General features: G+C 43.3%; 1 protein-coding gene across 2 annotated transcripts; it reads left to right on the top strand.

Moving 5' to 3' along the window:
• The first annotated feature begins 2,700 nt into the window (after positions 1 to 2,700).
• On the top strand, positions 2,701 to 45,104 carry LOC135378171 (meckelin-like). Of its 2 annotated transcripts, XM_064611101.1 has the most exons (30): positions 2,701 to 2,958; positions 3,295 to 3,383; positions 3,458 to 3,557; positions 6,770 to 6,854; positions 7,675 to 7,741; positions 8,579 to 8,659; positions 8,733 to 8,795; positions 10,994 to 11,130; positions 11,902 to 12,004; positions 14,808 to 14,894; positions 14,973 to 15,035; positions 15,133 to 15,190; positions 15,307 to 15,399; positions 18,910 to 19,033; positions 19,230 to 19,338; positions 21,022 to 21,078; positions 21,170 to 21,268; positions 21,407 to 21,505; positions 23,636 to 23,722; positions 29,305 to 29,453; positions 31,431 to 31,623; positions 33,315 to 33,455; positions 35,357 to 35,437; positions 35,535 to 35,651; positions 39,405 to 39,521; positions 39,587 to 39,617; positions 41,940 to 42,028; positions 42,176 to 42,278; positions 43,254 to 43,396; positions 44,476 to 45,104. In XM_064611101.1, exons 1-30 carry the CDS (start codon positions 2,772 to 2,774, stop codon positions 44,554 to 44,556), a joined length of 3,033 nt encoding a protein of 1,010 aa, XP_064467171.1. In that variant the 5' UTR covers positions 2,701 to 2,771; the 3' UTR covers positions 44,557 to 45,104. The 2 variants fall into 2 exon arrangements, with proteins under 2 accessions (XP_064467171.1, XP_064467172.1); XM_064611102.1 differs by lacking the exon at positions 21,407 to 21,505.
• Positions 45,105 to 53,341: the final 8,237 nt, after the last annotated feature.

The following is a 53,341-nucleotide window of genomic DNA, read 5'->3' as shown; positions in this document are numbered from 1 at the left end:
GCTTGGGCTTTCTTGGCCTTTTTCGCAGTTTCTTTCGTTTTATTCTTCTTTCTTTTTTTCTTGCTGGAATGGCGAAATCCCTGACTCCATTCTGCATCCCAGACAAAAAACAGAAATTGGTCCAGTTGGAATTTCCAATTGGTATGAATGGGACCCAACTGGTCCAATATCAAAACCTGTTGGATCACTCAGTTCCAATTGGACTGTCCAGTTGGTAGTTTTGAAACCAACTGAAAAGTCCATTTGGTTTATTGGACATTATGGGACCAATTGGATGTTCGGATTGGGAACTCTAGTTCCATTTGGTCTTTCTGTCCTGATCTGGTAATCCCAATCGGCAGCTTAAGTTCCAGTTGGCCTGCAGACTAGAAATTCTGTTTCCATTTGGCAGAATTGTAAAGTAAGTGGTTACCAGTAGTCAGGGATTTTCCCAGGACTTCAATTTTGGGGGGATGCTGGTGGAATATATGGGGGTGTACCACCTTGTCGTCGTTCAATCAGCCCTGTGCTGCATACAGACAGTTGAAGATGGCAACAGACATCCTTCTGAAGGCAGGTGCATAAAAATTGTAATCCTCACCCTCTGTGTAACGCACCTGGCATTGTTATGAAAAAAAAAAAGAAAATTCCGCACCTGTCTATAACCACTTAACCCAGGCGAAGTTATGACATGTGCTGAGACTAATATGCCATCCAATGACGGCGACCTCATAGTGCATTCTCAACACTTTCCAGAATTTGATCAAGCATGCAGACGTACACTTGCACAGTTTTATTTCTGTAACACACCAGTCTCTTTTTGTTCTTTCTTTCTCTCCCCCATTTTCTGTTTGTTTTGCCACACTGTGTCAGTACTCTTTGATTCCGCGAAATACAGTGCCAGTGAAATACATACTTCCGCCGTAAACGTCAATCTTTTAGTAACAGGCTCGATTGTGCAGTTTGTTGTATTTTTAATATGAGGCTACTGACACATTGAGTAGTTCACTCTGTGAAACTCGAAAGTTCGATAAATGTGTCTTGAATGAATCTAAGAGACAGGTGAAGAAACAAGACATATAACTTCAAAACGCAAAAGAAGGCTACGTGCGTGCATAATGGTTGGACCAACCGCAAGAAAAGACAGCAGGAACGCGCACATTTCGGAGAGTTAAAGGGACATCATACCCCCTTGGGGGCGTTGGACAAGAAATTCCTGGGGAGGGGTGCTAGGATGATCCCTCCCAATATAGTTCAGTATTTTCAATGTATAATTAGTGAGTGTGTACCTACTGCTATCAAAAATCAGTAAGCAACAGTAATTTGATTACATTTTGTCAGCAACATCTCGGTCAATAGTTCCTCGTCGTCCGAAGACTGAGATTTCTTGCTATATCTAGCAGAAACTTCATAAATTTGATTTCATCATAGCTTGTGGGATCTGTAGCCAAGTTCGTTCCCTGCTGCCAAGAATGACTCTGACATGGAAGGTAGAACAACCCACATCGTCCTTCCCTCTTTTCCGCTGCATCTCATGTCCTCGCTTGTGCCCCAACTGACTACAGTGAGTCGCTTCCCCAAACCACTCAATCTCAGTCCCGCTGTCCTTGACGACAACAGGTTCCGAAAGGTCATTGGGATCGGCCAGCGGGATGCCCCCGAGGGTCTGCATGGCTGCGTAGACACGCAGCGTTACAAGCTATAGCTGCTATAGCTGGATAGATCATAAAATGATTGTGGCGATGATAGTTTGTGGCTTGACGTCGCGTGACGAATGGTAAGTGGTAGCTTCACATTATATGCTTGCTTGTATAACCCACCTTCCAAGAAGGTGTCCATGCTGCTCTCTCATAGCTTTTTTAATAAAATTATGTTGTGCTTTTTTTTTTTTTTTACTGTCCATTGTAAACTACATTGTTCTGTACAATTCCCTTCAATAAGTTCTCCAATCAGTCAATTGCACGTTCAGTCTGAACGTGCAGTAAATACCCAAGTTTTCACACATATTTCCTTCCAGTTGGTTCCCATTGGAGATACCCACTAGGGCCATTTGGTATGGGATCACTTGGTAAGCTTGAGCTTGCTAGTTATTTGTAATGGGTGTCCACTTGATCTTCTAATTTTTTAAATTTTTTTCTAATGTGTCTGTATATGATGATAACATGGAAAATCTCGATTATGTCCTAAGAATATTCCGAAGAAAAATCGGAAGGTGGGGGGGTCCACGAATGACCCCCCCTCAAGACCGTGGCTTTCGGGCGCGACCTTGCTCGCCCCCCTAGCTTCGCGCGTAGTTCAACGGTTCAGCTCTGCCAAATTGGTGGCGCTGTCAAACGCGATGAAGTCATCTGTCATCTGTTTACAAACGGGGAGGTATATTGTCATGAAAAAGTGCCAGGCAGCGAAATTATAATTTGTTACAAAAATTTGTTGATTTGTTACTGTGCTTCTTCTGCTGATCGCATCGAGCTTTCAAGCTTTTAGCAATTGTTTCGGTTATTTGCGCAGGTTGCTCTGGATTCATGGTAAATGCGCTGCGTTTACTTCTTCCGCTTCCAGTTAATGTGTTTACTTATCAGTAGGCTATCTGTCATTTTTTCATGTGTATTTGTTACTGCTCTTGTGTGCATTGGTTGGTGATCATGTGTGCCTGGCATGGTGCCTGGGTTGCTCTCCCATTCCGGTCGTTGCACCTTTTTAGCGCTGGCAACATGTCACATAGCAACCGTTGCCCGTTGCTACCAACAATAGTGGCTGCGGTGCTCGAGTGATGCAGTACTTTCCAGCAAGAAATGTTTATTCTATTTTTCGCAGTAGCGTGGATTCACATCATTTGTGGTGTCACAGGACGATATTTGCTTGACTACAACACTCCCGAACACTGTATCCCTGACTACCACTTCGATACAGTCAGCCTGATGTGCGTGAAGTGTGGAAGCGACAGAGGACAAGAAAAGCTGCAGATTGCGTCCGGCGATGGTATGCACCGAATTTGAACGTGTCTTGTGGAAGCGTTAACTTTTGATGGCGATTATCAGTTTGTAATGAAGACAGAGAGAAATGGAAGCGGTAGATGTGATGCTCTAGATATGTGACGAGCATTTGTTGGGAAGCTGCGGCGACACACAAAGGAAACTGGGAAATGTAGTTCTGCATCTGAATAACGCACACATTCCAATGCCACACATTCGTACATGATAGGTTCTGACCTATTTATTTACATTTCCGCCTCGTACTGTTCACATTCCAACTCTATGGAGTTTGCTTTTTTATGTTTGTGTGTATATTGGTCCTTACTCACACTTCGTTTTGTAGGTTTATCTTGCCATTGCAGACCTCTCCACAGACTGACTGCTGTTTACAGCTCCACAAAAGTATCGTGTGAACAGTGCCCAGTGGGACAGGTTTGTACCAAAATAAATGATTTGATTCCTGCACAGTAGCGACAAATGTTGTATCCCGTTTTGTTGTTTACAAGGTGACATCATCGGATGGCTGGTCATGTGTCACGTGTACTGATGCAGTGCCCATTAAAAATGCAAGCAACACCTGTGGGGATTGTAGCCATGGAATATTTGGTAAGAAAATTTAGACATTGCAACAAGTTTAGTTTAATAAGACAAGTTTATGCATTTGACAGATGTCCTTTTGTGTGGGTGAACGCATGTGTCAGAAATCTTAGCCAACGGGGGTTTACCTAGTCAATCTTTCGTATTAACCTGTATGTTCACTCAAGATTTTTCTAATTCCAAAACAGCATTACTGCACTTCTGCTGTTTTATTATCATATGATTCTCATTGATAGCACCAAAGATGCACGATTGCTAGTGGGCTTTCTTGTGTTCATATAATGACCGTTTACATAAGTTCCAGAATTTAGACTTTGATGATATGGTGTTACATTGCAAAAGCATGATATATATCCCACAAATGGGAAAGGAGAATGACAAGCAAATGATGGGGAACGTTATGAACTGTGGTGGTTCTAAAGCAGGGGCATCGGAACTCCCACACCACCTGGGAGAAGCTGAAACTTGAAGGATTGATACATAAAGAAATTTCTCTATGCATAAAAAGAGCAGAATAGAACAACAGAGTCTACATGCGGTGCAGAATGACTCGAAATATGTGCAGTAGCTTCCACATTTGTCGTTCTGTTGATTATGAGATGGCAAAGTCTTTCTTTGTGCAAAGATTTGAAATAGACGTCTTTAGGTTTGTGTTTTGGATCAAACAGGTAGTGAAGCTACCAGCGGTTGGTTTGGTACTGCAATACCAGCAGATATGTTTTGTGCGCAGTAATAGTTAACAAGTAATTCACGGAAAAGCCAATGAGTGCCAGCGCCAGTGTGGTGTAAAGCACCCTCTAACTACAGACCCATTTCACTAACGTCCTTATGGTCTAACCTTTTGGAACACATAATTCATTCACATGTTTACAAATTTCTCGACTCGCAAGGTTTCTTCGTAGAATGTCAGCATTACTTCGGAAAAAAAATCCATGTGAGACTCCATTGGCTTTCTTTGTCAAGGACTAACACAGTAATCTTGATACAAATCATCAAACAGATGCTACCTTCACTGATGTTGCAAAAGCCTTTGACAAAGTTCCCCAGGCTGGCTTGTTATCAAAACATTCACAGCTGCTTATCTTATCATAAACAGTGTGTTTTTGCTAACAATGTCCTATCTTCTTTCCTACCTGTCACATCTGGGGAGCTATTCTCGATGCATTACTTCGTTTGCAAGCTATCATTGGTTGCCGAGCGAAGAAGGTGTGATGAAACGCAGATGAATGTGCAGAAATCTTCGCAGATAAATGTGTGATATACCACCAAATATCCTGCGCTGATGATGCTGATCTCAACCGAATAATAAGTTGGTTTTCTCACTGGCTTATGCCTTTAAACACTAACAAATACAAAGTCATATCATTCACTCGTTGTCTCAATACCATTACTTACCCTTATTCCCTCTCCAATACTCTTCTCCCTCGTTCTCTTACTCACAAATATCTTGGCTTACACTTAGTCTCAAATATCTCATGGTTTACCCATATCTCCCACATCATACCCGAAACAAATAGATATCTTGGGTACTTACGCTATAACCTCAAGCTTGCACTGCCTGGTCTTAAACTTCTCGCATAGACCAGCCTGATTCGCCCGAAGTTGGAATATGCCTCAATAATCTGGGACCCTCAGCAAGACTACCTCATTAATGTGCTAGAAGCCATGCAGAACCAAGCAGTTTGATTCATTTGTTCTAACTACTTGTGGTACACAAGCATACCTACACCGGAATACCAGCTGTCCCTGAGCAAACTATCAACATGACACACTCTGTCCAGATCATGTCTTCTGCATAAACTGTTTTACTGTAAACGCTCGTCATAAACTGTAAACGCTCGTCATCATTTTCCATCTCTTTCTCCCCACGAACGATAGCCAAGTGGAACATCCTCCCCCAGAACATTGTGTGTAACTGCGACAGAGCCCATTTCAGAGCCAGTGTTTCACATCTGTTATCATAAATTTGTTATCGATTTACTCATTATTGTTACTTTTTTCTACGTTCATGTCTTTTGTAGTACGATAACTGTGCCTCATATGTAATAATTAAATGATTTTGACGCTGTCATGTAACTGCACGTAGTGGCACTTTGCACATACGTGAAATAAATAAATAAATAAATAAAGGTAGCATCCCTGACTGGTAATCAGGAGGGTCGAGGTTCATTCCCTGGCACTGGCACTTATTGGCTTTTTTGTGAATTAATTTATTTGTTCACTTTGTCCCTTAGGCACTTAGATGCTCTATGTGCTGTGTTTGTTCCTACATGGAGCTCGCCTCAGCTCATTTGTCTATGAGTAATAGTTTTTCCTTACTGGTACTGCATCAACCCTGCTCGCTGTAAATGCTTACCTGCATTAAACAAAATTCATGTGAATGAACATGCATATACTGAAAATAGTCTGCCTTATCATTTTCATTAATTTGATTTTATTTACTATCAGGAGAGGGATTTACATAAAGGGGGGAAGTTGCAACTTAAAGAATACACACAGATTCGTAAAGGCAAAAGAAATACAACACAAGAAAACCCAACAACAACAATCACAATTCAATTACCATGAAATAGATCACTACACTTGGATATAAAAATGGATAGCCTATGTTCAGAGACAATGTGAGCGGGAAGATTGTAGCAGTTAGATGTCATTAATTCATAGGGTGAATGTAGGTATTTATTTGTGCACGCAGGGGAAGCTAGTACGTTATGTGGGTGGTTGAGTCGAAGGAACAATCTGTGAGGAGGTTGACAATATACTGGGTGCGGAAGAGGGTGGTTATAATAAAGTTGGAGAAAAAATGCAAGATCAGATACCTTTCATCTAATATGCAATGGAGTAAGTGAGAGCTGTGCTTTGATGGCAGAGATGCTGGAAAAAGTGCCGTAATCTCGAGAAATGAACCGCTTGGCTCGATTTTGCACTGTCTCTGTCTTATCTAGTAGATGAGTTTGAGAGGGATTTCGAGACAGGATAACGGTTCCTTGTGCGATCTCCGTCCATGAAAGAGGGGGCCAGGCCCCCAGAGCCTGAACGTACGGGTGAGTGGCGCCCCCCCACCTTCCAATGCCCCTGTTCTAAAGCTGCCAGACTGAAAGGTAAACTGTAGGGGTTATGTTCCTAGCAGTTATGATACCTACTGCCCTTCAGAAGGACTGTGTGTTCCTGATGATGCAGATACCAATGTCATGTTTAAAATAATTTCCATATTTTACAAGAGGAAACCACGGGTCAAGATGGTGACAAGCAGTTATCATGCACAGAGTGCCCAGGGGACACATGGCCTAACATTGATCGCACAAGGTAAGTTAGCTTTCGTTGCCACCGCTTAAAGATTAGATTAGTCATGCACAGATATTAGATTTCTGGTTCAAAGGGGACACAGAGTAAGTAAATTGTGATATACCTTCGATGACTTTGAATATGGATTAAGTTTTAAACAGTTGTCCAATATTGAGAATGCCTGCTGGCAATCAAATGCATACTAACAAGCAACTCTCACTCTACATGTTGTCGTATAACACAAGAAGCCTTCTTTGTGCTTCAAAGGCTGTAATTTAGGGCCTAAAGTTCTTGTTCTAGCCAATTTAAATGTTTCTAAACATTAATTTAGTTTTTGTATGCTCCCAGAACAGAAATCATGGACACAGATATGTCTGCTATACGTGGTGAATGTAGCAACCAGCTGAATTGAACAAATAATTACTTGGAGAAAGTCACATTTTTGGTACGCTGAATAGTTACAAAATTTTAACATCAATGTTGTAGTCAAAGTACTCAGACGTACGTATTGGTGATTTATGTGTTCATGATGTGGTATTCTAACATTTTATGTTGCATGCATTGGTAACACTAACCTACCTACCTACCTACTACTCAGATGCTCTGAGTCCGGTCTGGTGAGTACTGCTGAGACAGTCCTACTGTGCCAATCTCTATCAGTTTCACAGAGTGGTTCAGGTTGTAATGTAGTGACATTGAATTGTGAGGTACTGTGCGAGGATCTGTGTTTCAGCGATGTAGTTCATCGCTGAAAGGTCGTATTAAAACTCGTTAGTACTTTGGATGTGCTAACGGGTAATTTCTGTGGTATGTAAAGCATTTGACTTTATTTTCAATTCAGGTGTGTACGTTGTCCTGACGAATTTCGTTTGGCCAATACAAGCTTTTGTTCCTGTCCTGCTGATAAAGTAAGCCAATTCAATGACTTTTGCAGTTATGACATTTGTTTCCCAAATAACTCAAACATGTGCACCATAGTTGTATGGAGGGATGTGTATCGTGCCTTTTCTAAAGCACAATTTATTTAGTGATATGTGGAATTCCATTGCTGAGGAGAATAATAAACACTAACTTAAAAGCTGCTTACTCCCACTCTCCCAAATGGAAAAGTTTTTGTAACGAAAAATAAGTTTTGAAAGTAATCTTGCAAATTGTACTTGAAATAATACAGGTTGAAATGGAACTCCATGCATAGGTTTAGAAATCCTCATTCTAAACAAAATTATGCTTACTCATTCACTTATCTTTTGAATGTCAAGTGAATTCACCTGAGGAAGGTGCTTATGGGGAACAATGAAACTAAAACCTGTCCCATTGCACGGTGCTCCATCTGTTGACATTGTAAGAATGGAAAGGGTGTCAAAGTGGAATGCATTCTTTTCTTTGCTGCTGCACATGCCAAATTTGTGACATTACACACACAGGTTGTCAGTGGAGGGGTGTGATTTGGAAAAATAGCAAAACTAGTTCTTAAAATGTAACATGCATTTAGTATGTTGTTGATCGTATTCGGGGAAAACCTTGGTTTAAGGCTGTTCATACTGAGCACTTTTCATGTGAAGCATACTGAACTGTTTGTGTGACATTAAATATTATGCGGACTTCCATTTTGAATGCTGTGTAGCCCAGTTGAAGTACCGTGGTGAAAAAGAAACTGTGCTTAGCTGACTGAACAGTCACTATTTTAGAATACAGCAATTTGTAATAAAGTGCTAACTATGACATCTTCACTGCTTCTTATCCAGTATGTGTTGACCGGAGGTACCTGCATTCCCAGGGAAAATTTACTGCCAAATGCTGACTCAGCAAAGTTTGTGAAATACTCAGTACGCATATTATTTCTCAACTTGCATGCAAAGTCACAGCCCTCTTGCTCATGCTTTACTGTCCTCAATACAGGGCAGTACGTTTCCATCAAGGTTGTTCCAAAGTCATTTTCAAGCTGCTCTGCATAACTGCAAGGTTTGTTATTTTTTTCCTACTCATTTAGGTACAGGCTTCAAAATATGCCTAGGAGAGAAGTCTAAGTAGTATATTTAGGGCCTGACATTTTCGGGTTATATTTTTTAACAAAACCGAGGGGGGGGGGGGGGTAAATATCTGGTTATATTTTGCTTCAAGAACTCGGGTGTAATCGGGCTGAACTGAACCTCATTCAACCCAATTCTGGTGGAATCGGATTGGATCAGGCATGAATCTTTGGTTTACTCGAGGGGAGGAGGATATTTATTAGAACAAAGGGAAAAAAAGGGGGAAGGTGGTTTACTCGGCATAATACACATGACACACCAGTAGACACAGAGTATCAATATTTAGTCCACGCATCTAAGAGGTGGCATGGTATCTGTTCAGTTTGGATCTCCCTGATCCAGCAGTTTTTTGAGAAATACCTGGTTAAGCCATGTTTTTTCAGATTTGAATCAGGAGGTAAATATCGGACATAATCGGGTACATAACCCTAAAGAGTCAGGCCCTAAGTATATTGCATGCTTTAGCAAGGTGCACCTTCTGTGACATGCTACGTATGACAACTTGCCCCATGAAAATCGTTTCAAACTTTGCACAGAGAAAGAGTGCAAACATCAATGTATTTGGTGTGATCAGTAGGCACAATGTCAATTTCTCTAATTGTAACAATGCCTAATAATTTTGCAGGGCCAAACTCGGGAAGGATGTGAGTGTGTGGGTATGCATGAGATACAAAAGTGGGCAAAAGTAGGCAAACATACACTGAATGTACTCAGAATCAGCGATGGGCAAAGTACTTCAAAACTGTGCTTAAAGTAAAGTACATTGCCAAATGAGTCGCTCCACCTCTCGCTGATCGGTGGTCACAAAAACTCATCAGTTGTGCGTTAAGATAGTGTCATTGCAACTCACATAATAAATACATGGCAAAGCTGAACAGCTTGCATGGTGAGACTTTTCTTAACAACCAGTTGGCATTTACAATTTCTGAGGGGGAACTGTGCAAAACTTTGCTGAATGGCGAGTTTATCACAGTGGATCAGAGCGGTCTGAAACATCAAACAGCTTGTATCAAGTTGTATGGCATAACTTCCTGTAAAGCTTGTTATTATTGTTATGTATACCACACCCACCATAGCTACTTTTCGTAGTTTTTTACCTGTATTGCCATTTTCCTCTTGAAATAAAACCTTTAAAAATTCAAGTATGAGTTGTTCATAAAATGTTTTGGAATTCAGAAGGGGTCTGTAAATTTGCCCCAGGCTACTAAACATGCATTGTTTACAGCATTGTGTGTTACGGTATGTGCAGTGAGATTTTAATATTCGAACAGCTTTTGGAATTGCAGTAGCTACGTATTTTGGAATTTTATAAGTATGTTTCAGTATTTTGCTGCTTATTTCATGCACCTCAAACCCCTATTTATTGTGTTGAAACATCCAGTGCCAGGTGATGAGACATGATAAATTAAGCAGCTATACTATATTTGCCTCTCTTTTTTTAAACAGTTAATGTAGTTTGTGCAGGTTCCTAGAAGTTGGTGATTGTGAACAGGCACAATTGAACCTCTGTATGCAATAACCCTTATCAACTTATCCCCTTTTTGCTATTTTTGCTGCAATGACATCTACATACCAGTATGTACCTGCCAAAGAAAATTTAGCACCTTATTGCAATTTATTGGCCCGCTATAGGAGGGTAAGAAACTGGAAATGCATGTATGTCAATGGGATGGACAATCAGATCAGGCCCCTTTTCTCGGTTTGGGATTTTTCGATTTATCCCCTTATTGCATACAGAGGTTCAATTTATGTGGTTTGGCTAGTAAAGGCTAGTGAAAAGAGGAGGATCTAGAGAGTTAGGCAACAAAGAAGAAAATTTGTGCAAGACCAAACTAACTGCTTGTATTACAAAACTACCCTGGTAGTTCTTTATTGAGCCAAAAATGGTGTAGAACCTTTTGGCATTGAGAAGAACTCTTTCAGAAAAATTCTTATGTCATTTATCTTAAGTATCTAAAACATCCATGAGTACACAAAGTTGCAAAGCAACAAACAACAACAAGTTTTGTCAAGGACTGTGACTGTGCTGAAACAGTTGCAAGAACTTTTTGCTTTTGTTGTGCCTCAGACTTGTCACCAACTCTTCTCTTCAGATGCAAACCAACCATTGCATTTTTCAATTTTCAATAGGTTCATGGCAATGAAACTGCATGTCAGGTGCTTGCTAACTTCTGTGTGCTGCAGCTTTATGACCGTGACACAGACGGCAATGCATGCTGGCATTACCTTAAGCTTGGGGACTCACCATCCAACAGTAGGAAGGAGAGGTATGTCCTAAAAACTGTGGTGTGCCAGTCTTCCTCCAGTCAGGCAATGGTGCAAAACTGTGAAGAAGCACATCCGAAACGATATTGTGCCAGCACTTTCCTATACAGTGTAAGGAAGTGTAAAAAGGTCACAAAATATCACCAAGCCTTGCACACTGCCTTGAATTTGTAGTGTGCTACTCATCCTCACTGCGACTATGAAAAGATCAACAAGCCTACATGATATGTTACCGCATGTGCACTTCCCTAGCAAGGTAGAGCTGAGCTTTACACATACAGTTTTGCAACCTTCCTTTTGATCACACACAGCGGCCACGAGATCAAACAACGAATTTGTTGCTTCGACAGCCAAGGTGAAGTCTTGAAAAATTACAATAAGGTGAAGCTTTGTGCACTGGCTCAGATCAGTATTGTTCTAGGTCATTTTCAGTCAGGCAGCAATATTAGAAAGTTTTTGTTGTATCCTAGATTTCCCTTTAGGGTGCATCTCATGTTAACGATCTGGACTGCTTCATTGCATTCAGTTCATTTTATCTAGCTACCTTCTATTTATCTAAATCCTGATTATGTGTTTTTGAATAAGCAGGAAATAACAAAGATTCATGTTACATGTTAGTGTGCTACACATACAAAAGAACAAGAGGACTCACTGCACGACAGGTCTTGTTCTTTTCTACATGTGATACCCAAGTAACATGAACCTAGAACAACAACACACCAAATGTTTTTTTTACTTGGAGATAACAAAGTATAGCAGATTTCTGTAATTAGGCCTCCAAATGCCCCATGGCTATTCTACTTGGATGATGACGCATCTTCAGTTGTTTACCGAACAGATATTCCGAACGAGTTCACGATAAAGCCATGGAAGAATGTAAGTGACAATCAAATCATGCATGCAATATTCTGTAACTGCTGAACTGTTAAAAATTCACTTCCTTCTACTTAAAAAAAAAAAAAATCCACACTCTAATGCATTGCATGCAGTTCACTTGACAGATAGAATTCTGAGCAGTCACTATTTCTGTTCTTTATTTTTTTGCTTGGTAATTGAAAGAAGCATGCTTTCAAATTTCCAAGATAAATAGTTTTGCTGCAAAACCGCCAGCAGCCATGCACTCTGATTTATTGTTGCTTTGACCAGGGAAGGGTAACAGAAACAGCTAGAAACGGTGTATTAACGAAATTGGAGATGGTAAAGATAACGGAAACACATACCACGGTCCTCCATTGCCGGAAACAGAAACGGAAACGAAAATTATCGTCCAGTATTGAATTCGGGTATTGGCTGTTCATGTTGTGCGATGACATTTGAGTGACTCTTTTTTTTCTTTTTTTTTGATGACTCCATTCCCTGTAACGCTCTAAATACTACATGAGAGCATGGAAAGAAAGCGCAATATTGGATCTCGAGGGTGCATCCCTCGCTTACCTCGTCCCAGTCCTCATAACTCCATGACATCAACACATGACTATACTCCAAAATAGCACGAGGATAACAGCCTACGATTTCTAGTTACTTCTGTGGAGGCAGGTTGCAAGAGTAGTTTATTCCAACGATTGCGGTTCGAGAGAAGCGGGGTGTGCGCGCAATGCCCATGCGCATCCCGTCAGGTCATCTTCCTCCGCTACACTGCTCCACCCCACCCAGGACGAGACTGGTAGAAGAAACTGGACTCGCTTTGGTGACGTTCGGCAGGTAGCAGGTCGGGGGAGAGGCGCGTCGTCGGAGAATAGGGAGGCTGGTTTAAGCCTGTCGATTGCGACTGTTTCCGGGTGCCCACCGATTCTTAACGTAAAGGTAGCGTCTCCGCGCTTGAGAACTTCGTACGGGCCGTCATATGGCCGCTGGAGGGGTTTCCTGACCGCGTCGCGGCGTAGAAAAACGTGCTTTGCCGTTTTGAGCGCTGCGGGGACGAATGTTGGCCAAGTACTGCAGGCCCGAGTTGCCACAGGCCGGAGATTTGCCATGGACTGGCGAAGTCCGCGGAGGAAGTCAGCGCTAGGAGCGGCGTCGTGAGGGGCTGCAGATAAGAATTCGCCGGGCAAGCGCAACGTAGTGCCATACAACAGCTCTGCTGTGGAACAACCCAGGTCGTCGCGTATGACGCAACGGAGGCCGAGCAGCACGAGAGGGAGATGATCTACCCAGTTGCTCGGATCCGGATAAGCACGCAGGGCAGACTTCAGCTGTCGATGACATCGCTCGACAAGTCCGTTGGCCGCAGGATGGTATGCCGTTGTTTTGCGATGGGTGTAGCCGAAGAGCCGCGACAGTTGGTGAAAGAGGCGGGAAAGAGAGAAGGTTGCGTGTTCAAATCACGTCCGGGTCACCAGTTTGTGGAGGCAGGTTGCAACAGTAGTTTATTCCAACGATTGCGGTTCGAGAGAAGCGGGGTGTGCGCGCGATGCCCATGCGCATCCCGTCAGGTCATCTTCCTCCGCTACACTTCTTTTGTTCATTTTTCATTTCACTGTGGCCATGGCAGTATTATTTACTACTGAGAGCGTCCGCTTATGAATGCGACATTGGATGAAGGTTATGCCCATCTTGAGCTGCTGGTCTCTGAGTGACTGAAGACATGTTCCTACATTTAAAAAAAAATCTTGCAAGATGTGCGCATCCCAACGACGTAAAATTACTGTAGTGTGTATGCGTGACACCGAAGCAGCACTTGGGCAAAACAGGGTGCTGACAGAGCCGGATGGACTGCCCTCCCGCAGCTCTGTACCAGCCATTTCATTGCCCGAAACAGTAACGGAAACGTAAGCGAAATAAAATTGAAAGGCCGGTAGCAGAAACGAAAACATAGCATAACCAAAATGGAAACTGTAACCAAAATACGTCCGTTATCCTTCCCTGGCTTTGGCCCTGAACCTTATGATAGGGATCTCACAATGCAATCCTGGTGTACAACAGCATATATACCTCTGTGTGTATACTCTGTGTATACAACACAATGAACACCTGTAAAAGCTATTAACGTCACAGTTAACGTACAGTCATACACGAGAGCAAATTTCATTCTAAACGTACTCCAATACAGTGTGTTCCATTTACTGAATTCAAATTTCAAATTTCCATTGTCCAATCAGGATGTAGATCTTGCAGGCCAATGAGTAGCGCCCCTAGCGGATTGTGCGGACGGGCTCCTCATAGGGGTTGCTAATTATGACATGGTCGTTATAATCTAGTAGATCGTGGTGAATACATCAATAGTCGCCTTCCAGGTTAATCTGCGACTCATCAGGGAATATTGCACGGCTCCACTGCAATTCCGCTCACGTGGCTTGTTCTCTGTGCCACTCGCACAGATCTTTCCACTGGCCGTGTTCAAATTATACACTGTATGGACCTCCGCTCTGACAATGCTGGTGCAACTGTCAGTACGCGATGTACCTTGATACATGTTTCCCCATGTCCACTGCCGAGTGCATGGACATAGCCCTAGGAATCGGTCCTCCCAAGGCTCTGAAAATTATTTTTACAGGCAGCCTAAAATGTGCAAGGTCGTTCTCTAAGTTTGACAGAAGTGCAAGGTTTTGAAGCTTAAGTTTTATGATATTGAATATTATCAGTCCCTGTAGTCAGGGATTCGCTCTTTCATTATCTCAGGCAGACAAAAACTGCAATTGGGCCATCGTTTTGAAATTGACACAATTTCCCCCTCTTTTAGACTTCATACATATACATTATTGCTGGGACCTACAGCGTTCAGGGGAACTTTTGTGGATTGAGAGAATTAAATATAAACGAAATTATGGTAAGAGAAAGCTTTGTACGGTACTATTACCTGTTGCATAGCTAGCACCATACTAATATATCGTTTCATCCTCTTTAGCTTTGTAATCTGGGTCTGCAGAATAAGGACATCCTCAGGTTTGGAACAGCTTTTTCGCATAAGGTCAGCAACAGAATGGTGTCCACATGTCTTCTACACATGTGTGGTTGCTTGGGTTTTGTTAGATAAAGTCTGTAGAAATTTGCGGTTTGTCTTGCAGTGCCATGTGGATGTTCGAGAACTTTGGGACAACTCGAAGACGGTATTCTATGATTTATGTACGCCTGTTATTCCATAACATAACTCATGAGCATCTAAACAGGCTTTCCAACTCTATATGTTTACAGTTCTGTCTCAAAGGATTATTTCAGAAACCTTGCCCTTAATGTTTCAGTTTTACAATCCAATCGGGGCACATGGCACAAGTTCTATCCCATTCCAGTGAAGATTGCAAACATCGAGCATAAATCCAGGAGGGTTAATACGGGTGAGCTACCATCAAACATTCTAGAGAGTAAGAGAGTTCACAGTTGACATGCTAGAAGTCAAAACTATTCTTTAATGTTATCATGTGAGACAGTATGAATGGAATGAGAAATAACCAGCGCATCTCTGTGGACCAGACACCAATGAGGTGGCTCAAGCTTCCCTTACAGGAAAGTATAACTACACTCATTTTACAGTGACAGCTGTTAAGGGTTCAATTTCGTGCCGATCCTGTCTGATATGTCGCATTGCCGAAACACAGACGAGGAGAAACGAAGAAGAAATGCATCGTGGTGGTGTCCATGTACATTTCCCCCAACGTGCCCCGTACCAAGATACTGTTTGTGCATTACTGGCTGAAACTTTCGCCACTGATCGAACCTCAACATACTATGGTGGCCATAAGGCACACCGTCCGGTCTTTTAGCACCCTGCTGCCGACAAACACCCTGAGGCATATCAAGCACAACACCCTGGTGCTGACCAAGATGATCTTGCTGTGGACCGCATTCAACAGAGCAAACCATGCGCGTAGTGACAGACGAGCTCAGATAAACATCTCTGTTGCTGTCGTTTTGATGTAACTTGCATCATATCTGCCAGTTTTTTTTCTTCTTTTCATTCTACACACATTCTAATAATGCAGGAAGTATGATACCTGATGATGATTGATGATGATCAAAATTCTCCGGCACTTGTAAATTCCGCGATTTTCCGCGGCAAGGAGTCAATGGCTGCTTGGAACAGGAAACACTTCATTTTCTTGGATAATGTGGGAACAAAAAATATTTGATAAAATTACAGATAGAAAGCACTGTTGTGGCTCAGCGTTACATACATGATATCCTGTGTTCTCCTTTGATGTGGTCTGTTGCCTGCAATCATTTTATACCTGCTGAAAGATCTTTCAGCATCTACAGAGTTTATGGGAACTTTATAGGAAGGAGATTACAATACATGCCCTGGGGAAGTTACATCTTTAGGACACCCTGTTTTGTTCCTGGGCTGTATGCATTATTTAAGAGTCAACTTTTTAAAGGCAACCTCTCAGACATCAAATCAAAATCCCCCATGCCACCGCTAAACTGCACACGGGAGGGCACCACCCTTTTCTTAGGGGAAGTATGCACGACAAACTTGGGCTAACGTTGTTTTAAGCTAAACTACAATCTGTCTGTGTTGGTCATGCAGCATTGGCAATTTCGTAAAGCAGGCTTCACCTCGTGCAGGGAAGCGTCAGGTGAAGCCAGCTTTCGGGAGGTGTCGTTCATATGGGCGAATAGTCGAATATTCGGAAACCCGAATATTGGGTATTCGATTCGCGAATTGAATACTTCGAATGATTGATATTCGATTCGAATTCGAGAACTCGAGTAAAGGGATTCCGTGAAATTCCGTGCCAAACGACGGATTACGCGATGAATTCCAGATTCCGCGAAATTTCGCGGGATCACGGGAGACCCTGGTCCTTAATGATACCTTTGTTAGCGAAAGCACTTGTTATGAACAGTCTCGAAACAAGCATTTCCTTTTTCCTTTTTTTTTTGTTGTAGAATCACCAGAAGCTTCTTAAATGAAGTTTACATTTTTTATATTTGCCTTTGGGCCAAATGGAATCGCTCTGTGAACAACCGGTGTACACCCAGAGCCCTCCAATATAATGAACCATGTTTTAGTGGAGCCCATTTCAGAGGATTCATTGTAATGAGCCTCATGTTAGATAATATTTCAGGGGATACAGCAACGTGTTATGTTTTAGGGAGTGACGTTTTAGCAAAATACTTGTGGTTTCTCTGTTGATTTCGTTTCGGTGGGCTTCCTTTCCTCAGTGGGTGCTTATACTAAAATTTCGAGCTACTGACCTCAGCAAAAGAGGGGATCATACAAATGCACTCTGGAGAGGGCATTACATGGGAGGAGAGGTGGTTGCAGGCAAGCAAATCAAAGAAATACAATAAATGCAGTTAATAGGGAGAATCAGTAGATTCGAAGGTGATCGCGATAATGGTTCTGAATGCATAATTGTGCTATTCATTTGTAGTGGCTAATGTCACATCGCTGATCTTGGATTTTGATAGCACTGTTTATTGTATGGTTTCTCACGGTGCTTGCGACCTACACCTCAGTAATAAAAAGTGGTGGAGAGTGTGGAAATCACATCAGCACACATTGGATATAATGGAATGAAAACAATACATCACCAAGGAAATGGAAAATATGAAGAAAAAAATGGTGCCACTAAGGAAAAGTTAAATGGTGACATCTGTATAAGCAACTGCACAATTGAGTGGCATCAGTTAGTTACAGTGTAGCACAATCAAATGTTCCTGTCAATTTGTGGATTTGGAAATATTGAATCAAGCGAAAAAAGGTGTAACATTTAGAAGGAAGCAGTCTGATTTCAGAGAGCAGGAGAGAGATCAAATTTATGAAAGGGGCAATAAGCAGGAAATTTTCTTACACACATCTCCAATGTAAGTGTGACATTTTTAATGAAATATTTCTTCTGTAAGACAAGTAGTAGTTGTTAACAGCAGATACGGTTACACAAGGATGCAAAGAATTTCAAATTGATGATTAAATTTACCTTCTTCAAATCAACTAACTAAGAGTGGTATGTACTGCTTGCGGCATACTTGTCTGAAATTGACAGCTCGCAGTTTATCCTGTCTGAAATCTCAAAGTTTTGCAAGATTGTTTCTTCCAGCTAATAGACTCGTATGGCATACTGCACCCTCAAACACAATAATGGTACAGCTCCTTCAGGGACCAAATCAATATGAGCTGCTGTACCTTTGAATTAAGATTTCAGTCAAGTATGTCACAAGCAGTACTTCTGCCTTATTGATGACGTGACCAGCATGAGAAGGATTGCTTTGGAAGTGAACCCCTAGATAGTTGTATGAGGTACAAAGTACGGAGTGAGGTACAAAGAGTGTACGATAACAAAATAGGATGCAGCAACATTTCCTGGCTTTAGGCAACATTAAACACTTGTTGAACTAGTCATCAAAAAAGGTGAAGAAACGTGAGTGTAAATAGCACAGACAGCTGTGAACAAAAAAAGAAAAAAAGATGACTCCTGGTAGATAATTAATATATGGTGTGAACAGCAGAGGTCTCTATGCTGTATGTTATTCAGTGAAATTTCGAACATTCCCCATTTGCAAACGCGAACTAAAACATGGGGTGGATCCGAATTCACAGTGGCAGGAATAATCCTGGTTTGGATCAGGTGATGTCCTGAAATTTGAAATCCATGTTTGGCATTCTCACTCTCAGTGTGCATCACCAATATGCAGGAAGCGTACATTTTGTTACCAATGGTGGAAGTCCAAAAGTGTGGCCCACCCACTGCCGGACTTGTTTATTCTCATGATACATGTTAAAGCATGTCAGGAAATGTTTGTCAAAGTTTGGAAGATCTATTTATTGTATGCATCGTACATGTCGATATTGCAGTGATTGAAGGTGTGAGAAATACTAACTGTAGCTTGACGGTTGCGTGCAGAAAATGATCCATCCAGTTGGCACCTGGTTCGGCGGTTCTTTGTGGTTGACGTGGATGCTGGAGTTACAGCCAAGGACAATTCCTCTGCCAAGTTTCTTCGTTATGCCAAAGACATAAACATTCAGTATGTACACTGCAGCGGATAATTTACTTAAAAGAAAAATTATGTTGCTCCTCCCGCAATTCAACATTCAACATGCTTTTGACTAGAGTGGTGTGATTTTGAACCGTAATAGCAAAAAAGAGCAAACAAAACGTTGCAGATGGCCATGATTTAATTATCACTTATTTTGTTATAATAAGTGCTGTTTCCTTCTTAGCATAACTTTGTACAACAAACACAAGCCAGGCTCAATCTACCCACCATTTGTGACCATCACCTATGCAGAGGTTACACGGGATGCCTACGAAAGGAATGCAAAACTGCCGGTAACTATGTGAAAGTCTTTTTTTCACATTTGTACTAAATGACACTTGTTATTGTGACGTGACTAAATTTAAAGGGGCAATAAACATTTATTAAAGATAGGGGTGTATGAATCCGAATATTTGAAGTCAAATCGAATACTGAACCGAATATCGAATATTCATGCAAATTTTACAATATGTGGCTTTCGCACTAAAAGTTTGCAATTTATAGCCCATGGCTTTAGTGCAATTTTTCTGGCATTAACTGTCACAAGAAAGACACACAATTCTTCTGTGGGGAGCCCCTGCTCTTTAATTTACATGAGTGTGCTTGGTCTTCAGGTGAGTCTACACTTACTGGGGTAACCATCTTCATTTCAAAATTTTATGTTAGGCGGTGGCATGTTATACAGATGAGGCTGTTAATTGTTTCGGACAGCCACAGGTCACTTGTGAAACAAATTGGCATTCTACCTCATCTTTGCCACGAACGCTGTTTAGCTTCTTTGCTCGATATGAATGTATACGATGCATTCTACAAATAGGAACTAGGACATGAACCCAGACAGTCTGTGAATAGGCAGTCTCCTGTGAAGCATGTTTTCACAGCACTGGCATAATGTATGCAGGAGAAGCAAAAAGTCTCTCCTCGGCTGTCTTAGCGAACAGATGTAATGTTGCTGCATGATGACAGTGAAGAAAGTCTCTTAAATACGCACCTCCGTGGTACAGTGATGGTGATGTGATAAAGAAAAAAACGGGTATGTGAGGGTATAATGCGTTGCAATTGAAACTAAAGAAGGGCAGAAAGAGCAAACAAGATGGCAGTGACTAAATGGAGAGGGTTGCGTCTAGTACATTACTGACTGCAGTATCACGAACCTGTTCTTTGCATCATCAGTTCAAACACCCGTGAAGCACAAGTCACACAGCACCAGACGAGTGGTAAAACGTTTGACTGCCATTAACTCCTACCATGCACAAATGTATTTCACCATCAGAGCCGCAGCGAGAAAAGTTACCACGAGCGTGCAAAAAGTAAACAAGTTTAATTCAGTGCACACTTGCTTCACCTTCTGTGACCGAATTGCATATGCAGTACGCTAAAATGCACTCTGCACACAGATATGGTTGGAACGAACAAGAGGCCTCCGCAACTTTTTTTCTATTCTTTGTGTATGTTCAACCTGACTGAAATGCTTGAAGCTGTTTGCGCACAATGATGTTGCACTTTACAATGACCACACGATTAGTGCAGTGAGTGTTAGCATTTGGGGGTCGGCGTTACTGAGCCCAGCGCTAGTTGACTTGGTGCCAGGTACAAAAATCTACATATTCATAACAATGGTTTGCACAGCATAAGAGCTGGCTCTCCCCACAACATAGCTAACCACAATGGGGCCACTCAACCCATGGACTACAAGTCCCAAATGTCACTGCCTGCCTTCTAGTGTGAAGATCATGAATAGAGGTCCCACAGGCATTGTCCTCTGGATTCAGAAAAATTGATAGTGTCAAGCTCATCTTACACATTTTTCACAGGTGTTTCTGTTGTTGCATACTATTTAGTAAGGAGTAGGCCCTTAAAGTCGCCCTGACAAGATCATGGGTGTTGAAAGAGTTTCATATTTGCATTTTGTGATGTGTGATCATCAGATGATGTCCGCAGCCTGCTCATGTGTGCATATGTGTCATCCTTTTTAGGTTTCTTTTTCTATAACATATTCAGCCAATCAAAGCCAAGCCTTCCAGGATATTTCGGTGAACTCTTTCTCTATCTTTGCCTCAAGCTTCTAGTGAAACGGGTGGCATTAGTTAGTTGTACTTAGTCATTATTAATTTTGATTCCCAGGTAGCCCTTGGAGTCCTTAGTGCCCTCGCCGTTCTGTGGGCTTGTAGCCAGACTTGGAGCTGGTCACGCAGGTCTGGCAAATCTGCTGTTAGTGTGACGGTACGTTTAATGCCCCATGCAGGATATTTAAATTATCTAGCTTGAATTTCCATGATAGGACGAAGGAAAGAAAACAGCTGTAAATAAATCAGTTTTTCTCATGTGTTGGTGAAGCAACAATCGCTGTTAAAATTTCAGGCACTTGTAAAGCTTGTCATCTTTACTGCTGGAGCACTGTCCAATGTCTTCCTAGTAGTTATTCTATGTGCTGGCCTAAACTGGCTTATCATGTACAAGGTGAGCACATTGGAAAAGCACTCTCAAAGTGTTTTTGTTGCTTGTTTTCTGTGCTGACACACTGGTGCTGGTGTACACACAAAAATACAGAACTTTACCTCATAGTACACTGTCGGGGCCAACAGAATACAGGCACAGAATGATAGATATCATTATCACTCCTGGCTTAAGAGGGAATACCAGCTCCCTCTCCCATGTGCATTTTCTATGGCGCGCGATATGATGCTTTTTCTCAGCAGTCAACGGTCAAATTTTGAAACCTGTGGTATCGTTGGAAAGAGGACGATAAGATCTGTAATGCCCAGAATTTTAGAATTTGTCTTAGGCTTCTGGTGGGTACCCTTCAAATTTTGATAATATAATAACTGAGAACAATTTCAAAATTCTGAGCCCCACATATTACAGATCTTGTCGTCCCCTTTCCAGTAAGACCACTCGCATTGAAATCTGACTGCTGGTTACGGAGAAAAGGCTTCAAATATGCACCATACAGAATGCATGTGGGGAGTGCAGATGACTTTCTGTGCCATTAACATAAATGCAAAGTGTCACAAAAGAGCATATTCCTCCCCTTTTCAACAAATCAATCGACATAACGATATCATTCAGAAAGATGGCTAGCTAAGAGCATGTTATGCGGCAAAGTTCTGTTTTTCGTAGAGATGAGGAAGTTACTCGAACTTGTTACCAGTGGAGTTACTGTGCTTTGTGGAGTTTGTGCTGTACAAGTTACTTTCAAGTTACTTGTTACCTAATATCCACTTTTTAGTTAGTGACTAATTCAGATCGTGATCTCGCAATGGGCGATGCAAGACGTTTTATATAATAGTTTTGAAATACAAAAACTATACCAATATTTGATATGACAAAAGAAGCGCACTTTTATGTACTTCCTTAGGGAGGCATTTGATGATTTTGATCTTCTAATACGTTTTTTGAATGGCACTCAAAGCACCAAATTTTAATCTTGCTGCACAGTGCCCTCTGTCATTATAAGTACACTGCGTCACTATGATGAACGTCACCTGAGACTCCTAATGTACGGCCAAAATAGAATTTGTAGTGCGTTCACTGCGCAACAACAAGGGTGCGGAGTTAGACGTGCCGTGCGCGTACGACTGGCGCTCGTCTTATTAGAGAGGGAGGATGAAGCTTGCGACGTTTGTAGACCAGAAACAAACAAAACGAACTTGGAACTTATCCCAAGTTACTTTGAAAAAGTTCGCTAAAAAAGGAACAAGTTCCTCAAGAAGTTACTGGTGTTTCAAAGCAACGAGTTAAGTTAAAAGTTACTAAAAAAAGTAGCTTAGTTACAACAGTGACACTCGAGACATGGAAGAAAAACAGAAGACAGCACAATCTCAAACGCAGCAATCTATCAATGACACAGAAAAAGTGCACTTTCCCTTTCTTGGAATTCGGAGCTGGTGGCCCATTTGAAGCTGTGTAACAACTGTTCCCCCACCTCAGCGAGACTGTCGTACTTGAGAGGATTAGCGATCCGGGGGCTAGACTTCTGGAGGAATTCAAAGAAATTTTTACAAGAGGGCATTGCATACGTGTCCCTTCGGTTTCCCCCTTGCAACCTTTCAGGAAGTTGCTGGACACCTAGGTTGATTGCTGCATTTGAAATTGTGTCGTCTTCTGTTTTTCTTCCCTGTCTCAAGTTTCACTGTTGTAATTATGTACCAGCTCGCCTGCGCCTTTGCCCTTCTGCCGCTAGCTTAGTTACAGTAATGAGTTGCCCCCCCCCAACGCTGGTGTTTCGAGTGTATTGATGGAAGCAGGGGGAGTTCTAATTTTGTTTATTACACTCCTACTGGAGACCTGCTACACACCTCGTGGAGGCCGGACACCTGCTGTCCTTTTCTCCTTGTTTTGTTTTTGGGATAATAATTCATAGTTTGTGGCTTTACGTCGTGAGATAACTACGAGTATGATCATGAACGACGCCACAGTGGTCGGTCGGTGGACTAAATTTGCCTACCTGAAGGTTCTTTAACATGAGCCGAAAGCTCAGCACATGGCACACTGCTTTTGATGTCACTTGCGGAAGGCAGCGTGTGTGTTTTTCGTATCCTTTCTCAGACGTATTGTCCTATAGTTGCATTCCATTGTTTCCCAAATCAGCAACAAGATGTAGTTCATCTCTTTCTTCCCACCATGGAACAAGAGAGGACCATCAACACATACATCATTTTTGCATTTCTAATGAAAGTAAGTCTTTAAGGTTTCTCATATGTAGCATACTACCTGTTTGACCAAGTGTACACTCATCATTTTGGTTATAAGCCTGTCTCACAATGCGCAAAGGTTGCATTCAGTTTGTTGGTGTGTGGCATCACATTGTTCCAAACTGTAAGTGCCTGCCCACAGTTCCCAGTACTGTGGGGAACTGATAATAAGGGTACCAGCATGCTCTTCACTCTTAAATTAAAACTCTACTACACTTAACATGCTCGAAGCCAATGGGCACATTAAGTCGCGGCTCTAACTAACATGCTCAGTGTACTTCCCTTGTAGTCTGGTTCATCTGCTAAACAGTATTTTGGAGCCACAAGAGCAACATGCTCCCAGGCATTGATCCTAAGGCGGCTCATACGTGTCGCTGAGCGTTATTTTCCAGTTTTCCGACATCTTCCTCCTCCGTCGCACAAATACGTACATGACAGAGCAGGTGCAGCACTTATGCATTGTGTGGAGTGTGAGAGTACATCAAGAGCGCCGTGCTCCAGAAAAGCAGTGACACAGTGACACTGTTCAGTAAAAAGGAGTGTGCTCCCTGCACTCTGGAGCTGCTATTTAACACGACCAACCACTACACAAACCAATACAGTTATCGCTCGTCATTTGAGGAGGGAACCGGGTGTACACCATGATTTGTGACAATTAACATAAACGGAAAGCGTCACAAAAGGCGTACACCTCTCATTAAAAAAAAAAAAAAAATTGGGAGAGAACAAGTTAGTCATAATGATAGGTTGTGTATTGTTGCGTGGTGTATGATTCAGCCAGGTGCGACGGCGGCGCTTTGGCTCGAGAAGATCATGTATCGCGGGGAAGCGCGTGTTCTCTGGTTTCAGGGATCACGCGATGCGTTCACTCTGATGCGCCAGTCGGGCGTATCCCTTCTTGCAGAACAGACATATGTAGTCGAGAAAGCAATAAAGTTCGAGTTCATCATGATCAACGGAGTCTCAATCTTCCCAAACTCAACATTGGCGACGAGGATGGGATCTACTGGGTCTTCTCCGGGAAAGATTGACTTTCGTACGTGATCGCGCCCGATTCGCAAGTTCACGAGACTCCAGATGGCAGCTATCGGAACAATCAGTGAGTTCGATGTTTCGAATCCGTCTTCATGGGATGTCTATGCGGATCAACTGCGCTTCTATTGCGAACCTAATGCTATCATGGATGCTGCAAAAAAGCGTGCTACGCTGCTGCCCGTTTGTGGTATCAAGACGCTTGGAATCGTTCGATCCCTCGTTTCACCAGCGTCTCTATCCGGAAAGTCCTACGATGAACTGATCACACTTCTGAAAAGTCATTTCACTCCAAAGCCATCGGTAATATACAGCCGCTTCCAGTTCCACAACAGCATGCAATGTTCCGACGAAAGGATACTACATACTTGACTGAGTTACGCCGGCTAGCAGAGGACTGCAACTTCGGATCCACACTGAGTGAAAGATTACGTGATCAGCTAGTGTGCGGCATTCGTGACGGGTTACAACGGCGTCTGCTCGCCGAAACAGATTTAACCTTCGAGAGCGCTAAAGCGAAAGCCCTCGCTGCTGAAGCAGCGGTCGACCAAGCGAAGGAAATACAAACTCGGGGGTTAGCTTCCGCAGCCCATCACATCGCCGGGATCGTAACCGCAAAGAGTCCCGACATTCCAACGACCCCCCGAAGACTTCGTGCCACGGGTGTGGAGCGTCACATGACCGTGACCGGTGCCCGTTCCGAGAAGCAATTTGCCGTCACTGTCACAAAAAAGGACACATCGAACGTGTGTGTCGTGCAAAGAACTCTCGTGACCAGAAAGTACAAACACCTGCCCGACAGCAACAGCGACAGGGTCAAAAATCTTCGCCAACAACGCATGTAGTTGAACAGCCAGAAGAACAAGTCTCAGATACTACAAGTATCTATCAGATGAACAATGTGGACGAAATAGGAACATCTACTCTCCGGGAGCAGTACACCAAAGTGAGAACAGATGGGTCTGAATGCCAGATGGAAGTCGACTCAGGATCCGATTATTCTATTATTTCGGAAGCTACATACAAGCGCCTATGGCCAGAGAAGGGCCCAACTATTCATCCACTCTCTATTTCACTGCGCGACTTCCAAAAGCTGCCAATTCCGCTGCGTGGCACATGCTTCGTTGATGTTCAGTATGGATCTTTCAGAGGTCCGCTGCGGCTTCTTATCGCTGACGGAGAACGAGTGAGTCTGCTGGGGTACGAATGGTTCGCACCATTGGGTATCAAGTTGACGGGTGTTCACCACATGGATGCCAACCCCATAGAGCAAGTACTCAACGACTTCAAAGAAGTATTTCAGGAAGGCCTTGGAAATTACACAGGACCTGTTGTTTCACTTCCACTAGATTCTTCTGTTCCACCCATCCGACTGAAGGCAAGGAATGTCCCCCTGGCATTACGTCCGAAAATCGATGCTGCACTCGATTGTCTTATCGCTGATAATGTTATTGAAGCAATTTCAAATCCAAAATGGGCTACTCCTGTTGTTCCTGTCATCAAACCGTCAGGAGAAGTAAGACTGTGTGGCCACTACAAGGTTACTATCAACACCGCCATGCGTGCTCATCCATACCCCATTCCTGCAGTCAACCATCTTCTTTCAAGCTTGTCTGGTGGTGGCTGCTACGCAAAAATAGACCTCGCACAGGCCTATCTTCAACTACGTGTAGACGATGATGCTGCAGAAGCACAAACCATCATCACACATCGGGGTGCTTTCAAAGTGAAACACCTCCAGTACGGTGTGAATGTAGCTCCAGGACTTTTCCAGGACTTAATTGACGAACTTCTACTACAGGGAGTAGTGCCCTATTTTGACAACATCTTGATTCAAGCTGCTAACCAGGACGAACTTGCAACACGATTGCGCAAAGTGTTACGTCGACTTGCCCGTGCTGGCCTGCGAGCCAGAAAGGACCAATGCTTGTTTGGTGTGTCCTCCGTAGAATTCCTGGGGTATCGTGTCGACGCTAACTGCATTCACCCTGCAGATTCCAAGGTTACAGCGATCCATGAAGCACCACGTCCGAACAGCAAGCAAGAGCTTCAAGCTTTTCTTGGTCTGCTGAACTTCTACAATTCCTTTCTGAAGGACAAGGCTACCGTTGCTGAGCCGTTGCATCGTCTTCTCGACAAGGACGCAGAGTGAAATTGGACTACCATCCATGACGAGGCTTTCCAGCGAGCAAAAGAACTTCTCTCATCAGATAGCGTTCTTGTACCCTTCGATGAGAAACGCCCTACATTCCTCACGTGTGATGCATCACCTTATGGTGTAGGGGCTGTACTAAGTCAGCAACAGCCAGATGGACGCGAAGCTCCAGTTGCATTCTCTTCATGCACATTGACAACTACAGAGCGTAACTATGCACAAATCGACCGTGAAGCCCTCTCCATTATTGCCGGAGTAAAGAAATTTCACTATTTTATCTATGGATGTGCATTTACAATTGTGACTGACCATCAACCACTTCTGGGAATATTGACAAGGTCAAAGCACACTCCGATGATAATCTCACCAAGAATGCTTCATTGGTCTCAGATGCTAAACGCTTACGAGTTTGAGCTTGTTCATCGACCTGGGAAGAAAATCGCTAATGCTGATGCTCTAAGCCGCTTGCCACTTCCCGTCAAAGACGAAGCTATACCATGTCCACCCGAAGTGCTGTTCACCGAAACGCTGGCCAGTCCACCGCTTCACGCGAAGGGCATTGCAAGCATGACTATACACGATCCTCAACTTTCCCGAGTTCTCAACTGGGTGTGGAAGGGTTGGCCAGATGACAGATGTCCAGATGAGTTCAAGACATTCTGGTCGAAATGCTATGAGTTATCTGCTCATAAGAACTGCCTCTTGTGGGGCAACAGAGTAATAATTCCCAAAGAGGGTCAACATCGAGTGTTAGACGAGCTCCATCTGGGTCATCCAGGGATTGGACACATGAAAGCCCTTGCACGATCGTACATATGGTGGCCGAAGATCGATGAGGACATCGAACAGTCTGTCAAGAGTTGCACTGAATGCCAATCCACGAGGCATGCACCACCATGTGCGCCGATACATCCTTGGGAGGTTCCACACTCTTCATGGTCTCGTCTTCACGTGGACTTTGCTGGTTCGTTCCATGGACAATCATTCCTCGTAGCAGTTGACGCCTACTCAAAGTGGCTAGAGGTAAAGCTCATGCCATCTACATCTGCCGAAGCTACTGTCAACGTACTACGGGAGATCTTCGCTACGCACGGCATTCCAGATGTTGTGGTCAGCGACAATGGACCTCAGTTCACATCTGCTCATTTCCAAACATTCCTTCGGAGAAACGCTATAAGGCAAATTCTCGTGGCTCCCTATCACGCTGCAAGCAACGGACAGGCAGAACGAATGGTACAAACAGTGAAGGACTCGAAGAAACGTATTGTACATGGCAGCTGGCAGCAACGACTTGCTCGTTTCCTCTTGCATCAGCATCCCACTCCAAACTCATCAACAGAGTTCAGTCCAGCCGAACTCCTTATGCGACGCAGGTTGAAGACTTGTCTGGACAGATTGCATCCAGACGGAATAAGTAAACGCCAGGAAGTAGAGGAAAAGCAGGCTTCCAGACCAGCCGTAAGAACCTTTAAAGACTCTGACCCGGTGTATGTGTGAAACTACGGCAATGGACAGCCATGGATCCCTGCAACAATTGAGAAGCCTACTGGACCTGTGTCGTACAGAGTTATAACTCAGGATGGCAGGGTTGTGCGACGCCATCTAAACCAAATGAGAGGTCGCGCCACACCAAGCAACGAACTGCCAGAGTCAGTTGAGAACCCGACTGATGTTTCTACAGGTGACTGTGTCCCACAAGGACTTGTAACACCTACATCTATTCCAATGGATCAAGCACCAGCTAGTTCCCCAGCTGTTCCAGAAGCCAGTGCGTCTTCACCGCAACTTAGTGGTCCTAACTCTACACGACCACGCCGAATGATCACACGTCCGCGATATTTGGACGATTTTGTCTGCTAGGGGGAAGAGGTGTTGTGTATTGTTGCGTGGTGTATGATTCAGCCAGGTGCGACGGTGCCACTTTGGCACGAGAAGATCGTGTATCGCGGGGGAGCGTGTGTTCGGGGATCACACGATGTGTTCACTCTGATGCGCCAGTCGGGTGTATCCCTTCTTGCAGAACAGACATATGTAGTCCAGAGAGCAATAAAGTTCGAGTTCATCGTGATCAACGGAGTCTCAATCTTCCCAAACAGATGGTGTGGCTAGGAGCGGTGGAGTACTGTTTTAAGAGTGCAAAGAGCTAATAGGACATATCTTGTTGAATGCTTAGAAATTACAAGAGGTGTGCATGACTGCAATTATACCCACAGACCTGCACGGCAGTGCTGCCTCAAACTTTTATTCTAAAATTTAGGCTTTAATAGCAGATGTCGTCTCCCCCTCCTCTTTTCATTCAGGATTTGTGTTCTATGTTCTGTGCAATCATACTTCCTCAGAAATACATTACTGTTGTTAATATCCTCGTTGTTCTTTAGACTTTGCAGCTCATTCATAGCATTGCCATGCAAAGTAGTGTGGACATCTTCTTCCTTGACTGGGAAAGACCACATGTGGCAGCCAAGCCTCGACATCATGGTGGATTGCGGCTTATGCGGGCAGCACGCAAGGAGGCTTCCAAACTAGGGTTAGCAACTGTTCATACCTTCTAGTACACAAGCAGTGGTTATGATACTGCCACAGTACAGTGCACTATACACTTGCTTGTGCTTGTTGGCATGTGTAACGACACATGCATAAAGTTGACTCGCTGTTCTGTGAGCAAGTTCTGCCAGGTAGCGTCTCATAGTAGATTAGGCAATTAAACATAGAAGGACGAACACAGCACAAGCCTCATAACGCCCAGTTGCATACTCTAGTTGAATAATGGCAGTTGAAGAAAAGGCACGACCAGTGGGACATTGTTGCCAGTCACATCCCACATTCACACAGACTTGTGATGTGTGTCTGTCATGTGATACCTGTGGCTTATAAATATTTTTGTGAGATATTGAAGTCCTGGCCATAAACCATGTTTTATGACAATGAAAAAATGGCTAAGAAGCAAGCGAGGGAAGTCGATGCATAATGTAAAATATGTATATGTAATATATGTATAAAATAATGTTCTCCCGAATTGACCTCTTATTTTGTCCTCAACCGTGTGTTTTTCCTTCCCTCTGTTGTGTATATAATTGTGGTCTGTGAAGTAAAGTTTTCAGCTGTGTTCGTGGGTTTTACATTATGCATCCATGTTTTATGTCTGGGCAAAATGACGGCTGAGCCTTAAAAGGCCTTCGAAGGACCCTTGAAGTTTTGTTTCAAAATTGAGTGGGAATCATGCATTCCCTAAGCTAGAGGAGCACCCCCACTGTAAGTTACTTTCGTGTCGCAGCACGGTGTGGCAAAATTTTGCCGTACCACATGTTGAACTGTTCACATGTTAACAATTGACATGTTTTGTTTGTGTGTCATGCTTCACCACCCTTATCAGGAATAGCTCATCTGATTCTTTTGTCTAGGTGGTTTGTCGCAAAACGTACTCGTGGTCGGCGGAATGAGAATAGGTTCGCTGGGGTTTAGTATGCTCTTTAAATGTACAGCTTGTATCATATGGATAATACCAATGTATTTATTTATTTATTTAGCAATACTGCGAGCCCATCTCAGGCCCAAGCAGGTGTCATTGCAATAATCAAAAGCAAGCACAGCAACATACAGCTAGCAATGACGTTAAAAAAAAAAGGCTAAACATATTACAAAATACGCAAAACGAGGCCTATGTGAGCAACGTATGAACGGCATTAACAAATCCTATTACAGAATCAATGGGTACAATATTAGACGGCAACCTGTTCCACTCTTCTATTGTTCGGCAAAAGAAATAATATTTAAACGTATCACAAGATACACAATAAGGAAGGAATGTTGGGTTGTGGTTGAGTCTTGCCGACTGGTGGGCAGGTGGGAAAAGGTACGTTCTGGAATCGATACCGAGACGGTTATTGCAAATTAAGTAAAAAAATTTCAACCTCTGTATTTTTCTTCTGACCTGCAATGACTCTAGGTGTGCTCGTTGCAACAATGCCGAAACTGAGTCTGAATATTTGTATTTTGAGTAAATGAACCTAGCGGATAATCTTTGAACACGTTCGAGCATGTCAACGTGTCTATTTGCAGACGGATCCCATACAACTGCGGCGTACTCTAGTATGGGGCGTATGTATGTTCTATAGGCTGTTAACTTAACATCCGGTGGAGCACGCCTTAGGCTCCTTACTCCTTAGGCACGTCTTGGATATGATATGGACACGTACACAAAAGTATGTATACTGTACTCGAATCTTGAATCACACGTGCAGCTGCTGCAACATCTATTGGCACTGTGTGTGGCATGTACAAGGAGGACATTGACCAGGCTAGGAAATGGCCTCTTAGCCTTGTCCATGTTTTGTGTCCATGTCTCTGTGCGTACTGACCAGTACCCACAAGCAACTGCTCATGCGATTCAGATAAAAAATTGGACCATAACGTAGCTAATGACTCCTCTTGCATCATGAAGGCTTTCTGGTTTGCAGTTCAGAACTTACAAGCTACGTCTTTTTGTTTTCTTTTACTTTTCTAGAAGTGATGATGGTTCCCAAGTAGGAGGAGGAGACTTGGGGGACAACGGTTCGTCAGCGAAATCCACGGGAGTTGACACTCCCACTGTTACCATCTGGCGCTCCTATTTCATTGCCAACGAGTGGTGTGAGCTGCAGACTTACAGAAGAATTTCGCTACCACTCCAGTTGCTCTTCATTTTGTTCTTCCTCAAGGTTAGCACATCATACTTTAGTATGGTGTTTCATATGGTGTACTCACCACTTTGAATTCGAATGGCGTTCGCGAGAATTCTGGTGAGTGAAACTTAGTGTAACAGCATCACGTTTGAACCTAGTTCGGAATTGAGTAAAGCGAGTCACTGGAGCCACTACATACGAAACATGAATACTGTATTGTACAACTGTGATTATGTCAAATGCTATTTAATTGTCGACAAGCACTGTTTTCCGGGCTCTAGATATCATGCAGTCTTAGACATAAGTTATGCAATGTCGGTAGTTTGCATTGTTCCTGCTCTTATTTTCTCGTATCTAAAGGTAAAATTAAGAAACGGTATCTTTGCATGCAGAAACCTTTTTGAAATCCCTACTGCTCATTGTGTCCTGAAAAATTGAGCTGGAGATTTGGAATACCTATGTGATAGGATTCCTTTAAGTCATGCGACCACTTAAATCGTAATAGAGGTCAAGCTACCACACGTATAAAGCATATCTATAGAGAAACCATAGTGAGGATAAATGCAGGAAACATCCTGTCAATGACCGATACTGTAATTGTGGAATTAGTCACTGCTATCTAACTGTAATTACAATGTTGTGATCGATGATTACACTCACATGGCGCTCATATCCTGGTGACAGTACTAATGCAGCTCAGCTGAATGCATTGCTCCCTTATGAATAGGAAGCATTCACTGCAGATGCATTGCCGTATTAGTACTGTCACTAGGCTGAGTGCAATTTGAGGGGATCGGGGATTTCATCATGGTACTTGCAGCAAGATAACATGCTAAAGCTACATTGAAATATATATTTATTAGAGCTGTGCGAGTAGCAAAATTTCCATTGCAAGTCGAATCCGAATAATTTCTTTAGAAGTGTATCAAAGTGGAATAATCAGAAAAAGCCCAATTTGAATAATTTCGAATACCTCATGGTGAAATATTTTGTGGTTGTGTGCTCATTCGATGATGTTCTGCCCCAGACTTGTGAGCCTTTTCATGCAACATAACATATTGTGAAAGGAAGGTCCCTCTGTGTTGTGTATGGCAGACTGCATTAGTGGGATGAACTGCATTGACAGTTAGTCAACATGATCCATGCAGCCCGCTTCATCTCCTCTTTTCTATGTTTACATCATGAATTTCCAGTACTTTTTTTTTTATAGAAACTGCACATATTTCCATCTGTTAACAGTAACAGTTAACAGTAATTACTGAACATAACTCTGAAAGTTGGGAATACATTTACTGGAACATGCAGTGCCCAGGGTACAGTGTTGACCATGAGGTCACAGAAGTTGTAGACTTTTGTGACAGGATACTGTAAGCAGTGTAAAGACGGCCTCACCTAACACTGGAGTGTAATGATGTGAAGCTGACTTGCAGAACAGAGCAAAAGAGAAAACAATTGTGGTAAAGTGAAGTGGGCTTGACTTCACCCTTGCATGCAATGAGGCGAAGCCCACTTGCTGAATGGCGATAGCGATACTTCGCTTCAGTACTATTCGAAAAATATTCGAAAATTTGGAATACTAAAAATAGGTTACGAATAGCATCAGACATTTCATTGGTATTCGAAATTTGGAATATTCGCACAGCTCTAATCTTTATTGAAATACTGAATAGGTTCTGAATAATATTGAATAGGTTCTTTAAGTAGCATTAACCATTCTCAACACTCAGGTCATTGGGCTAGAGTACATTGCTCTTGCCACTCCAGAAAGTTACTACTCCCGCACACGGAGCAACTTCGACGTGCCTTTCAGTTCCACTTGTCGATTCACTCTCGCCGCTGCTTTTTTCCTTCTCATCGCAGCATTTCAGGTTCGTAGTTGCTTTGCTTTTGTGGAGTTGCAGTATGTCCCGTATGCACTTTCTGCAGTGCTGCCACAGCAAGTGTCTGTAGTGATATTTGCTTCTGAGACATTTGTATCTTCTTCATGCATGACATGTTTTAGCTATGTTTTCACACCCTCCAACATGAACATTCAATGAAGAAACTTTTTGTACACGAGTAGTGTCAGTCATTCCCTTTGCAGAAAACGTACAATACTGACTATGCTCACGTTTAACCTAAGAACAACATTGCTAGCACTCCGGTGCACACTGTACAGTTAAAGGCTAAAATGGGCAACCTCTACTCACGATCTAAAGTAAGAGATGGTACCATGCATATAAAGTTCTACTCTAAATGCGTACAGAAACTCTTTGGCACCTGTGAGCACCAGCCAGCTGATATAATGGGATCCACACGTTGCTAATTGCCCATGGGACGCAAAGTGGTTTCAATATTAGTTCAACCAGTGAACTCTAATGTTTTGCACTTTCCGTGAAATATTTAATGTGTCATTACCCAGTTATGCCAGTGAAATCGGATTCTGCGCATGTTTCCTTTATTTATGTCTTGTTGCGTAGGTTGGTGTTTTCGTGCACTGTCGCTCACGTAAATGCAACCTTCATTTTGTGGAAATTCATACAAATTCACCTGACCTGACCTCATACATGTGGCCTTTCATTAGCTCTTGCAATATTGCCCTGAGAAGTGGAGGGCTCTCGCAAACCCTTTTGGATTGTCTCACTTGTTCGCTTTAAACTCATGGCTTCACAACTTTGCAAGACCTCGCTTACCCTCAACCTCACATTTCTTCAATTCATAGCATGGCCTTTCAATGCCTCACCGTCTCTTGTACTCACATGCCGTCAACTTGTGCTATGACTTCACATTCTGTTAAAGGACCATGAAGGATTTCGATAAAAATATGTCAGGCGAAGTACAAATTAGGACTAGAAGCCCTGGGATATATATTTGCACGAAAAGTATGCGTGCAATCCTGGAGTGCAAGACAGATTTCAGTCTTGTGGGTCAGACATGCTCCTTCCCTCAGCTGCCAATGGTGAGGCGCGCGCCTTCTTTTTTCTTTCTTTTTTTTTCAGTTTCATTTCGCGTCACCCGTCCGGCATCTGGACTGGTCACTTTCGCTAGTAGACGGTTCTTGGCAGCCAATAAAAAGTGGCAAAGGACTTGATGTCACCACACGCCTCGAGCAGCATGGGCAAGATTGCCGCTGCTGTGCACATTCTTTTACACTAATTATCTCACAGAATTTGTGATTCCCAAAGGAAATATTTTGCATGTTCCAAGTGCTTTCCATGCTCCTTTGAGGCTTCACTGCTTCTCACCGTCACATTCCCCTTACTTATGGCATGATGTCACAGACCTGACACGCGCTAAACTCAGCTATGACTTCTCTACCCGAGGGTCTCACAGACATTCATCCCCATGACTTCAGAACCCCTTGATGCCTGACTACCTCTGAGGTGCCATCAACTTATGCTGTGTCCTGATCCCCTCAACCCAATACTGCCAGCCATTGTCACATGCCCTCGGTTCAGGCTGTGGCATTACAACCTCTCAAGTCCTTGTGGCTCCTCACTCTCACCTGCCTTCAACTCATGATAGGTTGGAGTCACAACAACCCAAGACCTCATGGCTCCTCATTCTCGAATACATTGATAATGAATGTAAAGAAACAGATTAGGCAGGGCCAACAGAACATAAACAACAAGAACTGCTAAACTGCAACTAAAGAACACACTCAAAGTACTTGCCCCTTATGAAGGATATGTCCAGGCAATGTGGTGCAGCATTTGTGCTATACATAGTAGTTCCTTGTGACTTTACCTGTTGCATACGTTCTTCTATTTCACATGATTTCATTCGACAGATATTTATCCATAAAGTGGTCTACGAGCGCTTCTTTGAAAATAAGATGCAGCACTTCGTGGACTTGTGTTCTGTGAGCAACGTAAGTATTAAAGCTGCACAGTGGACAAAAATAAGTGAAATATTTTCTTTGTATTTTGATTCCATCTGCATGAAGCTTTATATCCTCTACCCTTTAGATCAGCATGTTCATCTTTGTGCAACCAAAATTTGGTTACTACATCCATGGACGATCGGCTCAAGGCCAAGCAGATGTTTCCATGAAGGAGATGCATGAATTGCTTCGCAGAGAGGAGGTAAGTGGTGGTTTCCCTGTTAATTGACTCATAATTACAACTTTTCCTTCGCAAAACCACTAAGACCACCATAAGTGATACAGTATCTGGTCTGTGAATAAATTTTGTCCACCTGTAGGCTCTTTAACGAGTACTGACTTCTCTGAATATGGTTTATACTGTTTAATGTCCCTCATAGAGGACGTAAGGCACTTGTACTACGTCACCACCTATGCAGCAGAATGCTTTGACACAGCGAGTGCGTAGGTAGGTGGGTGGGTATTTGAAGGTTGTTTCTAATGCAGAATAGGTTTTAACAGAATTACTGTTGATTGCTCATGAGGTGTAACACGACAAATTCTCGCTTGATTTGCTGATGGGGTCATAGGGTCCGACGTCCCAGATGCTTGTGAGGTATAATGTAACACTTCCATCTGACATGCGTATATTGAAAGACCATTGAAAAAAGTATTTGTTCTCAGATGCGTAACCACTATGGCTTCTATGCTGCAAAGGCTGCTGGGTCATTCCACATGAAGCGATCCAATCGGGTGGCTCGACCCCCGCGGAAATCGCTGATTCTTTTGTTCCTTGTTCCAATAGTTGAGAAATCAACACCCAAGAAATATTTTCGCCGAATTCGGCGGCATTTTTTCGCTACGTGCCGCTAAACGTCGGGAATTGTGTCAAAAATGAGGTGCGTTTGATTGCTTCTCCAGAGAGAACGACAAAAGGTTTTTCAGGTTCGTAAACGATAAAGCGACTCAAAAGGATATGTCTTTCACCCACATCCGAGAAACCTTCGTTTTGATGTGGCTTTCAGGACGTAATCTAGAGACAAAATGCATGTTTTTGGTGAATGTTTGACATTTTCTGCTGACTCACTGCCTACGAACTGAAGCTTGAAATTTGGTAGCCATGGAGTTGGTGACTCGACCAATCAACGGAAAAAAAATTATTGCTTAGGTGCTAAATGAGACCCGGATATAATTAGGCAAATATGCCAACTTTTAAGAAATCTGCATAATACAACAAAAAATAAAAAAAATGTGGCCAACGCGATACAAACAATCTGTCAAAGCGAAAGTGAAGATAAATGTGTCATCTAAAACATAACTAAAAATCTAAAGGGTACTTTTTGTTGTTTTTCAGCAAATAATATTTGAATGAGGCACAGTTACGACAAAGGGCGTGTAGGGCGAAGTTGTGTGCCCTTATGGTGACTGGGATGAATGAATATAAACCGATGCAAAGAAAATGAGTATTTAGGGTAAAAAGAGTTCATTAGGGAATCGTATTGAAAACAATCGGTAACAAACATTTTCTAAGTGAGTAGGAGTTCCATAATTTCACTCTGTACACAGGCAAACCTAGCAATGCGGCTTCCGAACGTTGTACACCTTGGCCTTGGCGGATGACGATGTAACACGAACCCTCACTTTTCCTGTCGATAGGGGTTCAAAGCAGGGAAAATCCCGAGTGCCTGGTATGGCTTTTGCCATCTGGTAACGCGTCACTGGTGTTTCGCCAAGAAGTCCCAGGGACTCGTTGAGCGTCTGCAGATCTTGATCGATATTGCTCGATATCTGTACTGGACTGGCCGCAGGTTCCGTCTCACTTGAAGTGTCCTTGTCATGATATTTCGCACACTCTATGTAACACTTTGGACACAACCTATCACCCGGAGTCAGCTGGAGCGACAGTGCATGTTTCGACAGTGTGGAAGATATTATTTTCGTCCCACGCACATTCTTGTGTTTGCTGAACGGGTCGACACAACATCTTGAAGCAAGCTTTTGGCTGTATTTTCGTGTGCATTGCAAATTATGGTCCTTGCAAATGCCAGTGATTGAAGAAGCGGGGCGCTTTGCTCGAGCAGAAATCAGTGACTGTTCCTCTTGACTCAACTCGCTGAACTTCGTGACGGAAGGGGTACGAACATATTTGTTGCAACCCTTTGGGCCAAAAGAGCAGAGCGTACTGTCACTCACATTGGTCGATGTAGGTGGTGCACCCATGGTCGGAGCCGAGAGCTCCAGAAGGTGAGTAAACAAACGCCAACCGTAAGCTTCGGGTACGATGACGGGTCAGGGTGGCTAGTGAGGATGATTGCCCATATCAGACGCAGCAAACTTTTGGAGGTTGCGGCATTCCTCACAAGCCACTAAAGCCGGAAGTGTCGCGACATTGAAGGCCACGCAGGCACGTGTTGAGCAGCGTGTTTGGGTACCAGGTATTCACGGACCACGCATGACACAATTCTGTAGACAATTCTCTCTTGCTTGTCTAGATCAAAACAGACGACTGCTCAGGAGCATCTTTATTTTTCAATGGGTGCTCCTCTTTCGAGGATGTACATATGATACCTGATATTGGATCACATAAACAGTTTGGTGTTCTTCTGAATCATGCGGCAGACTGGCGCCGTGCTTTTTTCTTGGGGCTAAAGCGCGCGAGTTCAATTGTTCACACTTCTAATACGAATAATGCAGCGAAATAATGTTACGGTAATGAAAAATGTCATTCTTTACATGTACCGTGTCGGAGTTGATGTTGATCGGCGGTAGAGAGCAAACTTAGCCATTAACAACAACAACACCAAGGGAAGGTGCCTTCCCTGTGAGAGGGCGAAAATTATGTAAAAGGAAGATGACGAAAATTTGCTTGCAGGTTGCTTTAAAGATAATGGATTGTTTCCATTATAGTACTGTAGTAAACAGAATTTACCGGGTTTCTTTTTTTTTGGTAAAGTTGCGTGTTTATTCATCCCAGTCACATAAGGGCACGCAACTTCGCCCTACACGCCCCTTGTCGTGACTGTGCTTCATTCAAAAATTATTTGCTGAAAAACAACAAAAAGTACCCTTTAGATTTTTAGTTATGTTTTAGATGACACATTTATCTTCACTTTTGCTTTGACAGATTGTTCGTATCTCGTTGGTCACATTTGTTTATTTTTTGTTGTATTATGCCGATTTCTTAAAATTCGGCATATTTGCCTAATTATATCCGGGTCTCATTTAGCACCTAAGCAATAATTTTGTTCCCGTTGATTGGTCGAGTCACCAACTCCATGGCTACCAAATTTCAAGCTTCAGTTCGTAGGCAGTGAGTCAGCAGAAAATGTCAAACATTTACCGAAAACGCGCATTTTTGTCTCTAGATTACGTCCTGAAAGCCACATCAAAACGAAGGTTTCTTGGATGTGGGTGAAAGACACATCCTTTTGGGTCACTTTATTGTTTACAAACCTTTTGTACAAACCTGAAAGACCTTTTGTCGTTTTCTCTGGAGAACCAATCAAACGCACCTCATTTTTGACGCAATTCCCGACGTTTAGCGGGACGTAGCGAAAAAATGCCGCCGAATTCGGCGAAAATCTTTCTGGGGTGTTCATTTCCCAACTATTGGAACAAGGAATAAAAAAATCAGCGCTTTCCGCGGGGGTCGAGCCACCCAATTGGATCGCTTCATGTGGAGTGACCCTGCTACAAAAGCTGCAAAGGCAAAGCAAAGGCTGCTACAAAAATTAAAATCAAAAGCAGACTTAACAAGGCAGAGCTGCATGATGCATGTACTCCAGCAAAAGAAAGATATAAAAAAAACATAGCTTCTGAGGAAGGTCTTCTCAGGCTCTCTAGCAGAAGTTTCCCTCCCATCCATCTCATTTCTAGAGTGAGCATTGAAATGCGAGGGCATGGAACAGAGACCCAACCATACTGCACACATGTGGTTGCAGAAACAATTGCAATGGTAGATGCTTCTATACTGTAGGAAGACCTATGCGGGCATAGAGGTTTGCTCCCGGACACGGATCAGCAGACGTTCCAGATGACCCTACCATCCGCTGTTTTTGAGCAGTACCGACGTCTGCGAAAACCATTGACTACGGTATGCAAATAGTGTACATTTGTAATTACTCTCCTATACTGACCTCACCTTTGACATTTCCCTAGTATTCGCAAGGTCCAGACAGAATGCAGATAGGTAAGTCTACGCAAGCAGCAAATTGAGGCTTAATTCTCACATATGCCATTGTGTCTACCTTAGATACTGTTTCTTAACTTCATTCTAATTAATAAATTAAAATAATGGGAACAAGTTTTATTTATTTATTTTTTTTTATTTGAAATAGTACTACTAGCATACAGAATATCATGCCATTGATTTGTTTTTATTTGTTTGGGCCCTGTGGTACCATTGCATGACGTATGTCATAATTAAAGCAGCTATAGTGTCTGAGAAAACCACAGCCAAAAGTTGCCTTGTTTGTTTATCGTGGTTTTTCCTGTGATAGAGCACATGGGTAGAATTGTAAAAAAGAACAGTATGTACTCATTTCTTGCAATGAAGCCAAGATCAAGTACATTCCAGGAGTATGCTATCTAACTGAGGGAATCTGACATTCAATTTACTGATGTCAGGAACAGTAATTATGGTAGTTGCTGCCCCTCCCTCCGATCTGAGGGTAAGCAGAAACCCTTCCCACCAGGGGAAAAGTGGCTTTGAACCATTGCAACTTTCGCTGGTATATTTCTGCCTAAGTTCCACAATTTTAGTTTGACACCTGCAAGAGCATCCGAATGCCATATAAAAAATAAGCGAAAAATAAGCATTGATCATGACTCAAAGAAACTAGTAGTAGCAACTTGCAACGAGATGTTTGTTAACAGGCTCCTCTGGTACATTACACCACTTCTTTACAGCAATTGTACACCTTCAGGGCTCGTTTCATATCTCTACGCATAGACCATATCCTTAAGGTATCGTGTAACATCTGTCGCTCAGAATCATTCCGAAGTCATTCTTTCCATTAGCCAAAGTAGAGTGGAACGCCCTTCCCCAGTCTATGGTAGATATCACTGATTCTGTCACTTTCCGTCAACATCTTCATATTCACTTACTCCATCTATAGCCAACTACCTTTACCTTCATTTAACTTTGTATGGCATCTTTTATGAATACGGTTTTGTTTTGTTTCTCTAACACATGTGATTACCTCTCTTGTATAATTTGTGTATTCAATGTCAATTTGTGCATTTGTGCATTATTTGTGAATACACCCATGTAATGACCATTCTGGTCCTTTGGGTTTATGAATAATAGATAAATACACGTAATAAATTACTGCAGCAGTCATGAAACACACACACACACAAAAGAAACAGGCACCTTGTGTTTAGCACATAGTTCTGATGATGTTCGTTGCTTTCCATTAAATGGTATCACGATCACAGGAGGAGATTGTGATAGAGTGCGTATGAAAGGCAAACAGTGAAGACAAAATAATAATGTAAAAGTGCAAAGTATTGGCAGTAGTTGTCAAAAGCATTGCTTTTTTGGAATGATCACTCAAAATTTGAAACATACTGTTTGCTTTTTTCAGGATTTTTGTATTTCTTCACCTTAATAAGACACTGTTCCACATCTTGAACCAGTGCTCCAATATACAGAGCGGCTGAAACAAGTGGTGCTCTGTGTGGCACATGTTGAATATCTAGCAAAAAGAGCCCTTCAGAACACTTTGTATGTAATTCTTCAATGGCTGTGCAATACCATAGTAGCAACTGACGAGAAGGAAAGCAAGGAAAAAAAGTAAAGTGGTCAATTTGAACAAAATAATATTGTATGTAAATAACAGAATGCTACAGAGAAACTCTGAGACCTATGACAGCAAAAATTTATTTTCTGATGCATTTAATTGCATACATATAGCCTTTAGACATTTAAAACCTGAACATAGTGTGTAGTTCATTTTTCACTGTTCTCTTCTTCTTTTCTTTTTTTTTGCCAAGAATGTTCTGAGCATTGTGCAGTGGTGCTCAAAAGTCAAGATCTTTCAGTTTTAAAAAAAATGTCAGGGATTATACCCTTCCAAGCACTAGTGTAGCCAGAAAAATATTTTGGGAAGGATTCTATGGGAGCTTAGCAAGGGGGGGAGAATTTCATCTCTGTTTTCCCATTATCTGAATTTAGGAAGTGGCAACATCGTGTGAACAGTCGGGTGAAAACATTATTTTGCTGTGAGGATTGAACATCTCTGTCATGAGACAGGGAACAGTATGTACAAAAATAATGGTGTATTTTGATGGTACGTTGTTGGCAGAGAACTGGTCTTGGGACTGTTCGACACCACTCTTATTATGCTCATTTCCATCATGGTGTGCGTTGCTCGTAAATAGATATGCAGGTCAGGACACTGGAGCTTGCTTGCTTGATATGGAGGTTGCTCTTAATAAGCCGCGATTAAGCTGTATGGAAACAACCAGGTTGAGTCGTAAGTAACCTTCGTTCTTGTATCTTCTTCAGCGGAAGGCCACCTTTCACGAGCTGACATTGAAACGGTTGTCAACACCTACGCAGTCATCACAAAGTTCTTGTCAGCGTTCATAGATCATGTAAGTAACCTGATATCTTTGGCATCATGTAAGTAGCCAAACAGAGTCTCCGCCCCCATGTGGATAAAGCGCAATGTTAAAAAGTACTTTCATCAATAGGTTTGGGGTACGGGAGTTGTGATTCTTATGCCCTGTTACTTACTCCAGTCTGTCAAGGAACTGGACTACACAGTGAAGGACCGTGCCTTGGTGGAGAAACTGCTGGACATTGAGCTACATGATGGCTATGACCGTGCTGCCTTTTATAATGGTATGATGTGGACTGCTCAAATGTCTTAGGTTTAACGTTGTAGTTGAGTCTGTGAACATTGCTGTCTCCTCTATGCAGCTAATTGTAGCTGTGCCACCGAGGTGCAAAGAGATAACATGGGGAATGTAGCTCTTCAGGATGGTGGTCACTGGACTACGTTAACTTGAAAACATAACTGGGGACTGCAGGACCTTGGGGGGGGGAGGCTTTACGCCAATATCTGGGGCTTTTGTGACGTTTTTTGGCTTTTCTGGCCTGTATTTTGGGGTGTTGCAAGGTTTTTGGGAGGGTGATGAGGGGGGTGCTGGGAAAATACCTGAATGAAATGCTTGCTGTCTTCGATTGCTTAGTGAAACAGAAACCAGATGTTATTGGCAGTGATGTCATGGCAGTGAAAGAGCCTGTAAAATTCAGTTATAAATAACCGGCTGTGAATTTAATAAAGATATGTTGCAGAGCGACACTGAGCATCATAAGAAGCCATATGACAGCATTTGCTTAGCATTGGTATGGCTTTTGACTGAGGTTAAGCGAAGGGGTAACTGAAAAGCCCGCTAGATGCATTCACATATATTTAATATTTATGTGTGCTGGTATGAGCGTACCAGGACAACAGTCTCTCATGGCCTCCTCATCTGTTAGCATGTATTATATCCGACGAACTTTCAATCTTAAAAATAGCCGTTCAGCAAAACATGCCTTGCATTTTCTAAATGGAGGCCTCTTTCCAGCAACACATGATGCGTCTGTTCTTTAGAAGCTAATTTTGACTCCTGTTTAGACATACGGGAATGGTAGCTGACACAATGGAGGCATGCCTAATGCCACGCTGGGGGTTATGAAGTTCACGCCCTCAGGGAGCTATCTAAAGGATAACGATACCCCGAATCGTCCCTGTGATCTGTAATAAACATACAGCATTTCGCACCAAATTATATATGTTGATCTTGTTTACTTTTTGCAATTTCTTTTCAGATAGTGGGTATTCATTTGGTGCAGTCATTTATCACGGCCTAGAACTGACTCTTCTCCTGTTTGACTTGCTGCTCTTTTGCGTTATCGACCTTGCGTGTCATGACTTTGTGCTAGCAGCCGCACTTACATTATGCATCGACAAGGTATGCTATTCATTTTTAGCTTTCTCCAAGTTGGTTACACCCGGTCAACTTCTACCTTGTTGGCTTCCATATGCAATCTTGACTGCGAGTGAAGTGGCTCGAACATTTCTCTGTGGGAGCAGACAAATGTCGATCCCTTCCTATAGCAAATACTAAGCAGGAAAAAACAGAATGAAGCCACTTCCAGCGTGAATCTATCACACAAATGAAAAAAAGAAAAGAAAATTGATTGTTCAAGCTTGATTTCAAAAGTTAGTCCTTTTTCTACCTATCATATGAAAAAACCTACTTATCAAATGCCCGGGGAGCTACATGCCATGGGGTGTCATATTTGAAGGTGTAGCACTTCGGTGAATATGAGAGAGAGTCGCCACCAAAGGGCAAGTATATAAAAGTGCTGGTGCCAGCATGCCGTACAGAAATTACTCAATGCGCGGATAGGACATTGTGTCGCGCCCATGTGAGGGGTATCCAGAAAATATGTCCTGATTGTCTATAAAAAAAAATCTGAATACTTGTTTTCAAAATGTTTTATTTTCACTTGCTTCCACATATCTTAAGCAACATTTCTCTGCAGTTTCCACCATTATTGAAGCACTTGTCATAGCAGGGCATCAGTTTTGGATAGAATAGTGCCGCTTGTTATGAAACTAAAATGTGGATGGCTAGTCCAACCATATCAGGGCTTCCTGGACATTGTTTCGACCAAGCTTCCTGCTTGGCGTCTGTTCTTACAAACCGGCTGTGTCCATACAGAAATGATATATGGTAGTTATTCAGACAGCAAAGCTTGTACAATACCTGATGAGAACTTCTGAAGGCATTCATCATTATGGCCTTGGCAACGTAGCAGGAAGTATCAGTGGTATCTCGCTGGTGGTGATGTTGCCAACTTTGGGTCATGCAGTGTGACAAAGTGGACATAATCTGATCAAAATTGCAAGCAACCAAAAAATGCAAAGCTCTTGTCACTGGACGCAACTGTGCATGCTCATGTCATAGTCAGCAGCACATTTGGTTATTCTCGCCACTAAAATTGCCTCTCACTCTGATTGCTTTCGTGTTTTGTGCACTTGCAGGTGATTCAAGGTTTCCGACAAGTTTTAGGACGTAGAAATCTTGTTAAGAAGGCGTTGGTTGATGAACGATTTCTGTGGTAATCTCTATGGCGTTTTTAAGCTCTCACTATTTTCAGTGGATGCAATCAATAGCCGAGGCTGTTGGTAGCATTCAAGTGACGTCGTCCCAAGAGAGCCAACCTGAAATGTCATCGCTACCTTGTTGGTTTGACCGTGAACATTGTGGTGTTAACAATAGACCTATACTTTACCTTGTCCTCTACTTTTGCATCAGTTCCATATTTGTTGTGGAATTGTTGTGTTGTGGGGCATTCTAGTTGGTGGTGACTGCAGCACCGTAGAGCTGTTGTGCATTCACCTTTAAAGGGCAGATACCAAAACTATCTGGATGAGACCAGCATCGTGACTGCAGATTTTATGCTGGCTCACATTTCAGTGAACTCAGTGTATGGCACCTATGTGTCCTTACACTCGTGGTACTACATTGTTGCATGTATAATGCCACTCCAGTACCTGCAATGACAAAGCATTTTCATGCACTTCAGCTGACAGAGAGTAGTCTCAAGAAAAATCATGTTGTCGCACCCGTGTTTCCCGCGTGCTTTTAATTAAACTGTGTGGAAATGACAGTAATGTGCTGTGGGTTATTAATATATCCATCAACACATGCGTGGGTACCCTCCAGGATGTCCATGGAGTGCAGACCCCATGGGTAAAAACAGAAGAATAAACTTCACAGAACGTAGATCCCACCTTAGCACACCATTCTTGTATCAATTACGGGTATGTAAAAAATACTGTTGCACTGCGGCCAAGGAAACTGAGACGACGAAACATAAAACGTCTCTGTTTCCTTTGTCGCACTGCAATAGTATGCAGTATGTACTAACCAGCCCAATCACTACTTCATGTAAAAAGTAATCGGCAAACATCATTCATGGTGTGTCTCATGGTATGCAGCCACCAATTCTTCTGTTGAAAAAGTCAGAGTTCCCAAAATGTTCTTTGTCTTTGCTGTTCTTTCAAGATGTCCCACTGTGGTGTCCTTCTAAGATGAAGCTGGTAGCGTATAATCGAAAGATAAATATGGTGGTAGTGGTGATGGCCAGGTATCCCAGGATTCTGTTTGTCATGGAAAGTGCAGAATTTGAGTTGACTTTGGTCATGGAATAACATGGATTTGGCAATTCAAAACAGAAATTAATCAACCTCATTTTTTTGATAAATTTTTTCTTCTTGCGGGTGAAAATATTCCTGCACATTTCCCCATGGTTCTTGAACCAGTCCTTCGCTATACAGTTTCTGGCTGATCGTAGCAGTCAGCCATATCTCTGTTCAGCACAGTAGTATAGTTGCTGAATATGCTGTTATTCTCTTGAATATGTGCAAGACCCTTCTACAGAAGTGAAAAAGAAAAAAGGAAACTGTACTTTTGGAGGATGCCCTTGTGCAGCAACTCGTGTGCTCTGTCATTTGTGCGATACCCATTCTTCAAGGCTAAGCTTTCGAGCCGGTTGACATAGACCGGAGATTCAGCAAGTTAGGAATTTTGTTCTGCTCTCGGTGCTAGCTTCTCAAGGAGCAAAATGTAGCCTTGTTCCTATAGAACTATTTTAACAATGTTGCATTGTAATGAAGTTATGTTTTGATGCAAATTATGAGAACACGAGAGCACAAGGCTCTTCTGATGCAGGGGTTGTCTTAGTGGCTTCCTTGGTTGTCTTAGCATACTTAATAATCTCTAAACAACTGCCAGAATTCCGTGGTCAGGATAACCGTTGAGGCGACTAATTTGCTTTCTGAAGCTTTGCTGCATTGTGTGCTCACAAGAGCATCTGAACACTGACAAGAGGATGGCCACACCAACCCCATCTTAAATCGCCTTAGAGTGTGAGCTAGTTAAAATAAGGAAGGCTTTTTAGCCGCATGACTACCTTCAGGAACTATACATAAGATGGCGTAGATGCAAGCTAGCTGCTGGATAAACTTCATGATAGGCGAGCCTGAGCGTTGGGCGAAAAACACACACAAACAGGGCGGCTCAAAAGCCGTTTTGAGCCGTCCTGTTTGTGTGTTTTTTGCACATCGCTCAGGCTCGCCTACCATGGAGTTCCTGAGCTACTTATGGCGTATTGTGACGTCAAGTTATCCGAGCACTTTTATTCGTTGACAAAAATATTTTGCTACAGCGCGGGAGTAAGGCGCCCGGTCTACTGCTCTGCGTCAGGCGCTGAACTAAATACAACCGTAAAAGCAAAAAAAAATAATAATGCGCTTCACTGTTGGGCGGATCAGATGACGTCACAGGTTGGCAGCCACCGGAAGGGGCGCTTCTTACCTACGAGATTGGGGTAGCTCTCGTGCCCACCAGGATGGCGTGCTGCACTCGTACTCTGTGCGAATATATATCCCCTTCTGCTGGGATTGTAACAGAGCAGCCGCAAAATTCGAAAGTAGAGTCAGCAGAGCCCTTTAAAATGGGCAAAACCCTTTGTATCATGGTTCTACAGCGATGTTATGAAAAACTTGTACTATCCGTTTTGCTGGGATTATAACAGCGACCGCAAAATTCGGAAAGGGCGACAGCAGAGCCCTTTAAAACGGGTGAAATCCTTTGTTTCGTGATTCTAAAGAGATATTATGAAAGACTTTTGCTATGCCCTTCTGCTGGGGTTGTAACAGAGCGACGGCAAAATTCGGAAAGGGCGACAGCAGAGCCCTTTAAAACTGGCGAAATCCTTTGTTTCATGGTTCTAAAGAGATATGATGAAATACTCGTGCTATGCCCTTCCGCTGGGATTGTAACAGAGCGACCCCAAAATTCGGAAAGGGCGGCAGCAGAGCCCTTTAAAACGGGCGAAATCCTTTGTTTCATGGTTCTAAAGAAATATTATGAAAGACTTTTGCTATGCCCTTCTGCTGGGGTTGTAACAGAGCGACGGCAAAATTCGGAAAGGGCGACAGCAGAGCCCTTTAAAACGGGCGAAATCCTTTGTTTAATGGTTCTAAAGAGATATTATGAAATACTTTTGCTATGCCCTTCTGCTGGGGTCGTAACAGAGCGACGGCAAAATTCGGAAAGGGCGGCAGCAGAGCCCTTTAAAACGGGCGAAATCATTTGTTTCATGGTTCTAAATAGATATTATGAAATACTCGTGCTATGCCCTTCCGCTGGGATTGTAACAGAGCGACCGCAAAATTCGGAAAGGGCGGTAGCAGAGCCCTTTAAAACGGGCGAAATCCTTTGTTTCATGGTTCTAAAGAAATATTATGAAAGACTTTTGCTATGCCCTTCTGCTGGGGTTGTAACAGAGCGACGGCAAAATTCGGAAAGGGCGACAGCAGAGCCCTTTAAAACGGGCGAAATCCTTTGTTTAATGGTTCTAAAGAGATATTATGAAATACTTTTGCTATGCCCTTCTGCTGGGGTCGTAACAGAGCGACGGCAAAATTCGGAAAGGGCGGCAGCAGAGCCCTTTAAAACGGGCGAAATCATTTGTTTCATGGTTCTAAATAGATATTATGAAATACTCGTGCTATGCCCTTCCGCTGGGATTGTAACAGAGCGACCGCAAAATTCGGAAAGGGCGGTAGCAGAGCCCTTTAAAACGGGCGAAATCCTTTGTTTCATGGTTCTAAAGAGATATTATGAGACTTTTGCTATGCCCTTCTGCTGGGGTTGTAACAGAGCGACGGCAAAATTCGGAAAGGGCGGCAGCAGAGCCCTTTAAAACGGGCGAAATCATTTGTTTCATGGTTCTAAAGAGATATTATGAAAGACTTGTGCTATGCCCTTCTGCTGGGGTTGTAACAGAGCGACCGCAAAATTCGGAAAGGGCGGCAGCAGAGCCCTTTAAAACGGGCGAAATCCTTTGTTTCATGGTTCGAAAGAGATATTATGAAATACTTTTGCTATGTCCTTCTGCTGGGGTTGTAACAGAGCGACGGCAAAATTCGGAATGGGCGACAGCAGAGCCCTTTAAAACGGGCGAAATCCTTTGTTTCATGGTTCTAAAGAGATATTATGAAAGACTTATGCTATGCCCTTCTGCTGGGGTTGTAACAGAGCGACCGCGAAATTCGGAAAGGGCGGCAGCAGAGCCCTTTAAAACGGGCGAAATCCTTTGTTTCATGGTTCTAAAGAGATATTATGAAATACTCGTGCTATGCCCTTCCGCTGGGATTGTAACAGAGCGACCGCAAAATTCGGAAAGGGCGGCAGCAGAGCCCTTTAAAACGGGCGAAATCCTTTGTTTCGTGGTTCTAAAGAGATATTATGAAATACTCGTGCTATGCCCTTCCGCTGGGATTGTAACAGAGCGACCGCAAAATTCGGAAAGTGCGGTTGCAGAGCCCTTTAAAACGGGCGAAATCCTTTGTTTCATGGTTCGAAAGGGATATTATGAAATACTTGTGCTATGCACTTCTGCCGGGATTGTAACAGAGCAGCCGCAAAATTCGGAAGTAGCGGCAGCAGAGCCCTTTAAAACGGGCGAAATCCTTTGTTTCATGGTTCTAAAGAGATATTATGAAATACTCGTGCTATGCCCTTCCGCTGGGATTGTAACAGAGCGACCGCAAAATTCGGAAAGTGCGGTTGCAGAGCCCTTTAAAACAGGCGAAATCCTTTGTTTCATGGTTCTAAAGGGATATTATTAAATACTTGTGCTATGCACTTCTGCCGGGGTTGTAACAGAGCAGCCGCAAAATTCGGAAGTAGCGGCAGCAGAGCCCTTTAAAACGGGCGAAATCCTTTGTTTCATTGTTCTAAAGAGATATTATGAAAGAGTGATATGCCCTTCTGCTGGGGTTGTAACAGAGCGACGGCAAAATTCGGAAAGGGCGGCAGCAGAGCCCTTCAAAACGGGCGAAATCCTTTGTTTCATGGTTCTAAAGAGAGATTATGGAAGACTTGTGCTATGCCCTTCCGCTGGGATTGTAACAGAGCGACGGCAAAATTCGGAAAGTGCGGTTGCAGACCCCTTTAAAACGGGCAAAACCCTTTGTATCACGGTTGTAAAGAAAGATTATGAAACTCATTATGAAAACTCCTATGAAACTTCGTATGAAACTCGTATGAAACTGTGAAAGGGGAACTGGTTCCGGTTTCTCCGGTCAGTGGTGAATCAGCGCCCTGTCCGTTTGCCGCCGCAAACCAGTTTTGCCAGTTCTCCCGGAGAATTGGGGATAGAAGGAGCGGCAGAATAATGACCGAGCCAGGAGCAATGCTTTTTCAGAACCCCGAGTAGCAGACGACAGCGGAGTAGCAGACATTTCTCTGGACCAATCAGCGAGCGTGTCCCTTGTAGCGTCAGCGCGAGGTCCCAGGCAGATCACACGCTGGTACAGCTCTCCACCGCCGTTACGCACGGTCGCTTTTTGCGGCGGCGTACTTTAAATTCAATTTCTGCGATAATTATGACCCTGTGGTGTGAATTCTCATGGTGCATCTTACTGGGCTACTTAACAGTTTATAGGAGAAAACAGGAAGGGAGTTGCCTCAGGACAGAAGCCGCCGATATTTCGAACAGAGACTGTTCTTCTGGGCACCGTGCCGGACGGTGCGGGACGGTGCCGGACGGTGCCCAGAAGAACAGTCTCTGTTCGAAATATCGGCGGCTTCTGTTCTGAGGCAACTCCCTTCCTACATCTCTACCAGTTCGCTGGATTTCTACCCATCTACATAGGAGAAAACAGGATGTTAAAAACGACTTCTGTTCTACATTAAAACGGGCGACACTCCTTGTACTAGGTGCACGATAGTGTATGATGGGCCCTTCACCCTTGTATGCCTTCAACTGATTGGTGGCCTCACAATCTTTCAATGCCTCACGAGCAGAGGTGGGCGTTTGTCCTCACGAGTCTCGCCCTCACGTCAATTTTCTGGGAGAAAAATTTTCCTCACCTCACCTAACATCAGAAAATTTTTGAAAATTTTTCCTCACCTCACCTCAAAAATGTTTTGAAATGTTTCCTTACCTCAATTTTTTCAAGCTACTTGTGTATTCGATGTGACGTTCGCAGGGATTGAAGAGCCTTCATCATTAAAGTCGCGTTGGCTTTGAGTGACTGCCAATGAACTCGTGAAATTGCTTTGTCAATGTAACGTTTTCTTTTTTTGCTGGCAGATTTGGCCTAATCAATCACAGAAAACGCTTCGTGGAACGATTGTTATACCCGTAAAAGTTGCGCGTATCACCGGCGAGAGAGGAGGACAGTCCCCGCCAAGGTGAGAGACAGAAGGAGGAGATATTCCGTGTACGCGCGGAAAAAGTTTTCATCAAGTGCGCGTTCATGAAGTTTTCCTCACCTCACCTCACCTAAAAAATTTAAAAAAGATTTTCCTCACCTCACCTCAAACATCACCAGAAAAATTGGCCCTCAACTCACCTCACCTCAAATACCGTGAGGTGAGGGTTTCCTCACCCTCACCTCACACGCCCTCGTGAGGGTGCCCACCTCTGCTCACGAGCACTTCACCCTCATATGCCTTCAACTCATAGCAGGTCTCACAACCCTTCAAGGCCTCACGAGCCCTTCACCCCCATATGTCTTCAATGAGTTGAAGGCACGTGAGGGTGAAGGGCCGTGACGGGGCTGCCATGAGTTGAAGGCATGTGATGGTGAAGGCTGTGAGGCTTGCCGTGAGTTGAAGTCGTGAGGTGAGAATCCATGAGGCCTTGAGTGGTTTGGAGGTCATGAATTGAATGGTGGTGAGTGCGCCAGCTAAGGAAGGGGTGTGAGGGTGAGGGCCTAAACTGATGAGGGGAGAGTGTTGAGGGTTATTGAAGGGCTGCGCATATGAGTTCGGGTGAGGTGAGTTTAAATGAAGTCGACAAAGTTAATATTTCGTGAGGTGAAGGTGAAGCTGCCAGGGACAAAAAAATTCCGCTACCATGCACATCGCGAGACGAGGATTCATACATCGCATTTGTTGAAAGTTGTTTCCAGAACTGGAAAGAAGCACTGCAAGGCTTCAGAAGCCATGAAAATTCATCGCTTCATCGCACAGCTTCCCCAGCGTTGAGAGCTAGAAGCACAGGACGCGTCTGAAAGGACAGGTAGCGTCTGCGCTCTCAAAGTCAAAGCTTCACCAAATGAAGGATGATCGCCGAGCTCTGTTGGCAGAATCGTCTGTTCGCTTTTTGGCATGCCAAGGTCTCGCACTGCGCGGTCACGATGAGGACGAGGGTAACTCGAAGTAACTTTTAATGTTACGCGAAGCCGATGTACGAGATCTGGGGCGGCTCAACAGAACAGGGTATAAGTGGATTTCCCCGGAAGTGCAGAACGAAATGCTAGAGCTAATTACCCACAACATGCTTCGCTCCCTAATGAGAGATGTGCAGGTCCTGCACATCTCTCATTAGCGTTCTACGAAATACTACATCCTGCACTGCAGGATGTATATTTTATGGTGATTGCTGACGAGACTTGGGACATAAGGACGCAGGAACAGCTATACTTTTGCCTCACATACGTTAAACAAGGTCTGGAAGCGGAGGATAGGTATTTGTTGGATTTTATGTGACCGCGGACACCAGAGCAAACGCCCTCTTCTCGATTCTGAAACATCTGCTTTATCGATTCAGTCTTTGAATCGAAAAGTTGGAAATTCTATGACGGAGCTGCAACTGTTTCCCGCAAAAGCGATGGGCTTCAAGCCCAAGTGCAAGACTTCGAACCAAGAGCCATGTACGTCCACTGCCTTGCACACCAAGTGAACCTGGTGTTGTGCATGAAAATTGGTGTGTGTTGGGACTTTGTAAGCTTGTTCACAGACTCGGTAAATTTTGTTAAAACTTCTCCAAAGCGCCTATCAGCTGGTTCGAGCAGTTTCGAAAGGAAGGAACACCTGCCCTCAGGCACTGCAAAACCATATGGACGCTAAAGTCGCCCTCGCTTCGGTCGGTGTCAAGTAACTATTCCGAGCTAGTCCAATTTCTTTTCATGCTGTCATCGGATGCAAAGAATGACACAGGGGGAAAAGCTGGTGGGTACGCAAAGGCGCTCAAGAAATTTGATGCCTATTTCATGCTTAGGCTCATGAGTCTTGTTTTTGAAAGATTGGAAAGTGCAAATTCTGCTCTTCAGAAGAAGAGCCTACAGTTTAGCCATGCAGAGCTGATAGTGAATGCCGTTAAAGAGTGCGTTGCGTAACTCAGCGACGAATTCTCTTGCTTTCGGAGCGACGTGTTCGCTAAGGTCGGAGAGGTTGCTGGGAGTCCAAGCGTTCCGAAAAGGCAGTGGTGTAAGGTGCCAACGAGGAAGACGAGAGGGCGGGGCCACAAGCAAGAAAGAAGATGTGACAGTTTTAGTATTGGGTTCCTTCGGGAAGGAACAAGTGACAAGCACCACGTCGTTATGACGAAGGATCGCAAGCACACGAGTTTAGATCCCTGGAAGAATTCTGTCGGCAGCAGTTCTATATGATTATCGACACAGTGCATTCCCCCCCCCCCCCCCCCATCCCTGTGCACTCTGTTTCCTCCTGGAATGTGGGATCACGTGACGCCAGTCGAAAAGTTCTTGACGGGAGAGGTTGACAGCACTTATTTGTGAGAGTTCTGTAAGAGAGACCTTGATGCAGGTGGCATTCTACTTCACCGATACATTCTAATGGACATTGCAAAGCAGCGTGTCGCAACCGTTGCTTCATTTCAGGACGTGAAAGAGTTTCCGTCCAGAAAGGAAGGCGAACCACTAAGGATGCTACTTCCAGAACTTCTTTGAATCGAATTGTACTCGCAATACCTGAGACCTCCTGCACGTCAGGAAGGTCTTTCTCATGCCTCCGACGGGTGAAAACTAACTTACCCTACAATGGGGCAGGCGAAACAGAATCCATATCGCCTTACATCATTGC

The sequence above is a fragment of the Ornithodoros turicata genome, chromosome 1 (assembly GCF_037126465.1).
Source record: "Ornithodoros turicata isolate Travis chromosome 1, ASM3712646v1, whole genome shotgun sequence".
NCBI classification, from domain to species: Eukaryota; Metazoa; Arthropoda; class Arachnida; order Ixodida; family Argasidae; genus Ornithodoros; species Ornithodoros turicata.
The sequence above is the reverse complement of the archived record's forward strand: the minus strand, read 5'-3'. Positions and strand labels throughout refer to the sequence as shown.

Coding starts and splice junctions, on each gene's coding strand:
- LOC135378171 (XM_064611101.1), top strand. CDS start 2,772: ATGTTTATTCTATTTTTCGCAGTAGCGTGGATTCACATCATTTGTGGT. Junction 8,796..10,993: donor CTGCTCTGCATAACTGCAAG/GTTTGTTATTTT, acceptor AATTTTCAATAG/GTTCATGGCAATGAAACTGC. Junction 23,723..29,304: donor TTTTTGCATTTCTAATGAAA/GTAAGTCTTTAA, acceptor GTTGTTCTTTAG/ACTTTGCAGCTCATTCATAG.